The 72,089-nt window shown below is 40.0% G+C and overlaps 6 long non-coding RNA genes across 6 annotated transcripts; 3 read left to right on the top strand and 3 right to left on the bottom strand.

Moving 5' to 3' along the window:
* Positions 1 to 5,545: 5,545 nt before the first annotated feature.
* On the top strand, positions 5,546 to 10,366 carry LOC145553881 (uncharacterized). Its single transcript, XR_014089926.1, has 4 exons — positions 5,546 to 5,851; positions 9,026 to 9,288; positions 9,527 to 9,775; positions 9,862 to 10,366. It is a non-coding gene; the product is annotated as an uncharacterized LOC145553881 (long non-coding RNA).
* LOC145553882 (uncharacterized) lies at positions 9,770 to 10,384 on the bottom strand. Its single transcript, XR_014089927.1, has 2 exons — positions 10,103 to 10,384; positions 9,770 to 9,980 (listed from the first exon to the last, which is right to left on the bottom strand). It is a non-coding gene; the product is annotated as an uncharacterized LOC145553882 (long non-coding RNA).
* A 21,339-nt stretch (positions 10,385 to 31,723) lies between these two features.
* LOC145553557 (uncharacterized) lies at positions 31,724 to 35,844 on the top strand. Its single transcript, XR_014089582.1, has 4 exons — positions 31,724 to 32,418; positions 34,916 to 35,178; positions 35,422 to 35,670; positions 35,757 to 35,844. It is a non-coding gene; the product is annotated as an uncharacterized LOC145553557 (long non-coding RNA).
* LOC145553558 (uncharacterized) lies at positions 35,665 to 36,320 on the bottom strand. Its single transcript, XR_014089583.1, has 2 exons — positions 35,998 to 36,320; positions 35,665 to 35,875 (listed from the first exon to the last, which is right to left on the bottom strand). It is a non-coding gene; the product is annotated as an uncharacterized LOC145553558 (long non-coding RNA).
* Positions 36,321 to 39,983: 3,663 nt separating this feature from the next.
* On the bottom strand, positions 39,984 to 41,136 carry LOC145553596 (uncharacterized). Its single transcript, XR_014089634.1, has 4 exons — positions 40,772 to 41,136; positions 40,376 to 40,612; positions 40,197 to 40,301; positions 39,984 to 40,093 (listed from the first exon to the last, which is right to left on the bottom strand). It is a non-coding gene; the product is annotated as an uncharacterized LOC145553596 (long non-coding RNA).
* Positions 41,137 to 48,836: 7,700 nt separating this feature from the next.
* On the top strand, positions 48,837 to 54,059 carry LOC145553889 (uncharacterized). Its single transcript, XR_014089932.1, has 4 exons — positions 48,837 to 49,639; positions 52,718 to 52,980; positions 53,220 to 53,468; positions 53,555 to 54,059. It is a non-coding gene; the product is annotated as an uncharacterized LOC145553889 (long non-coding RNA).
* Positions 54,060 to 72,089: the final 18,030 nt, after the last annotated feature.

Below are 72,089 nucleotides of genomic sequence, written 5' to 3'. Positions count from 1 at the left end.
TTACATTAAATAAAAACTTACCCTTTTTGTGAGACTGTTCGTGGTGCCGCGACTGTCTGTTCTGCTGTCTGTGTCTGAGGAACTCCTGCTCCTCTCCCACCTCTTTTCAATTAACAGCTAATTTAATTGGACACAGGTGCGTGTGACGCAGGAAGTGGGAAGGACTTCACCTTCTCTCGGAGACTTCACAAGACTGATAAAGAAATACAGTAGGAAGTGATCATTATCCTATAATTATAAGGGTAGGAATAATTGGAAATGAGAATAAAAAGAGTGGGGAGAGATTAAACTTTAATAAGGCAGATTGGAGTAAGTTTAGATATTTGAGTGAAATGTATTTAGAAAAGGTAGATTTTAATATGCATATAAATAAAGTAAATGCAAGTATCTCAAAAATAATAATGAAGTGTAACCAAAGAACAGAATTTACTCGGGTTCAGACAGCAGTTTACTATCAACCACTTTATTTATTACAAATTACTGGACTGAAACACATCCAACTTTGTTTCAACACTTTGTCATAGTTTTCCTGGAAAACCCACAAAGAGAAAAGAAAAACAAAACATTTAGGTCATAAGGAATCCTTTCAGGGTCCTTGGTAAAAAATAAAATTAAATTAAAAGAAGCTCGCCAGCAAAAAAAACAAAAAAAAAAACTTCATATAGAGCTCTATATTTGTGTGCGTGTCTGATGGGTACGAAACGATGACAGAGGTTGTTCTGGCTGGGATGGCGACCCAGAATGACGATGGCAGCCGACGTCCACAGACACAGAAACCCCGCAGCCTCTCTCTCTTCCTCCGCAGGCACAGGAGCACCTTCCCAGTGTTCCCTTCCCCAATATCGGCCACAATAATGCACTAGCAGGAAAACATATCAGGCATAAAAAAGTCAAGGCTATGCAGAAGGGCAGCAGCTCCGCAGCAGCTCTGAAACTCTAAAGCCCGGGAGTTTCCCTAGTAACTGCAGTCGGAACGCTGCCGTAAAGTGATGTCGTACCTTGCTCTTAAAGGGACACTACCCATAAAGTAAAAACAATACAGAAAAGCAAATAACACAGAACAAACAAATAAAATACAGCTGGGTTACAGAAGCAGCAGAAATTCTATTAAAAAGTCAGGGAGTAATAATGGTAAGAAAAAGGTGCCATGGTGGACAAGTGAGTGTAAGGAAGCAATTAAATTAAGAAATAAAGCATTGAATGTATTAAAACGTAATCCAATTTATCTGAACTTAATTGATTATAAAAGGAAGCAAGCAGTAGTAAGGAGGATTATTAAAAAAGTTAAGAGAGATTATTGGAGAAATTTTTGTAGTATAATAGGAAGAGATACAAAAATTGAGAAGATTTGGAAAGTAATTAAAAAATGAATGGAATTAAAAAAGAGTTTGACTATCCTCTATTAAAAATTGAGAATGTGGATATAATTAGGGATGAGGATAAAGCTGAGGTATTGGCAAGAGTATTTAGTAAGATACATAGTACAAATAACATTAGCGAAGAGGGAAGAAAAGGAAGAGAAAATACTATTCTTAAGTATAAAAATTTAATACAGAGTGACGAAGAAATAAATCATTTTTTGAATGTTGATTTTACAATAGTGGAATTAGATTGTGTGCTTAAAAGACCAAAAACACAGCGCCAGGTAAAGATAAAATTTGGTATAGAATGATAAGTCAACTAAGTGATAAGTCAAAAGCTATAATATTACAATTATTCAATAAAATATGGGAGGAGGGAAAATTACCAGAGTTATTGAAGGAATCTATTATTGTACCAATAGCTAAACCAGGAAAAGATCATTCAAAACCAGAAAGATATAGGCCAATAGAATTAACTTCAAACTTATGTAAAATAATGGAAAAATGATTAATAATAGATTAGTTTATTATTTAAATACAAATGGATATATTTCTAATTATCAAAGTGGTTTTCGTAAAGGGAGTAGCACTAATGACTCAAAATTATGTCTTGAGCATGAAGTTAGAAGAGCTCAAGTAAACAAAGAAAGTGCAGTGGCAGTATTTTTCGATATTGAAAAAGCATATAATATGATGTGGGTAGAGGGGTTATTAATTAAGTTACACAAATTGGGGATTAAAGGAAAAATATATGAATGGATTAAAGACTTTTTAACAAACAGGGAATTACAGGTAAGAATTGGAGAAGTAGTTTCAGATAAATATGTAGTGGAAAATGAAACGCCACAGGTTAGTATTATAAGTCCATTATTGTTTTCGGTTATGATAAATGACGTATTCAAAAACATTGGAAAGGACATGGGTTGTTCACTCTTTGCAGATGATGGAGCACTTTGGAAAAGAGGAAAAAATGTTGAGTTTATAGTAAAGAAATTACAAAAGGTCATTATTGATATAGAGGTGTGGGCTCTGAAATGGGGATTTAAATTCTCAGTGGATAAAACAAAAGTAATTATATTTTCTCATAATAAAAACAAACAGTAATAGAATTAAAATTATATAATCAAAAAATAGAGCAGGTAAAGAGTATAAAATTTTTAGGTTTGTGGTTTGATGAAAAATTAAAATGGAATATTCACATTCAAAAAATTGTTGATAAATGTAAGAGAAAGTTGAATATATTAAGGTGTTTGGCTGGTAGTGAATGGGGGGCAGACAGACAATCGCCAAAACATATTTATACAGGAATGGTAAGATCTGACTTTGATTTTGGTTGTTTAGTTTACAGTTCAGCAGATAAAACTCATCTGGATAAATTAGACAATATTCAACATCAAACATTAAGATTGTGTACTGGAGCATTCAAAACAACACCTATAGCAGCCTTAGAAATAGAAACGGGAGAAATGCCATTAGATCTAAGGAGAACTAAACTAGGAATTAATTATTGGTTAAATTTGATGGTGTGGCGGATACAATGTATATATTTCACACCAGAATGTATGCTTTTATTTTGAAGGAGAGAAGGTGAGGTGTGAAGTGACCAACGGTTGTGGTCCATTCCATTTTTGGTTTTATGTTGGAAGACATTGAGAATTAAACAAGACTCAAATCTTTTTCGTCTTTTTCTGCTGACTTCCACATTGGGTAATAAATGTGATCATCCAACTCGGGAAATGTTAAAGTCATGTTGGGAAAAGGAAAGAAAGACATAAGAAGTTATGGATGGAAAATTGAAAAGGACGTAAAGGAATTTAAAATGAATGTTTTAGAAATTAGTAAACAGATCCAATATCAATTATATCACCCTGGATTCTACCAGAAACAATAGTAGATATATCATTAATGGTAAAGAAACAAGACCAATCAAATGTTGTAGATAGATATTCAGCACAATCACATTTAAATCAGTATTATCGACACGTCCAAATTTACACAGATGCATCAAAATAGCCGGAAAAATAGGAATAGCATTTGCAATCCCAGAATTCAATTTGAAAATAGGGAAGCGAATTACGGATGGGTTATCAATTTATACAGGAGAAATATTAGCTATACTATTAGCATTACAATGGATAGAGGATGTAAAACCACTGCAAGCAATAATTTGCTCCGATTCAAGCTTGGCTTTGATAAGCATAAAATATAACAATACGGATTGTAGGATGGACATCTTATTAGAAATATATCATACTCTATTTAGAATACAAAATATGGGGTTATTAGTTGTTTTTGTATGGGTTCCAGCACATATAGGGGTAGTAGGTAACGAGAGGGCTGATAAAACGGCAAAGAAGGCAATACATAATTCTATTAGTTTTACTGTTAGGACAAGTAAATCTGAAGGGAAAAGTCAAATCCATGAGGAGCTGATGAAAATATGGCAGAGAAGGTGGGATGAAGGTTTAACAGGAAGATGGTTTTTATAAAATTCAAACGTTTGTAGGAAGGAAAAGGAAGTGTAGAAGAAACAGGAAGGAGGAAAGAATAATAACAAGGTTAAGGTTTGGACATACAGGGCTTAATTATTCACTTTTTAAAATACGAAAGCATAAAACTGGAAAGTGTGATTATTGTGAGAATTTTGAAACAACAGAGCATGTTATTTTAGAGCGTTGTAAATATGAAGATGAGAGAAGATGCATGTTGAGAGAGTGTGTAGGTATTAAAGAAAGGTTTAATTTATCAGATTTTTGAGGAGGGATTTGGGGAGTAGACATATTCAAATAATTATTCGGTTTCTTAAAAAAACAAAGATATTTCATAGAATCTGAGTAGAGTAAGATGGTTGTGAATGTGCAAAGAACAATGAAGAGAGGTATATAAGCTATATAAAAGTAAAGTTATATAAGTAGGTGTGTGTGTGAGAGTGTATATGGATCATCACGAACCACACTCCATACCAGTAAGTGGCGGTAATGCTACTGAGTTTGTTGCCTACCGCCAATAAAAACCAAGAAGAAGAAGACTTCACAAGATGTACGAACAGTAGGTGATGTGGCAAAGTGTGATTTAGACTGAGCTAAAGCTGGGGAACAATAGTCTGCTTGGGGGGGAGGAAGGGAAGGAGGGGGAAAGAGGGGGGGGGGGGAAGAAGAAAGGGGAAGAGTGAGGCCGATCCCAGAGTCGTGAGTTCGATCCTACCAGTCGCCATATTCTTTCAAGTGTCTTTCCTTAAGTACTTTTTGAGTGAAGTGAATAATATTTTTTTCTAGTCTATGCTTAAATTATGACCAATAATTCAGAATTGGAAGCAGCTAACATTTACTCACAGTAAAAGACCATAGACCTCATCGATTTCAAAGAACCAAATATTTATTCATCAACAATTAAGACGGTGAATTAAACATTTTTAGTTGGTCCAAAACATTGTAGCATTTGGATGCAACACATTTCCATTGAAGTCTCCCATTTCTTTCTTCAACCAAGAAATGTGTGGTTTGCTGAAGGACTTGAAACCTTTTACACTATGGTTTGTTGAATTACTTGGTGTACACAATGACATCAATCAACCCAAAACAAAATAAATATCACTCTGTGAACTAAATAAAAATAGTCAAAACAACATAACGTTAATTATGTAAATATTAAATATTTAGCACAGATAGGATTTAAATATAATTACTAGATCATTTCAAATCTTTTTTCACGTTTCTGTCAATCCAAACAAACATGCAGTCAGTTTCTAGAGCAGTGTTTCTCAACCCTGGTCCTCAGCGCCCCCCTGTCCTGCATGTCTTAGGTATTTCCCTTCTGCCACACACCTGAATTGTATCTCTGGGTGATTAACAGGCTTCTGCACCACTTGATGGTCATGCAATCATTTGAATCAGCTGTTCTGGAATAGAGGTACATCTAAAACATGCAGAGCAGGGGCATTGAGGACCAGGGTTGAGAAACACTGTTCTAGAGTTTCTGACTCAGAACCTTTCATCCAGTGAAATGGACCTTACCAAGCTCCGCCCAGAAACGCCCCTCGAAAGTCCCACGTGACTTCATGTCTCACATTAACAGCCTGGCAGAGCTAATAGCTTCTATGGAGGAAGGTGGGAGGTTCCGTCTGAGCAGGTGGAATCTAAGTAGCTGATTGATGGTTAAAAAGTTGAAATCAAGAACTGAAAAGGAGAAGATGAAGATAAAGAGTTAAGAATACCTCGGACTTCTGGAAGTCGGCGTCGGGGGAATGTTCAAGACTCTATCGGGAAATCCCGAGGACTGGTGAACGAACTTTGGACGAAGACTACGGCGGGTAGACACAGCTGTGCTGTGAGTGGACCAGAGTGGGGAAATGGTGAAAGAGACGGGAGTTCTGAAACATCGAATAGTGAAAGGATGAGTTCAAAAAGAGGAAATTCTTCAGCAACGGCAGGTGGAGAAAAGAAGGGAAGAGTAGTGAAAAGCTGGGATGAGTCTGAAGAGGAAATGGAGAGGTAAGTGAGAGAGTTCAAAGTGATTGTTAGAGTTAATGAGATCAGTCCAGTTAAACTTTCTATGAGAGGCTCCAAGGGACAAAACCTACAAACTCTCTTTCACTGTGCGGTTTATGTTTGATTCATGTTTCTCTCCTGCGGCTTTAAAAATGTAAAACTTTGTGTTGATTTGCTAAAGGAAATCATATATCTGAAAATAAATTAATATGTGGGTAAAAAAATTCTGTAAACCACAAATGTTCTACCTTTATCAAAATTGCTGACATTTGACATGCAAAAAATCTTTCGGATTACATAAGCAATAATTCTTTCACTTCAGGATGACGCAGGGACACCTATAAGACCAATTTTAACTGAGGTTGTACGTATGTGCTTTACAGGATTTTTTTGCCTACACAATATATAAAAAAAATTTCAGATACATAATGTCGTTTTGCAAATAAATTAACACAAAGTTTTAGCCTCTTATAGCCGCCGGAGAGAAACTTGACGTGTGAATCAAATATTAACCGGAAATCCACTTTTATTTTGAAAAGAGAGCGCCATAACTTGTGCTGTCGCGCACATTAAAATCAAGTGCAGGCTGGCTTTACTGCCATTTCCGAAGTGGCGGCTAGCTTTTTCCCACTGATAGATGGGGTTTCTGATGCTGGCTGTCGGCTTCAAAACACTTCTGATATTGCTGACATTACTGTAGGAGCGCTAACGATGTCATTCTGTGAGTCGCTGCCGCTCAGCTATTTTCCTGTCCGCGAAAACCCGCCTACTCTGCCTGGGGTCCAATCAGAAACTGAAATTTTAAGTTAACTTCCGTTGCAATCAAACGATAGTGAATGAAAGAGAGTTTGATAGTGAATGAAAGAGAGTTTGATAGTGAATGAAAGAGAGTTTGTAGGTTTTGTCCCTTGGGGCCTCTCATAACTTTCCACGATTCTGAAGAATCAAGTGGGGATATCACTAATGCAAAAGTACTAAGAGATGGAAACTTAATGGTAAGTTGTAATACAGAGGAACAAAAAGACAGAGCATGTAGGATGAGAGAAATGGGGAAAATATAGAGTGTGGTACAAGAAGGAAGTAAATGGAGGAAGGGAGTGATTTGGGGGATCCCAGTGGAGGTGTCAGATGAGGAAATCAAATCAAATCTCAAAGGAGGAAAAATAAAAAATGTAAGAAGGCTTCAGACCTTTAAAAATGGAGAAAAACCAACAGTGAAAGTATCCTGATAGAGTTTGATGAAGAAAAACTCCCAGAAAAAGTCTATTTAGGATATTTGTCCTACAATGTAAGAGAGTATGTCCCACGACCAATTAGATGTTTTAAATGTCAAATAGTTTTGGATGGATTATAAACGATGAGATAAGTAAGATGGGAATAAATCATTATTTAATTAGTCCTGTGGTGAGTATTCCCGATACTCCATCTTGGTTAAGTGGAAAACCTGAATTTGATTTGAGCTTATTGGAAAAAGGCAGACAAATAGAAAAAAAGAGGTGGAAAGGTATAAAAATAAAGAATATGCTGAGTATTTACAAGTATATACAGATGCTTCTAAAATAATAAATGAAAAAATTGGAATAGCATTTATAATTCCGGACTTGCATATTATGAAAAATAAAAGAATAACAGACAGATTGACAGTTTATACAGGTGAGCTAATGGCTATATTAATGCCTCTAGAATAGAGTGAGGAAACGAGAAAAAAAGAGAAATATTGATTTGTTCAGATTCAAGTAGTGCATTAATAAGTATTTTAGAACAGAATTCAGAAACGAGACAAGATATCATATTGAATATTAATTTTTAGAATTAAAAAATATGGGTCCAGGGTTAAGTTAATTTGGATTCCTGCTCATATTGGAATAGTAGGATGAGTTGGCGGATAAATTTGCTAAGAGTGCAACAAAAAGGGATAGTGTTGAGGTAAATATCAAAATAAGCAGAAATGAGGTGAAAAGTATAAGTAAAATATATATTAAAAAGAAATGGCAGGAACTATGGGATAGAGAAGAAAAGGCAAGATTTTATTATAGCATTCAAAAAACAGTAGGGGAATGTAGGGAAGGTAATGGGAATAAAAAGAGGATATTATATCCAGATTAAGGTTTGGGCATACGGGGCTTAATAGTACTCTGAAAATAATTAATAAACACAGTACTGGTTTGTGTAGTTATTGTGGAGAGTCGGAAACGGTGCAGCATATTTTTCTAGAATGTAATAAGTATAGTCTGGAAAGAGAGGTGTTGGAGAGTTAAATAGAAATAAAAATGATTTAGATATTAAAAATTTGCTGCAAAGATCGTCTGGGGATGTAGCATTTGACAGCATTTTTAGTTTTCTTAGGAAGTCCGATATTATGGGAAGATTATAGCGATAGGCCATCTAATCTATACTCCAGTCTGGAAGGTGGCTGTAATGCACCTATAAGTGGTTTGCCAACCGCCATAATACAAGAAGAAGAAGAAGCTTCTATGGCATTTTTCGTTTCGACTGACTCTCTGCAGAGAATTTCTGAGTCGATTAGTGTAGCATTTCTGCCACATGTTCGCAAAATATCAGCCACGACAATGGACAGGGGAACCAACAAGTTCATGTCATCTTTTTTGAACGACATCAAGGAGTTTTAGCCACGCGATGCCTCCAACATTGTGAGTCACAGCTAAATGCTACCGGTCGATGAGGAAAACAGCAGATCCTCACACCCTCAGCATAAATATAGCTGTGGACAAGATCACTGACACCTATTGTTCTTGCAAGGCTGGATAAGTCGGACTTTCATGGTTTTGAGGGTTCGAATGTGCCTAGGACTTTCACACGGTACTCGGTTTTTTAAATTAATAAATCTGAAACGGTACTTGATTTTATACTTTAATCTACTTTATTTAAACCAGTAGTTCCCTAGTCTGGTCCTCATGTACCCCTCCACTGCATGTTTTAAGTGTCCTGCTTGCAAACAGCTTACTTAAATGATTAAAAGGCTTCTGCAGCACTTGTTGGGAACCACTGGTTTAGACTGTTATTTCTCTCTTTTTCTTCTGTGGCATGTTGGCCTTTTCCTTTGGTACAAATATGGATTATCCAGTCCGATCAACCAGAAGTTCCAGGAAATTCTTGGAGACACCAAATACATGACTGTGTATATATCTGTACCAATTTTTTATTTTTTTTTTTAAGGAGACCCGGTGTGACTACAGAGGTTTTCCTGGATGGGAGGCAGTTGACAGCTTGGCAGAGAACCTTTTGAGCCCCAACAGAACAATAACTGCATTGTCAACAACAGAGGTAGAAAATGTCTTGCAGCTGTATTCTAACCTGCATGCTATGGACAAGCAGCCCCCCAAATACACCTTAAAAAACAAGAAGAGCACGTTACCAGGACCATGGAGGGCTTCCCGGAAACAAAGTGGCTCTGCACCTGGTCAGCAAGCAGCTGAAAGGTAACCTGTCTGATATTTGACACAATGGATAACTTGTTTGCATATTCACTCATGGAAGCCAAATACATTTTTTTTTCTCAGCGTTGTAAAGTTTTAAGCTTAGGAGATTAATATGGGTTTGCTGAGCTCATCAAAATGAGAAGTACTTTTCTACTGCACTTCATTGCTGCTCCAATCAAATCAGTGTTGGTAAACTTTAGTGTTTTTCTACTATTTCAATGACCCGTTTGTCACACAGACTCTTCATGGCCAGGCTGCCCAGAGACCTGTGACTCAGAGTGTCTGAGTGCATTTGCCTTAAGCTGTTGAAAGAATATCGGCAAGCAAGAAACCGGCCAAAAGACACCAAGGGGAAGGTTTTACCCATCCCGCAGTCTATTGTTCAAACATACTGCCACATTAAACAACTGCTTGAGGACCCCCAGCCCATACAGGACGAGACCAACTTGTTGTTAGTCACCATCAACAATACCACTGTGTGTGCTTGGTAAGAAGTCCTTTATTTTCAACAGATATTGCACTTTAAAGATGGCTCGACTTTGAAAGGAAACAATTTCTGTTTTTATCTTTCAGGCTACATGAGCGGCAGAAGAGAACAGACAGGGACTCTCTTCTCCAAGGTGTGAAACTTCCTCCGAAGGTGTCCGTGGCTGACGCCTCCTTCCCAGAAGCGAGACGGCTCCCCTCCATTCCTGTGGAACACGGACATAAAAGCATGGAGTTTAAGGAACCTGAAAACGGTGAAGGCGAGGCACTGATCAGTCAACGGGTTGGTGGAAAAGCTGGCTTCACACAGCATTATCCTCCATCATACCAGGAAGGACACTTTTCACAGGCCCCAGTTCCTGCCAGCTTCTTGTATCCACAGACTGATCAGCCACCATCATCTGCTTGGTCCCACTGTGAGCAGAACCAGGTGCCACAAGCGCCATCCACTTCTTTGGGTTTCTGCTACGGTCCACCAGCTCCAGTTTTGACCTCATTTGGACAAGGACAATTCCTACCCAAATAACAGTCAAAAACAAAACGTTAATTATGTAAATATTAAATATTTAGCACAGATAGGATTTAAATATAATTACTAGATCATGTCAAATCTTTTTTCACGTTCCTGTCAATCCAAACAAACATGCAGTCAGTTTCTAGAGTTTCACTCAGAACCTTTCATTCAGTGTAATGTAGCTGAAGTGTGTCGATGTCCCAGGTGGTAATCAACGGCACAGCAGGAGTCGCGGCACGGAGGACCGCCAGGCGCATGATGGTTACGTGCCTCTTAACGCCTTGAATATAGTCACTAAGGAGCGACCTGGCCACCTCCGAGTGGAACTTGGAGGAGAGGTGGATGTCAAGGCGGGATGCGGCATAGCTGCACCCCTCTACGGGACAGGGCTGTCCCCTGATGTTAACGCGCCCTGACCCGTAGTTGACGAGGATCCGCCTCTCCAAGTTCTCCACACCATGAGCCGTTTTCAGATGCCCAGCCAGTTTGGGTGTAAGGTGATGGCACAACGGGCATCTATAGGGAGACATTCTTGAAAAAAAATTTGATCAATCAATGACAAATGAAATCAATTTTTAATTGACAGAATTGTTTAATGTAGCCATTCTTTTACAGCAGCTGGATCAGGTTCTATTATCCCCTGTGCAGATATACTTCAAATACTTCACAGAAGTCTGAAAGAATTTGCATTTAGAAGGGGACAGTTTGAGACCAAAATTAGCAATGCGTTGGAGGACCCTCATTAACCTCACCTCATGTTCTTCAACCCAGCTTGAAAATATGATATCATCTAAGAAGGCAACAACCTCCAACAATTTTTAATTGTTATCAACAAACATACTGTAAGTATTTAAGCATAACAGTTATGTGTCACATCCAGGGTAGCTTGCTACCAACCGAGCAGCTGGCAGGCTACCCTGGATGTGCTAACTAGTCCACTTGGTGGCAAGCTATCGTGGAGCAAACGGGTGTTTCCACAGTTACAAATTCAAAGGTTTTCTGCTTTCCAAGTTACATTAACTCACCCATTGAAAGGTTGAGGAAGGGGAAGAGTGAGGCCGATCCCAGAGTCGTGAGTTCGATCCTACCAGTCGCCATACTATGTTTTAGTGAAAAGATTTCGCACAATCAATGTTTAAGTGTTATGAAGTAATGACTGTTTGTTTTTTTTGTATCTTGAAAACATTTTAAATGCTTTTTTGTACAGATGGTGTAGTACTGTAAAGTAAAACACAACACTTTGTAATAAAAGGCTTTCGTTTTAAAACTGATGAATTCCTTAATTTTTTTTATTCTACCAATATAGTCAAATTGATGTTAAATTATACTGTATGCTATATACAGTATATTTTAATGTCCGTAATCATACCCAGTGCTTATTTTCATTTTTCACAGCTAAACAATGACTGAAACTAAAATATTCTTTCAAGTGTCTTTCCTTAAGTACTTTTTGAGTGAGTGAATATTTTTTTCTAGTGTATGCTTAAAATTATTACCAATAATTCAGAATTGGAAGCAGCTAACATTTACTCACAGTAAAAGACCATAGACCTCATCGATTTCAAAGAACCAAATATTTATTCATCAACAATTAAGACGGTGAATTAAACATTTTTAGTTAGTCCAAAAACATTGTAGCATTTGGATGCAACACATTTCCATTGAAGTCTCCCATTTCTTTCTTAAACCAAGAAATGTGTGGTTTGCTGAAGGACTTGAAACCTTTTACACTATGGTTTGTTGAATTACTTGGTGTACACAATGACATCAATCAACCCAAAACAAAATAAATATCACTCTGTGAACTAAATAAAAACTATATGAAACAGTTTGTGAAGTTATTTAAAGTAAAGAAAACATTTATTTTTTTTATTTGTTCCAGCCACTGCTGGAACACATTCAGCTCACTGGGAGGTGAAAGTGAGACTTTCATTAGAGGGACAGTAAATTTGCCCCTATATTGGCTGTGTCCTGTTTCAGTTATTCTAAACTGCTCGCATTTTTGCATGTGTTGTGCAAAACTTTGCGCGTCAGTTTCGAGGTTCTCTACCAGGTTGAGCAGGGGCCACAGCAGAGTCCAGAGCAGGGGCCACAGCAGAGTCCAGAGCAGGGGCCACAGCATAAGCATGTGGAGGAGGGGTGGAGAGGCTCCACAAACTCTGTTGCTGTTGGGTAGTGAGGATAACGGATCCCTGTGGTGCCACTGGAGTAATTGCCACTAGCTGAGGCCTTTTGGGTGGGGCAGGGAGAAGCTGCCGCTGTCCTGATGGATTTGTCCCATCAGTGAATTGTAGCTTTTTTTTATTTTGACTGCCCCACAGTGTTGGATGGTAGCCTGTACGAATGCAGTGGCCCTGAATGTGGTACGCCGTAATGCGGACGTATATTTGCAGGCAGAAGTGGGTCAGCAGCAACAGAAAAGCGGCTGGGAAGGTTTAACCCTTGAAGTACCACAGCGGTTTCTTGCCTTTTGACCCTTCTGTTATGCCACTGAACCAGGGTGGTGTAGCTCACATCCACTAGCTGCAGGTTTGTCTGCCCCATCACAGCTCCATTTGCCAGAACGAGCTGCCTGATCTTCCTTTACTCTTGAAGGATTAAATCCCACCTGGAGACTGTGCCTGCCCCTCTTTTCTTTGGACTACGACGGATATTGCACAGCCGGACAAAGATGGTCTCCACCAGGCGGCAGCAGTCTGGCCATTGGGCAGATGGAGTGGTTAAAGCATGCCTCTTCACACTCTCAACCCCAGGAGTAAATTCCTGCCTCTTCTTGGGGGACCAAAACCTCCCAGTGTTCAATTTCTCTTGATGCCTTGCAGGTACACCGACCTCATCTAAACCCTGAGAAAACAACAAAAAATGTTGAAGTTATTTGAAGTTATATTTTATTTTTCTTCAATTCTACAGCTTACTAAGAATGCCCACCTCTGACATAGGCACAGCAATGCCAGGCTGGGTGGAGGATTCGAGCTGTGATGTAGCAGAGAAAAGGGTCTCATCGTCTAGCTCCGATACTAGAAAGTCCCAAGCTTCCTCGTCCACAAAGCCTTCATCTTCCTCCGCTACATTTGCCTCCACACCTTCCAGCAGAACATCTGTCTGTTCTGAGTCAGGCCCGGGTTTCAGTGGCTTTCCTGTTTGACGTAGAAGGTAGTCAACGCCCAGTAGCTCACCTATCAAACACATTGATAGTAAAACAGTCCAAAACATGTTACATAGTAGTGATTTTTTTTAATACTATAGTTTATCTAAAACTGTTTTTCCTTCACATATTTCATTTTGTAATACCTGTGTACTTTGAAGGAGGCTTAAATTGTGGGACTTACCCTCGTCCCAGCACCTTCAAGCTGTTCTGATTTATGGACCGAGTCATGTCTCCAGCATATGTCAGAAGAGACGATGGTTTATTGGTCACAGCTGCAGAACCCCGGTCCTGATTCCATCTATTCCAGCCTGGAGGCAGCTGGCTGGGTCCAAACAAACATGCAGTCAGTTTCTAGAGTTTCTGACTCAGAACCTTTCATTCAGTGCAATGGACCTTACCAAGCTTAAGGTCCATTGAACACAAAGGTCTCGAGGAGAAGCTCGAGGGTCCCGGGCCGGTCACCTCCTGATCCAGGGCTTCCCGGTCCCAGGTCGTCACCAAAGGAACATGAGGGTTCGATGCCCGTAGCGCTGCCAACCACCTGAGGGTCACCTCCCTCTTGATGTCATTTACCACATCATGCAGCAGCACACTGGGCAACTCAGAGTGGAACTTGGAGGAGAGGTGGACGTCAAGCCGGGATGCGGCATAGCTGCACCGCTCTACGGGACAGGGCTGTCCCCTTATGTTTACTCGCCCTGTCCCGTAGTTGACTAGAATCCGCCTCTCCTCCAAGTTCCCAAGTTTATTTATTACAAGTTACTGGACTGAAACACATCCAACTTTGTTTCAACACTTTGTCATAGTTTTCCTGGAAAACCCACAATGAGAAAAGAAAAACAAAACATTTAGGTCATAAGGAATCCTTTCAGGGTCCTTGGTAAAAAAATTAAATAAAATTAAAAGAAGCTGGACAGCAAAACAAAAAACTTCATATAGAGCTCTATATTTGTGTGCAGAGACTGGCACGTCTCTGCTCCGCAGCAGCTCTGAAACTCTAAAGCCCGGGAGTTTCCCTAGTAACTAAGAGCAGTCAGCTCCATTTTAAAACAACACTTAAGATTTTTTATCAGGACTATAACTCCATAAAATAATAAGCACCTCATGAACATAGATGAAAATGAAATATTTCATTTAACACGACAAACTCCAGTCATTTTAACTCACAATACCCACGGAAAAACAGGAGTTTGGTTTTGTTGAGGAAAAATGACTATTTATAGTGTTTAACACAGTTTAAACCTTTTAGAACGAATTTCTTAAGTTTGAACAGGTTTGTGTTAGTGATTTAAAACCCTAAGAACTATTGCTGGGTTAAGTATTTAAAGTACAAAGGAGAATAGAGGATCTGCAAGAGAATTTCGGCTCAGACCCCTGGGGTCTTATCATTAAAGACAGGAGGTCATAAATCAACATATGCAGGAAGGTGGAGGACAGTATCACTTGAATTACTCTGAGAAAGGGAACTTTGGTCGGTTCACGTAACCAGGATGAGAATTCTTCCAAAACTAACATCTGACATGGTGAAAAAACTGAACATAAAATGTTTTAAATCACTAACAGTTAATTTGTAAGACATTTTTCTTAGTTATTAATAAAATTCTATTATCTTGTTTTAGAATTAATTTAATGATGAATGTATTTGAAATTGTATTATTTCTGACTATATTAGAATCACATGAAAATGTTTTGTTTAGTATTAGAAAATACTTAGGTTTATGGTGAATGAATGTCTTAATTCCTATTTGTTTCTAATTCCTAATTAGAAACAGGAATTGTACTTCATTATTTTCTGTTAATATTGTCTATTTCTTTTGGTTTGATATCAGGACTAAACTTTGGAGATGCTGAGTGCAGAAGAACAAATTGGGTTTTTGGAGAACTTTTCATTGAATTAAAAGTACAGTATTAAAGGTTTGTTCCTGGCAGAGCAGAAGAGAAACCAGAATTTCACAGCTACCTGTGAGGTTCCTGCATTTGTTTCTCTTGGCCCAGACGGCTGTAGAGCCGGATAGCGTTAAGAAAATAAATTTAAAATAAGTTAGTTTTAGAATTTATCATGACTTGATTGAAATACCATAATTATAGTTTTAAAATTTATAACATAGTCTGACCTATTGATCTTTATTTTACTGTAGTTAAAGCAGATGGTTTGTCAAGATGTCTGATCTGCTCTTTGTCTGTTGGGAAACAGTCAGTAGGAAGTTCTAGCTTTTCACACTGATCTGTGAAAGCCATAAACCACCATGAATTCGGAGAGCCTGCTTCTACCTTATTTAACAAAAGGTGTTTGATCTTGTCAACAAATTGCGGGACTTTCTCTAAATTTAAAAGGGCCAGAGATGCCTTCCAATTGGTCAAGTAGAGATACGCCTTATTTGAATACATTAAAGAGGAAAACACACCTACAGGTATAAAAGTTTGTGCACAAGGGAAACAATTTAGAAAAAAGCTGATTTTATTTTACTTCTGCACCAGCTCTTTCTAAAAGGACGTCCTTAATATTTCTATGTCTTCTTGTCTGAGGTAACAATGTTTGTGTCTGTGTTTCTTCAGTTTCCTGTACTGTCTTATACTTTATTCTGATTGGATTAAATTCTGTAATTCTGTGACGTCAACACGCATTGTTGTGTTTTTGTCCCCACACGTGGCCACGTGAGAGAACCCGGGATCAAAAGGAAGTATCAGAGCCAGAGTTTTGCTAAATTTAATTGTAATATAAAAATTCTTCCTTAACACTACCAAGTGAGCACCTGGTGGGCTAGCTGGCGCTAGCCAGCGCGGTATTGCCAGCTAACGGCTGCTCACTTGGTAGCAAGTTAGCCTGGATGTGCTAACCAGCACACTTGGTTGCAAGCTATCGTGGAGCAAGCGGGTGTTTCCACAGTTACAAATTCAAAGGTTTTCTGCTTTCAAAGTTACATTAACTCGCCCATTGAAAGGGTGAGGAAGGAAGGAAGGAAGGGGAAGAGTGAGGCCGATCCCAGAGTCGTGAGTTCGATCCTACCAGTCGCCATACTATGTTTTAGTGAAAATATTTCCCACAATCAATGTTTAGGTGTTATGAAGTAATGACTGTTTGGCTTTTTTGTACAGATGGTGTAGTACCGTAAACTAAAACACAACATTTTGTCATAAAAGGCTTTCGTTTTAAAACTTTATTGATGAATTCCTTAATTTCTTTTTTATTCTACCGATATAGTCAAATTGATGTTAAATTATACTGTATGCTATATACAGTATATTTTAATGTCCGTAATCATACCCAGTGCTTATTTTCATTTTTCACAGCTAAACAATGACTGAAACTAAAATATTCTTTCAAGTGTCTTTCCTTAAGTACTTTTTGAGTGAAGTGAATGATATTTTTTTCTAGTGTATGCTTAAAATTATTACCAATAATTCAGAATTGGAAGCAGCTAACATTTACTCACAGTAAAAGACCATAGACCTCATCGATTTCAAAGAACCAAATATTTATTCATCAACAATTAAGACGGTGAATTAAACATTTTGTTAGTCCAAAAACATTGTAGCATTTGGATGCAACACATTTCCATTGAAGTCTCCCATTTCTTTCTTCAACCAAGAAATGTGTGGTTTGCTGAAGGACTTGAAACCTTTTACACTATGGTTTGTTGAATTACTTGGTGTACACAATGACATCAATCAACCTAAAACTAAATAAATATCACTCTGTGAACTAAATAAACTATATGAAACAGTTTGTGAAGTTTTTAAAGTAAAGAAAACATTATTTTTTCTTTTTAATGTGTTCCAGTCACTGCTGGAACACATTCAGCTCACTGGGAGGTGAAAGTGAGACTTTCATTAGAGGGACAGTAAATTTGCCCCCTATATTGGCTGTGTCCTGTTTCAGCTATTCTAAACTGCCCGCATTTTTTGCATGTGTTGTGCAAAACTTTGTGCGTCAGTTTTCGAGGTTCTCTACCAGGTTGAGCAGGGGCCACAGCAGAGTCCAGAGCAGGGGCCACAGCAGAGTCCAGAGCAGGGCCACAGCATAAGCATGTGGAGGAGGGGTGGAGAGGCTCCACAAACTGTTGCTGTTGGGTAGTGAGGATAACGGATCCTGTGGTGCCACTGGAGTAATTGCCACTAGCTGAGGCCTTTTGGGTGGGGCAGGGAGAAGCTGCCGCTGTCCTGATGGATTTGTCCCATCAGTGAATTGTAGCTTTTTTTATTTTGACTGCCCACAGTGTTGGATGGTAGCCTGTACGAATGCAGTGGCCCTGAATGTGGTACGCCGTAATGCGGACGTATATTTGCAGGCAGAAGTGGGTCAGCAGCAACAGAAAAGGGCTGGAAGGTTTAACCCTTGAAGTACCACAGCGGTTTCTTGCCTTTGACCCTTCTGTTATGCCACTGAACCAGGGTGGTGTAGCTCACATCCACTAGCTGCAAGTTTGTCTGCCCCATCACGGCTCCATTTGCCAGAACGAGCTGCCTGATCTTCCTTTACTCTTGAAGGATTAAATCCCACCTGGAGACTGTGCCTGCCCCTCTTTTCTTTGGACTACGACGGATATTGCACAGCCGGACAAGATGGTCTTCACCAGGCGGCAGCAGTCTGGCCATTGGGCAGATGGGGCTGGAGTGGTTAAAGCATGCCTCTTCACACTCTCAACCCCAGGAGTAAATTCCTGCCTTCTTGGGGGACCAAAACCTCCCAGTCTTCAATTTTCTTGATGCCTTGCAGCAAATACCACCCTCTGTTTATCAAACTCCAGCAGGTTCTGCCACAGAGCAACAATGCAGCTCACCTAACAGGAAATAAACAATTATACATGAGGACACAGCAATATGCAAGTGAGGTGAAAGGTGTGTGCATGTCTGCAGCAAGCAACAACGCATGTGACTCACCTCCTGGTTGGTCAGACCAGTGAGGTTTTGCTCCTTAGCTCCACCAGATACTCAGCCAAGCTGTCAACTTTGTCCAGGCCTGGTACACCGACCTCATCTAAACCCTGAGAAAACAACAAACATTTGAGTTTATTTTCTCAATTCTACAGCTTACTATGAATGCCCACCTCTGACATAGGCACAGCAATACCAGGCTGGGTGGAGGGAACTGGCTGTATGTGTTGCTCAATAAAGAGCGTATTTCTTGTAGAAGGCCGTGTCTCCCTGGTTTTTGTTGCGGCTCAACGAGCCGGGTCGTAACATTATCAACAGACATACGGCAAGCATTTGTTAAGCATAACAGTTATGTGTCACCCCCTGGATGTGCTAGCCAGCACACTTGGTAGCATGTTTTTTCATCATGTTTTCCACAAATGCGACTTGCAGCTACCTGACTTATTGTAGCAGGGTCCATTTTATATGTTAGGGCCAACTCGTGAACTTTTCCTGAACTCATTGTATTTACCAATGGCACGTGCAAGAGGTTTTACTTCTGACAGAAGACTCACATTTAGGGGAACAGTAATCATTGATCTGTACAACCTCCATACTGAATCAACAACTGAGTACTCAAGTCCAACAACATAGGAGTAATACCTTCGGCAAACTGGCACAGAATGGAATCAGGGAGACTGTCAATGAATTGCACTTTGATAAATCAGCGCTGAAAAGGCCCTTTTACATCATCCAGTTTAGTTGTAGCTGGGACACCCTTAAGAATGACAATGCACTCAGGGTCAAAGTCATATATTTCACAAAGCTCTTTTTTTTTTTTAACTCAGCTGTTATCCTGGGAAATATGGTTGTTCAACCATATTAGAGACGAATGATGCCTTTCAAGTCCCTGTTCGGGCGCCAAATTTTTCTATTACTTTGGATGTAACCAAAGAACAGAATTTACTCGGGTTCAGACAGCAGTTTACTATCAACCAGTTTATTTATTACAAATTACTGGACTGAAACACATCCAACTTCGTTTCAACACTTTGTCATAGTTTTCCTGGAAAACCCACAAAGAGAAAAGAAAACAAAACATTTAGGTCATAAGGAATCCTTTCAAGGTCCTGGTAAAAAATTTAATGAAATTAAAATAAGCTGGCCAGCAAAAAAAAACCAAAAACTTGATATAGAGCTCTATATTTGTGTGCAGAGACTGGCATGTCTCTGCTCCGCAGCAGCTCTGAAACTCTAAAGCCCGGGAGTTTCCCTAGTAACTAAGAGCAGTGAGCTCCATTTTAAAACAACACTTAAGATTTTTTATCAGGACTATAACTCCATAAAATAATAAGAACCACAGAAACAAAAATGAAAATGAAATATTCATTTAACACGACAAACTCGACAGTCATTTTAAGTCACAATAGCCACGGAAAAATAGGAGTTTGGTTTCTAAAACATTACAGAATTAGCGACGACTTAGTACATAAAATTAGAACACATACGACATTACAAATCTCCTCTGAAAGCTCTGGAACTCTAAAGCCCGGGAGTTTCCCTAGTAACTGCAGTCGGAACGCTGCCGTAAAGTGATGTCGTACCTTGCTCTTAAAGGGACACTACCCATAAAGTAAAAACAATACAGAAAAGCAAATAACACAGAACAAACAAATAAAATACAGCTTGCTTTCCCCCCCTGAACATTCCCTCTACCCGGCCGGACCCCTCCTCATCGCTGGTGCCCCTGTTAAGGCGGACATTCGGAAGCACCCCAGAATTATTCCGTATGTCCAGCAGAGAGGGTCTCGATTAGGTCGAAGGAAGGAAGGACGCCAGCTGGCTGCTTATTGTCAATCACAACGTGGCTCATGTAGCTTTGCGGCTCACTTACAGGCTCATTTATTGGTCAGGAACAGCTAAGAGCGTCATCCCATTCGGCGGCAGCAATTTATTCCACGTGTCTCCTGCAGCTTGGTGGCTTTTTAGCCTCCATCCATTTTGCCACTGCGAAATGGAGCCTTCTCCATCCATCCATCCATCCATCCATCCATCCATCCATCCATCCATCCATGTGTAACGCTCTATTTAAATGCGCAGGTCTGACTGCAAGATTTAGTGTTGACCACTTTGTAGAATCAGAAGAAGGTACGGCATGGAGTCATGATTGGGTGGATAATTGATGCAGCTGATGCAAAGAGGTTTATTTATATTGCCATTTATTGCAGTGGAAATAATGATAGTGACATAATAAGGAGTGTCTTCAGTCCATTATCAGCTACCCTCCTCTTCTCCTCAGACGCTGCACAGACGTTTTTAGAAACTCTTCTCGATGTAATGGTAAAAGCGTCTCCTTTCAGCGCTGAAAGTGAATAAAATAAGTAAAGTCTGAATGATTTTCTTGGCTGATTTATGCTCCGTGTGTCAATACAAATTATGATTCATCGATCGGGATTTCCCATTCCGACAGTTGGGAGCAGAGGATGGTTTTGTGTTGACACATGAGCAGAAATTGGACTGGCCGTTCAGGCGCAGACTTTCCAGAACAGTACTATGGTGTAGGGCCCACATGAAAGGTAAGGACATATACACCATTGTACTGTTTCTCAGGTCCTATTAAGGAAATTTAGCTGGTTGTCTTAAAGCACATATGTCAAAGTCAAGGCCGCGGGCCACATCCGGCCCGCAAATCAATTATCTATGGCCCCTGAATGATATTTAATTACTATGAGAACGGCCCGCAAGCCAGAGCCGCCCGCTCGTGTTTGCCCGCAAACACTACATTTCCATAATGCAACGGTAGCCCGCGAAGTGACTACAGCGCGCCCAAACGGCTTCATTATTCATCAGCTCAGAGCCTCACCCCGAACATTGATGAACTTGTACAAAAGATGAGACACCTCCAAGTATCAGGCTCAGCCTCAGACAAGTGAGCATCACAGAGCAGTAACGTATTTTCAGTTTATAAGTTTCAGTTAAATTTTTACATTTGTTTCTACAAGACGTGATTTTTCTTTGAATGAAGTATTGTTTTGTCTGTGTGCCATATATTTTTGTATTTTATTTTATTTTATTTATTTTTCAGTTGAATGGATTCAGGTAAAATTGCAGATAAGAGCCATGAGAAAGAATACAACTGATTTGATTTATTTTTTTACTTTACTATTTGAAAGCAGTGATCGGTAGGATCATAGAGCAGCACAGTAATGCATTTCAGTTTATAATGCATGCACTTTGATTTATGCATCTATCTTGATATTAAGAACATATTTTGTTTTTAAAAACAATTAAATTTGTTGCTGTTTGCCTCTTGAAAAATGTTTTCCCTTGAAGTTACTGACAGCCATAACAAATATTGCTTTATTCATTTAATCGTTAAATAATACACTGTGTTAGGTCTTGGTTCAATAGGCTATGTGCAATCATTTCAATATGTTTTAATAAACATTAAACCAGCCCGGCCCTCGGCTTGTAGCAAATTTGTTTTTTTGGCCTCTGTGTATTTGACTTTGACATCCCTGTCTTAAAGTGTGGCAATATCACAAGGATGCTTTTGTGTAAAATTGTACAATATTGAATTCATTATTTTACATATGCATTTGAATAACCAATAGATGAAAAGTGTATGAAGCTGGAAATATTAAACATTTTGACAAAATTTAGTAATTTCTTGGAGTTTGAATTTTGAAAGGAGTTGGTTCCACAACCGGTTAATTCTGAAACATCTGAGGGTGAATCATCTTAATGCATTTCTATTTTATCTTTGGAGCTCAGGGTCTGAGGCAGTGGACGTTATCTGAGCCGCTCCAGTGACCCTGAGCCTGGCTGAAACAAAAGAAACAAACAAAAAAAGAGGCAACTCTTCATCTACATCACCAGCTACAGAAAAGACAGTTAATTTATAATTATGTGAGCAAAAGGTGGCATACACTTTTATTTTCTTAATTTACTTTGTGTTTTACTCGAGCAGTGCTGCTTCCTGTGGTCTGACGGGGACCACGGGGGCCGGGTTTTGCGGGTTCAGGGCCATGCGAGGAGGTGAGGAGAAAGGCCTCTGCTGTTCTTAGCTGTGCTGATTTGGACATTTGCACTTTCTACACCTATGAATTGTACCATCTTCTGCTGGACTGCTGTTTGAGGGCAAAGACCTATTGGTCAATTCCTACAGCTTCTACAGAGGTCAGTGAGGTTGGATTTTTCCTGTTGTCACATGAGGACGGATTGCAGCTTACAGGATCTCGCATTGGATGTTTGACTGTGATCTCTGAGGACACACCTGGCTACAGGACGAGACCAAGGCGTGATTTGTGAGGGTCTCCTATGGCAGAAAGACCATCGGATTCTGCCCGACGTGATACGGAGGTTTGAAACAATGACATGCTGTATCTCTCCGTCTCTCCCTCGCTCTCTCAAGGAGGGCCACACACTTTTTCCATATTTTTCTGCACAGCAGGACTGAATGCTGCCCTGAACAGCTTCTGATGGGGCAAATGGAGCATCACATGTAAAGTCATCCTGAGACTCAGAGGCTGTCCTGCTTGCCTGTTGCCCTGGTTGGTCCTGGTTCTACGCCTCTGGTCATGTGACCTGGGCTCCGGGGCCCCTGGGGTTCCACTCAGTCTACAGGTTGGAGACAAAATGGCTGCCAACAAAACTTGGTAGTTTTTAATGGTTTTTCTTGTATTTTTGATGCCACTTTTTCTCACCTTTGTTTAATTTACAGCACATTCATGGTCTACTGACTTTGCATTCTGACCTCTGCTGTTTGACCCCAGGATAAGTTTAACAGTACAAGTGAAGGCTCGATGCAGCAGGGTGTTAGAACCCTCTGCAGGTTACAGAAATATTTTGTTTGCCTGAATGATTGTAACTGATTGTCCAACATCTGGCTAATGTGTTTTTCTCCTCCAGCATGACAACGATTGAAAAAGGATAAAAGTACGGTAAAATTGTTAATTTCCTGATTTACAAAAGCACAACCAGCCACACTTCAAATACAAAAAGGATTGTCTAAAATCTATTTGGCTCAATTACAGTGGCTACAAATATGAGGACTCGTATCTCAAGTTTTGATTTAAGTTTATTTGAATCCATTTCAAATCTTAGGAAAAATACTCTTCAGAAAATTACTGAACCAAATGATGGGTTTACTGCACATATTGTCAACCAAATATTCAATTCTTTCACTGAGGTGTAAACACCCTGTTCAAATTAAATCCAACTGTTATAGTTAGCAATGAAAGAAATGTGGGCTAAATGATTAGAGTGGGTTTCTTAGGAGTTTCTGTACCGAAACACTTAAACAGTGTTTCAATACAGAAACGGGGAGATGCATGGAATTAATCTAATCTACAAATTGTGAGTTAATCTGATCTATTGAGAAAGTTTTCAGTTTTGGGCTTCAGCAAAATATAAAAGAGGTTAAATCAAAATTCACAAATGTTTTAACTATTCGAATGAGTTTCCAAAGTAATACTGAATATTCCTGAATTGTATACATTAAAATTAACAATGATGTCATGTGTCAAATAGATTTCTACAAAATAGAGTTGTTTAAAACAGGGAATAAATTGTTTGCTTCTCTCTGGCTATAATTCAAAATAATCTGTTCAACCAAGTCATGCAGAAAGGTCTAACCTGAAAATTATATAATTTAATAAATCTAGTTGTATCAAATTTCTCCCCAAAACTGCCAAAAACATTGATAATGAAAATACATTAAGAAATTGTATTCAAGCCTCAGTGCTACATGAAGCTCATTTTGAACCAATGCAAGTTAAAAACTATATACACTGCTCAAAAAAAATAAAGGGAACACTTTAACATTTAAGTGAACACTGAAGTTCACTTAAACAATCTTGCACCGACCCCATCAGCAAAGTGGTCCAGTAGCCCGACTCCCCGGTTCGAGGTCCACATGCTGAAGAGTAGAGAACCCTTCATGTACAAAAAAAAAAGTCTTGGAAAGGAAGGAAGGCACTTAGTTTACTTTGAGACTCTTTGGCAGACAGCTGTACACGAGCACTGACGCCTGCTGGGACATTGCCGCGATTTCCACAGCACGAAACGACGCGGATGTGTCCCCACCACAGACCTGCTGGGAGAGGAATGCCACTTACCCAACACGACACAATGCTACCGGATTGTTGCCATTTTAAATGATAAGAGTTTTGATTTTGACACATTTTTTTATTTATAAAGTGCAAAAAAAGGACATGGTAAGTACATGTATTAACAAAAACACAAAAAGACTCAATACAAGTGCAAAAAAGGAAATGCAAGTACTTGTATGAAAAAATAAAACGCACACAAAGACTCGATGGACTATAATAAAGTGCAAAATATTAAAGAAAATAAGGTGCAAAAACGTAAAAAAAAAAGACTTCAAACCTAATAAGTGGAATAGAAAAAAAAAGTGCAGGGGAAATTCACATGACAAAAAAAAACAAACAAATGGTTACAAAAGCCACTCGTATAAAGTTCAAGGAAGTTCTACTTCCTTAAAATAGAACTTCAAGGTGCTCTTCCGCCTCCTGTCTACCGTCGTCGCTGCTGGACAAAAAAAGTTCTAACGGACTGCAGTCATCGGACAGGAGGAGGGGACATGAGTGTTGCGGCAGGTCCCTCCTGGACGGCGGGCTCTGGAGCAGAGGCAGGTCCCTCCTGGACGGCGGGCTCTGGAGCAGAGGCAGGTCCCTCCTGGACCTATGGCTCTGTGGGTACCTCCCATGGCTCCGAGCTCTCAGTCACCCTGGTGGTAGTTTCTGAACCACTTCTGGTATTGACTCGTTCCCTTCTGGTAGTCTGGCTGCCATTCTTCGCTGGGAGACGGCCGCCAACAGGGAGAGGCGGGTCCTGCCGGGACCATTCCCCAGCAGTACCCTCCGCTCCCTAATGGCTGCCGTCTCCCAGCGCTCACGCCCGCTGGGAGACGGCCTCCATCAGGGAGCGGCGGGTCCAGCCGGGACCATTCCCCAGCAGGACCCACCGCTCCCGGACGTCAGCCACTCAACCAGCGGGGAATGGCAGCCAGACTACCGGAAGGGAAGGAGTCAATACCAGAAGGAAGTCAGTCCTGCAGGAAAGGAGAACACAGGTAGGTCATTGAATGTGGTCATCGATTTTTACATACCTGCTCCAAGAGCCTGATCCACCGCTTGAAGTTGTGGTTCAAGTCCTTCAGCTGCATAGTGGGCCAACTTGCATCCACAAGTCTCACCTGGGAGTGGGCTTTGAGGGGAGGTGGATGTCAAGTCGGGATGCGGCATAGCCGCACCCCTCTACGGGACAAGGCTGTTCCCTGATGTTAACGCGCCCTGTCCCGTAGTTGACGAGGATTCTCCTCTCCAAGTTCTCAACACCATGAGCCGTTTTCAGATGCCGAGCCAGTTTGACGGTTAGCCGATGGCAGATGGGGCATCTATAGGGAGACATTCTTGAAAAAGAATTTGATGACAAATGAAATCAATTTTTAATTGACAGAATTGTTTAATGTAGCCATTCTTGTACAGCAGCTGGATCAGGTTCTATTATCCCCTGTGCAGATATACTTCAAATACTTCACAGAAGTCTCAAAGAATTTGCATTTAGAAGGGGACAGTTTGAGACCAAAATTAGCAATGCGTTGGAGGACCCTCATTAACCTCACCTCATGTTCTTCAATCGAGCTTGAAAGAATCATCTAAGAAGGCAACAACCTCCAACAATTTTTAATTGTTATCAACAAACATACGGTAAGTATTTGTTAAGCATAACAGTGATGTGTCACATCCAGGGTAGCTTGCTACCAAGTGAGCAGCTGGCGGGCTACCCTGGTTGTGCTAACCAGCCCACTTGGTAGCAAGGTATCGTGGAGCAAACAGGTGTTTTCACACAGTTACGAATTCGAAGGTTTTCTGCTTTCAAAGTTACATTAACTCACCCATTGAATGGTAAAGTTGCACATTAAACCCGCTTCTATTCCAAACATCACATTTTACATTAAATAAAAACTTACCCTTTTTGTGAGACTGTTCGTGGTGCCGCGACTCTGTTCTGCTGTCTGTGTCTGAGGAACTCCTGCTCCTCTCCCACCTCTTTTCAATTAACAGCTAATTTAATTGGACACAGGTGCGTGTGACGCAGGAAGTGGGAAGGACTTCACCTTCTCTCGGAGACTTCACAAGACTGATAAAGAAATACAGTAGGAAGTGATCATTATCCTATAATTATAAGGGTAGGAATAATTGGAAATGAGTATAAAAAGAGTGGGGAGAGATTAAACTTTAATAAGGCAGATTGGAGTAAGTTTAGATATTTGAGTGAAATGTATTTAGAAAAGGTAGATTTTAATATGCATATAAATAAAGTAAATGCAAGTATCTCAAAAATAATAATGGAAGTGTAACCAAAGAACAGAATTTACTCGGGTTCAGACAGCAGTTTACTATCAACCAGTTTATTTATTACAAATTACTGGACTGAAACACATCCAACTTTGTTTCAACACTTTGTCATAGTTTTCCTGGAAAACCCACAAAGAGAAAAGAAAAACAAAACATTTAGGTCATAAGGAATCCTTTCAGGGTCCTTGGTAAAAAATAAAATTAAATTAAAAGAAGCTCGCCAGCAAAAAAAAAAAAACTTCATATAGAGCTCTATATTTGTGTGCGTGTCTGATGCGTACGAAACGATGAAAGAGGTTGTTCTGGCTGGGATGGCGACCCAGAATGACGATGGCAGCCGACGTCCACAGACACAGAAACCCCGCAGCCTCTCTCTCTTCCTCCGCAGGCACAGGAGCACCTTCCCAGTGTTCCCTTCCCCAATATCGGCCACAATAATGCACTAGCAGGAAAACATATCAGGCATAAAAAGTCAAGGCTATGCAGAAGGGCAGCTCCGCAGCAGCTCTGAAACTCTAAAGCCCGGGAGTTTCCCTAGTAACTGCAGTCGGAACGCTGCCGTAAAGTGATGTCGTACCTTGCTCTTAAAGGGACACTACCCATAAAGTAAAAACAATACAGAAAAGCAAATAACACAGAACAAACAAATAAAATACAGCTGGGTTACAGAAGCAGCAGAAAATTCTATTAAAAAGTCAGGGAGTAATAATGGTAAGAAAAGGTGCCATGGTGGACAAGTGAGTGCAAGGAAGCAATTAAATTAAGAAATAAAGCCTTAAATGTATTAAAACATAACCCAGTTTATATGAACTTAATTGATTATAAAAGGAAGCAAGCAGTAGTAAGGAGGATTATAAAGAAAGCTAAGAGAGACTGTTGGGGAAATTTTTGTAGTACAATAGGGAGAGATACAAAAATTGAGAAGATATGGAAAGTAATTAAAAAAATGAATGGTATTAAAAAAGAGTTTGATTATCCTGTATTAAAAGTAGAGAAGGTTGATATAATTAGAGATCAGGATAAAGCTGAGGTATTGGCAAAATTATTTAGTAAGATACATAGCACAAATAACATTAGTGAAGAGGGAAGAAAAGGAAGAGAATATACTGTTCTTAAGTATAAAAATTTAATACAGAGTGACGAAGAAATAAATCATTTTTTGAATGTTGATTTTACCATAGTGGAATTAGATTGTGTGCTTAAAAAGACCAAAAACACAGCGCCAGGTAAAGATAAAATTTGGTATAGAATGATAAGTCAACTAAGTGATAAGTCAAAAGCTATAATATTACAATTATTCAATAAAATATGGGAGGAGGGAAAATTACCAGAGTTATTGAAGGAATCTATTATTGTACCAATAGCTAAACCAGGAAAAGATCATTCAAAACCAGAAAGATATAGGCCAATAGAATTAACTTCAAACTTATGTAAAATAATGGAAAAATGATTAATAATAGATTAGTTTATTATTTAAATACAAATGGATATATTTCTAATTATCAAAGTGGTTTTCGTAAAGGGAGTAGCACTAATGACTCAAAATTATGTCTTGAGCATGAAGTTAGAAGAGCTCAAGTAAACAAAGAAAGTGCAGTGGCAGTATTTTTCGATATTGAAAAAGCATATAATATGATGTGGGTAGAGGGGTTATTAATTAAGTTACACAAATTGGGGATTAAAGGAAAAATATATGAATGGATTAAAGACTTTTTAACAAACAGGGAATTACAGGTAAGAATTGGAGAAGTAGTTTCAGATAAATATGTAGTGGAAAATGAAACGCCACATGTTAGTATTATAAGTCCATTATTGTTTTCGGTTATGATAAATGACGTATTCAAAACATTGGAAAGGACATGGGTTGTTCACTCATTGCAGATGATGGAGCAATATGGAAAAGAGGGAAAAATGTTGAGTTTATAGTAAAGAAATTACAAAAGGTCATTATTGATACAGAGGTGTGGGCTCTGAAATGGGGATTTAAATTCTCAGTGTATAAAACAAAAGTAATTATATTTTCTCAGAAAAAAACAAACAAAGTAATAGAATTAAAATTATATAATCAACTAATAGAGCAGGTAAAGAGTATAAAATTTGTAGGTTTGTGGTTTGATGAAAAATTAAAATGGAATATTCACATTCAAAAAATTGTTGATAAATGTAAGAGAAAGTTGAATATATTAAGGTGTTTGGCTGGTAGTGAATGGGGGGCAGACAGACAATCGCCAAAACATATTTATACAGGAATGGTAAGATCTGACTTTGATTTTGGTTGTTTAGTTTACAGTTCAGCAGATAAAACTCATCTGGATAAATTAGACAATATTCAACATCAAACATTAAGATTGTGTACTGGAGCATTCAAAACAACACCTATAGCAGCCTTAGAAATAGAAACGGGAGAAATGCCATTAGATCTAAGGAGAACTAAACTAGGAATTAATTATTGGTTAAATTTGATGGTGTGGCGGATACAATGTATATATTTCACACCAGAATGTATGCTTTTATTTTGAAGGAGAGAAGGTGAGGTGTGAAGTGACCAACGGTTGTGGTTCATTCCATTTTTGGTTTTATGTTGGAAGACATTGAGAATTAAACAAGACTCAAATCTTTTTCGTCTTTTTCTGCTGACTTCCACATTGGGTAATAAATGTGATCATCCAACTCGGGAAATGTTAAAGTCATGTTGGGAAAAGGAAAAGAAAGACATAAGAAGTTATGGATGGAAAATTGAAAAGGACGTAAAGGAATTTAAAATGAATGTTTTAGAAATTAGTAAACAGATCCAATATCAATTATATCACCCTGGATTCTACCAGAAACAATAGTAGATATATCATTAATGGTAAAGAAACAAGACCAATCAAATGTTGTAGATAGATATTCAGCACAATCACATTTAAATCAGTATTATCGACACGTCCAAATTTACACAGATGCATCAAAAATAGCCGGAAAAATAGGAATAGCATTTGCAATCCCAGAATTCAATTTGAAAATAGGGAAGCGAATTACGGATGGGTTATCAATTTATACAGGAGAAATATTAGCTATACTATTAGCATTACAATGGATAGAGGATGTAAAACCACTGCAAGCAATAATTTGCTCCGATTCAAGCTTGGCTTTGATAAGCATAAAATATAACAATACGGATTGTAGGATGGACATCTTATTAGAAATATATCATACTCTATTTAGAATACAAAATATGGGGTTATTAGTTGTTTTTGTATGGGTTCCAGCACATATAGGGGTAGTAGGTAACGAGAGGGCTGATAAAACGGCAAAGAAGGCAATACATAATTCTATTAGTTTTACTGTTAGGACAAGTAAATCTGAAGGGAAAAGTCAAATCCATGAGGAGCTGATGAAAATATGGCAGAGAAGGTGGGATGAAGGTTTAACAGGAAGATGGTTTTTATAAAATTCGAAAGTTTGTAGGAAGGAAAAGGAAGGGTAGAAGAAACAGGAAGGAGGAAAGAATAATAACAAGGTTAAGGTTTGGACATACAGGGCTTAATTATTCACTTTTTAAAATACGAAAGCATAAAACTGGAAAGTGTGATTATTGTGAGAAGTTTGAAACAACAGAGCATGTTATTTTAGAGCGTTGTAAATATGAAGATGAGAGAAGATGCATGTTGAGAGAGTGTGTAGGTATTAAAGAAAGGTTTAATTTATCAGATTTTTGAGGAGGGATTTGGGGAGTAGACATATTCAAATAATTATTCGGTTTCTTAAAAAACAAAGATATGTCATAGAATCTGAGTAGAGTAAGATGGTTGTGAATGTGCAAAGAACAATGAAGAGAGGTATATAAGCTATATAAAAGTAAAGTTATATAAGTAGGTGTGTGTGTGAGAGTGTATATGGATCATCACGAACCACACTCCATACCAGTAAGTGGCGGTAATGCTACTGAGTTTGTTGCCTACCGCCAATAAAAACCAAGAAGAAGAAGACTTCACAAGACGTACGAACAGTAGGTGATGTGGCAAAGTGTGATTTAGTCTGAGCTAAAGCTGGGGAACAATAGTCTGCTTGGGGGGGAGGAAAGGAAGGAAGGGGAAAGAAGGGGGTGGGGGAAGAAGAAAGGGGAAGAGTGAGGCCGATCCCAGAGTCGTGAGTTCGATCCTACCAGTCACCATACTATGTTTTAGTGAAAAGATTTCCCACAATCAATGTTTAAGTGTTATGAAGTAATGACTGTTTGGTTTTTTTGTATCTTGAAAACATTTTAAATGCTTTTTTGTACAGATAGTGTAGTACTGTAAACTAAAACACAACACTTTGTCATAAAAGGCTTTCCTTTTAAAACTTTATTGATGAATTCCTTAATTTTTCTTTATTCTACCAATATAGTCAAATTGATGTGTTAAATTATACTGTATGCTATATACTTGATACAGTATATTTTAATGTCCGTAATCATACCCAGTGCTTATTTTCATTTTTCACAGCTAAACAATGACTGAAACCAAAATATTATTTAAAGTGTCTTTCCTTAAGTACTTTTTTAGTGAAGTGAAATTATGACCAATAATTCAGAATTGGAAGCAGCTAACATTTACTCACAGTAAAAGACCATAGACCTTATCGATTTCAAAGAACCAAATATTTATTCATCAACAATTAAGACGGTGAATTAAACATTTTTAGTTAGTCCAAAAACATTGTAGCATTTGGATGCAACACATTTCCATTGAAGTCTCCCATTTCTTTCTTCAACCAAGAAATGTGTGGTTTTGCTGAAGGACTTGAAACCTTTTACACTATGGTTTGTTGAATTACTTGGTGTACACAATGACATCAATCAACCTAAAACAAAATAAATATCACTCTGTGAACTAAATAAAAATAGTCAAAACAACATAACGTTAATTATGTAAATATTAAATATTTAGCACAGATAGGATTTAAATATAATTACTAGATCATGTCAAAACTTTTTTAACGTTCCTGTCAACCCAAACAAACATGCAGTCAGTTTCTAGAGCAGTGTTTCTCAACCCTGGTCCTCAGCGCCCCCTGTCCTGCATGTCTTAGGTATTTCCCTTCTGCCACACACCTGAATTGTATCTCTGGGTGATTAACAGGCTTCTGCACCACTTGATGGTCATGCAATCATTTGAATCAGCTGTTCTGGAATAGAGGCACATCTAAAACATGCAGAGCAGGGGCATTGAGGACCAGGGTTGAGAAACACTGTTCTAGAGTTTCTGACTCAGAACCTTTCATCCAGTGAAATGGACCTTACCAAGCTCCGCCCAGAAACGCCCCTCGAAAGTCCCACGTGACTTCATGTCTCACATTAACAGCCTGGCAGAGCTAATAGCTTCTATGGAGGAAGGTGGGAGGTTCCGTCTGAGCAGGTGGAATCTAAGTAGCTGATTGATGGTTAAAAAGTTGAAATCAAGAACTGAAAAAGGAGAAGATGAAGATAAAGAGTTAAGAATACCTCGGACTTCTGGAAGTCGGCGTCGGGGGAATGTTCAAGACTCTATCGGGAAATCCCGAGGACTGGTGAACGAACTTTGGACGAAGACTACGGCGGGTAGACACAGCTGTGCTGTGAGTGGACCAGAGTGGGGAAATGGTGAAAGAGACGGGAGTTCTGAAACATCGAATAGTGAAAGGATGAGTTCAAAAAGAGGAAATTCTTCAGCAACGGCAGGTGGAGAAAAGAAGGGAAGAGTAGTGAAAAGCTGGGATGAGTCTGAAGAGGAAATGGAGAGGTAAGTGAGAGAGTTCAAAGTGATTGTTAGAGTTAATGAGGAGATCAGTCCAGTTAAACTTTCTATGAGAGGCTCCAAGGGACAAAACCTACAAACTCTCTTTCACTGTGCGGTTTATGTTTGATTCATGTTTCTCTCCTGCGGCTTTAAAAATGTAAAACTTTGTGTTGATTTGCTAAAGGAAATCATATATCTGAAAATAAATTAATATGTGGGTAAAAAATTCTGTAAACCACAAATGTTCTACCTTTATCAAAATTGCTGACATTTGACATGCAAAAAATCTTTCGAATTACATAAGCAATAATTCTTTCACTTCAGGATGACGCAGGGACACCTATAAGACCAATTTTAACTGAGGTTGTACGTATGTGCTTTACAGGATTTTTTTGCCTACACAATATATCAAAAAAATTTCAGATACATAATGTCGTTTTGCAAATTAATTAACACAAAGTTTTAGCCTCTTATAGCCGCCGGAGAGAAACTTGACGTGTGAATCAAATATTAACCGGAAATCCACTTTTATTTTGAAAAGAGAGCGCCATAACTTGTGCTGTCGCGCACATTAAATCAAGTGCATGCTGGCTTTACTGCCATTTCCGAAGTGGCGGCTAGCTTTTTCCCACTGATAGATGGGGTTTCTGATGCTGGCTGTCGGCTTCAAAACACTTCTGATATTGCTGACATTACTGTAGGAGCGCTAACGATGTCATTCTGTGAGTCGCTGCCGCTCAGCTATTTTCCTGTCCGCGAAAACCCGCCTACTCTGCCTGGGGTCCAATCAGAAACTGAAATTTTAAGTTAACTTCCGTTGCAATCAAACGATAGTGAATGAAAGAGAGTTTGATAGTGAATGAAAGAGAGTTTGATAGTGAATGAAAGAGAGTTTGTAGGTTTTGTCCCTTGGGGCCTCTCATAACTTTCCACGATTCTGAAGAATCAAGTGGGGATATCACTAATGCAAAAGTACTAAGAGATGGAAACTTAATGGTAAGTTGTAATACAGAGGAAAAAAAAGACAGAGCATGTAGGATGAGAGAAATGGGAAAATATAGAGTGTGGTACAAGAAGGAAGTAAATGGAGGAAGGGAGTGATTTGGGGGATCCCAGTGGAGGTGTCAGATGAGGAAATCAAATCAAATCTCAAAGGAGGAAAATAAAAAAATGTAAGAAGGCTTCAGACCTTTAAAAATGGAGAAAAAACCAACAGTGAAAGTATCCTGATAGAGTTTGATGAAGAAAAACTCCAGAAAAAGTCTATTTAGGATATTTGTCCTACAATGTAAGAGAGTATGTCCCACGACCAATTAGATGTTTTAAATGTCAAATAGTTTTGGATGGATTATAAACGATGAGATAAGTAAGATGGGAATAAATCATTATTTAATTAGTCCTGTGGTGAGTATTCCCGATACTCCATCTTGATTAAGTGGAAAACCTGAATTTGATTTAAGCTTATTGGAAAAGGCAGACAATAGAAAAAAAGAGGTGGAAAGGTATAAAATAAAGAATATGCTGAGTATTTACAAGTATATACAGATGCTTCTAAAATAATAAATGAAAAAATTGGAATAGCATTTATAATTCCGGACTTGCATATTATGAAAAATAAAAGAATAACAGACAGATTGACAGTTTATACAGGTGAGCTAATGGCTATATTAATGCCTCTAGAATAGAGTGAGGAAACGAGAAAAAGAAATATTGATTTGTTCAGATTCAAGTAGTGCATTAATAAGTATTTTAGAACAGAATTCAGAAACGAGACAAGATATCATATTGAATATTAATTTTTAGAATTAAAAAATATGGGTCCAGGGTTAAGTTAATTTGGATTCCTGCTCATATTGGAATAGTAGGATGAGTTGGCGGATAAATTTGCTAAGAGTGCAACAAAAAGGGATAGTGTTGAGGTAAATATCAAAATAAGCAGAAATGAGGTCAAAAGTAAGTAGCATTTAGCTGTGCGTCACAGCTAAATGCTACCGGTCGATGAGGAAAACAGCAGATCCTCACACCCTCAGCATAAATATAGCTGTGGACAAGATCACTGACACCTATTGTTCTTGCAAGGCTGGATAAGTCGGACTTTCATGGTTTTGAGGGTTCGAATGTGCCTAGGACTTTCACACGGTACTCTGTTTTTTTTAATTAATAAATCTGAAACGGTACTTGATTTTAAACTTTAATCTACTTTATTTAAACCAGTAGTTCCCTAGTCTGGTCCTCATGTACCCCCCCACTGCATGTTTTAAGTGTCCTGCTTGCAAACAGCTTACTTAAATGATTAAAAGGCTTCTGCAGCACTTGTTGGGACCCACTGGTTTAGACTGTTATTTCTCTCTTTTTCTTCTGTGGCATGTTGGCCTTTTCCTTTGGTACAAATATGGGTTATCCAGTCCGATCAACCAGAAGTTCCAGGAAATTCTTTGAGATAACAAAGAAATGACTGTGTATATATCTGTACCAATTTTTTTATTTCTTATTTTTTAAGGAGACCCGGTGTGACTACAGAGGTTTTCCTGGATGGGAGGCAGTTGACAGCTTGGCAGAGAACCTTTTGAGCCCCAACAGAACAATAACTGCATTGTCAACAACAGAGGTAGAAAATGTCTTGCAGCTGTATTCTAACCTGCATGCTATGGACAAGCAGCCCCCCAAATACACCTTAAAAAACAAGAAGAGCACGTTACCAGGACCATGGAGGGCTTCCCGGAAACAAAGTGGCTCTGCACCTGGTCAGCAAGCAGCTGAAAGGTAACCTGTCTGATATTTGACACAATGGATAACTTGTTTGCATATTCACTCATGGAAGCCAAATACATTTTTTTTTTTTTTCTCAGCGTTGTAAAGTTTTAAGCTTAGGAGATTAATGTGGGTTTGCTGAGCTCATCAAAATGAGAAGTACTTTTCTACTGCACTTCATTGCTGCTCCAATCAAATCAGTGTTGATGAACTTTAGTGTTTTTCTACTATTTCAATGACCCGTTTGTCACACAGACTCTTCATGGCCAGGCTGCCCAGAGACCTGTGACTCAGAGTGTCTGAGTGCATTTGCCTTAAGCTGTTGAAAGAATATCGGCAAGCAAGAAACCGGCCAAAAGACACCAAGGGGAAGGTTTTACCCATCCCGCAGTCTATTGTTCAAACATACTGCCACATTAAACAACTGCTTGAGGACTCCCAGCCCATACAGGACGAGACCAACTTGTTGTTGGTCATCATCAACAATACCACTGTGTGTGCTTGGTAAGAAGTCCTTTATTTTCAACAGATATTGCACTTTAAAGATGGCTCGACTTTGAAAGGAAACAATTTCTGTTTTTATCTTTCAGGCTACATGAGCGGCAGAAGAGAACAGACAGGGACTCTCTTCTCCAAGGTGTGAAACTTCCTCCGAAGGTGTCCGTGGCTGACGCCTCCGTCCCAGAAGCGAGACGGCTCCCCTCCATTCCTGTGGAACACGGACATAAAAGTATGGAGTTTAAGGAACCTGAAAACAGTGAAGGCGAGGCACTGATCAGTCAACGGGTTGGTGGAAAAGCTGGCTTCACACAGCATTATCCTCCATCATACCAGGAAGGACACTTTTCACAGGCCCCAGTTCCTGCCAGCTTCTTGTATCCACAGACTGATCAGCCACCATCATCTGCTTGGTCCCACTGTGAGCAGAACCAGGTGCCACAAGCGCCATCCACTTCTTTGGGTTTCTGCTACGGTCCACCAGCTCCAGTTTTGACCTCATTTGGACAAGGACAATTCCTACCCAAACAACAGTCAAAAACATAACGTTAATTATGTAAATATTAAATATTTAGCACAGATAGGATTTAAATATAATTACTAGATCATGTCAAATCTTTTTTCACGTTCTTGTCGATCCAAACAAACATGCAGTCAGTTTCTGACTCAGAACCTTTCATTCAGTGTAATGTAGCTCAAGTGCTTCGATGTCCCAGGTGGTCATCAAGGGCATAGCAGGAGTCGCGGCACGGAGGACCGCCAGGCGCATGATGGTTACGTGCCTCTTAACATTTTGAAGCACGTCACTGAGGAGCGCACTGGCCAACTCGGAGTGGAACTTGGAGGAGAGGTGGATGTCAAATCGGGATGCGGCATAGCCGCACCCCTCTACGGGACAGGGCTGTCCCCTGATGTTAACGCGCCCTGACCCAAGTTCCTAACACCATGGTCCATCCTTAGATGCCCAGCCAGTTTTGATGTTCGGTGTGGCAGATGGGGCATCTTGGAGACATTCTTGAAAAGAATTTGATCAATCAATGACAAATGAAATCAATTTTTAATTGACAGAATTGTTTTATTTAGCCATTCTTTTACAGCAGCTGGATCAGGTTCTATTATCCCCTGTGCAGATATACTTCAAATACTTCACAGAAGTCTGAAAGAATTTGCATTTAGAAGGGGACAGTTTGAGACCAAAATTAGCAATGCGTTGGAGGACCCTCATTAACCCTTTTGGTGAGTATATTTGTGGTGCCGCGACTCTGTTCTGCTGTCTGTCTGTGTCTGAGGAACTCCTGTCTCCCACCCCTCTACGGGACAGGGCTGTCCCCTGATGTTAACGCGCCCTGACCCGTAGTTGACGAGGATCCGCCTCTCCTCCAAGTTCTCAACACCATGAGCCGTTTTTAGATGGCGAGCCAGTTTTGATGCAAGGTGTTTGCAGATGGGGCATCTTGGAGAATTAAGTTTTGAATGAAAAGTAGTTTGAACATGAATATTGTATAGTATCAAAAGAAAATCTACAAAACAATTACCACTTTGCATTAAAATCCAAACAGTCAAAAACATAACGTTAATTATGTAAATATTAAATATTTAGCACAAATAGGATTTAAATATAATTACTAGATCATGTCAAATCTTTTTTCACGTTCTTGTCAATCCAAACAAACATGCAGTCAGTTTCTAGAGTTTCACTCAGAACCTTTCAGTGTAATGTACCTGAAGTGTGTCGATGTCCCAGGTGGTGATCAACGGGACAGCAGGAGTCGCGGTACGGAGGACCGCCAGGCGCATGATGGTGACGTGCCTCTTGACGCCTTGAATATAGTCACTAAGGAGCGACCTGGCCACCTCCGAGTGGTACTTGGAGGAGAGGTGGATGTCAAGCCGGGATGCGGCATAGCTGCACCCCTCTACAGGACAGGGCTGTCCCCTGATGTTAACGCGCCCTGACCCGTAGTTGACGAGGATCCGCCTCTCCAAGTTCCTGACACCATGCTCCATCCTTAGATGCCCCGCCAGTTTTGATGTTCGGTGTTGGCAGATGGGGCATCTTGGAGACATTCTTGAAAAAGAATTTGACCAATCAATGACAAATGAATCAATTTTTAATTGACAGAATTGTTTAATGTAGCCATTCTTTTACAGCAGCTGGATCAGGTTCTATTATCCCTGTGCAGATATACTTCAATACTTCACAGAAGTCTGAAAGAATTTGCATTTAGAAGGGGACAGTTTGAGACCAAAATTAGCAATGCGTTGGAGGACCTCATTAACCTCACCTCATGTTCTTCAACCGAGCTTGAAATATATCATCTAAGAAGGCAACAACCTCCAACAATTTTTAATTGTTATCAACAAACATACTGTAAGTATTTGTTAAGCATAACAGTTATGTGTCACATCCATGGTAGCTTGCTACCAACCGAGCAGCTGGCGGGCTACCCTGGATGTGCTAACTAGTCCACTTGGTGCAAGCTATCGTGGAGCAAACGTTTGTTTCCACAGTTACAAATTCGAAGGTTTTCTGCTTTCAAAGTTACATTAACTCACCCATTGAATGGTTGAGGAAGGGGAAGAGTGAGGCCGATCCCAGAGTCGTGAGTTCGATCCTACCAGTCGCCATACTATGTTTTAGTGAAAAGATTTCGCACAATCAATGTTTAAGTGTTATGAAGTAATGACTGTTTGTTTTTTTGTATCTTGAAAACATTTTAAATGCTTTTTTGTACAGATGGTGTAGTACTGTAAAGTAAAACACAACACTTTGTAATAAAAGGCTTTCGTTTTAAAACTGATGAATTCCTTAATTTTTTTTTATTCTACCAATATAGTCAAATTGATGTTAAATTATACTGTATGCTATATACAGTATATTTTAATGTCCGTAATCATACCCAGTGCTTATTTTCATTTTTCACAGCTAAACAATGACTGAAACTAAAATATTCTTTCAAGTGTCTTTCCTTAAGTACTTTTTGAGTGAAGTGAATAATAATTTTTTCTAGTGTATGCTTAAAATTATTACCAATAATTCAGAATTGGAAGCAGCTAACATTTACTCACAGTAAAAGACCATAGACCTCATCGATTTCAAAGAACCAAATATTTATTCATCAACAATTAAGACGGTGAATTAAACATTTTTAGTTGGTCCAAAAACATTGTAGCATTTGGATGCAACACATTTCCATTGAAGTCTCCCATTTCTTTCTTAAACCAAGAAATGTGTGGTTTGCTGAAGGACTTGAAACCTTTTACACTATGGTTTGGTTGAATTACTTGGTGTACACAATGACATCAATCAAAAAAAAAATAAATATCACTCTGTGAACTAAATAAAAACTATATGAAACAGTTTGTGAAGTTATTTAAAGTAAAGAAAACATTTATTTTTTTTATTTGTTCCAGCCACTGCTGGAACAAATTCAGCTCACTGGGAGGTGAAAGTGAGACTTTCATTAGAGGGACAGTAAATTTGCCCCCTATATTGGCTGTGTCCTGTTTCAGCTATTCTAAACTGCCCGCATTTTTTGCATGTGTTGTGCAAAACTTTGCGTGTCAGTTTTTGAGGTTCTCTACCAGGTTGAGCAGGGGCCACAGCAGAGTCCAGAGCAGGGCCAGAGCAGGGGCCACAGCAGAGTCCAGAGCAGGGGCCACAGCATAAGCATGTGGAGGAGGGGTGGAGAGGCTCCACAAACTCTGTTGCTGTTGGGTAGTGAGGATAACGGATCCCTGTGGTGCCACTGGAGTAATTGCCACTAGCTGAGGCCTTTTGGGTGGGGCAGGGAGAAGCTGCCGCTGTCCTGATGGATTTGTCCCATCAGTGAATTGTAGCTTTTTTTTATTTTGACTGCCCCACAGTGTTGGATGGTAGCCTGTACGAATGCAGTGGCCCTGAATGTGGTACGCCGTAATGCGGACGTATATTTGCAGGCAGAAGTGGGTCAGCAGCAACAGAAAAGCGGCTGGGAAGGTTTAACCCTTGAAGTACCACAGCGGTTTCTTGCCTTTTGACCCTTCTGTTATGCCACTGAACCAGGGTGGTGTAGCTCACATCCACTAGCTGCAGGTTTGTCTGCCCCATCACGGCTCCATTTGCCAGAACGAGCTGCCTGATCTTCCTTTACTCTTGAAGGATTAAATCCCACCTGGAGACTGTGCCTGCCCCTTTTCTTTGGACTACGACGGATATTGCACAGCCGGACAAAGATGGTCTCCACCAGGCGGCAGCAGTCTGGCCATCGGGCAGATGGAGTGGTTAAAGCATGCCTCGTCACACTCTCAACCCCAGGAGTAAATTCCTGCCTCTACTTGGGGACCTAAACCTCCCAGTGTTCAATTTCTCTTGATGCCTTGCAGCAAATACCACCCTCTGTTCATCAAACTCCAGCAGGTTCTGCCACAGAGCAACAATGCAGCTCACCTAAACAGGAAAATAAAACAATTATACATGAGGACACAGCAATATGCAAGTGAGGTGAAAGGTGTGTGCATGTCTGCAGCAAGCAACAACTCATGTGACTCACCTCCTGGTTGGTCAGCACCAGTGAGGTTTTGCTCCTTAGCTCCACCAGATACTCAGCCAAGCTGTCAACTTTGCCCAGGCCTGGTACACCGACCTCATCTAAACCCTGAGAAAACAACAAAAAATGTTGAAGTTATTTTTTATTTTTCTTCAATTCTACAGCTTACTAAGAATGCCCACCTCTGACATAGGCACAGCAATGCCAGGCTGGGTGGAGGATTCGAGCTGTGATGTAGCAGAGAAAAGGGTCTCATCGTCTAGCTCCGATACTAGAAAGTCCCAAGCTTCCTCGTCCACAAAGCCTTCATCTTCCTCCGCTACATTTGCCTCCACACCTTCCAGCAGAACATCTGTCTGTTCTGAGTTTCAGTGGCTTTCCTGTTTGACTTAGAAGGTAGTCAACGCCCAGTAGCTCACCTATGGAAAATCAAACACATTGATAGTAAAACAGTCCAAAACATGTTACATATTAGTGATTTTTTTAATACTATAGTTCATCTAAAACTGTTTTTCCTTCACATATTTCATTTTGTAATACCTGTGTACTTTGAAGGAGGCTTAAATTGTGGGACTTACCCTCGTCCCAGCACCTTCAAGCTGTTCTGATTTATGGACCGAGTCATGTCTCCAGCATATGTCAGAAGAGACGATGGTTTATTGGTCACAGCTGCAGAACCCCGGTCCTGATTCCATCTATTCCAGCCTGGAGGCAGCTGGCTGGGTCCAAACAAACATGCAGTCAGTTTCTAGAGTTTCTGACTCAGAACCTGTCATTCAGTGTAATGGACCTTACCAAGCTTAAGGTCCATTGAACACAAAGGTCTCGAGGAGAAGCTCGAGGGTCCCGGGCCGGTCACCTCCTGATCCAGGGCTTCCCGGTCCCAGGTCGTCACCAAAGGAACATGAGGGTTCGATGCCCGTAGCACTGCCAACCGCCTAAGGGTCACCTCCCTCTTGATGTCATTTACCACATCATGCAGCAGGACTAGTATCTCAAGTTTTGATTTAAGTTTATTTGAATCCATTTCAAATCTTAGGAAAAATACTCTTCAGAAAATTACTGAACCAAATGATGGGTTTACTGCACATATTGTCAACCAAATATTCAATTCTTTCACTGAGGTGTAAACACCCTGTTCAAATTAAACCCAACTGTTATAGTTAGCAATGAAAGAAATGTGGGCTAAATGATTTGAGTGGGTTTCTTGGGAGTTTCTGTACCGAAACACTTAAACAGTGTTTCAATACAGAAACGGGGAGATGCATGGAATTAATCTAATCTACAAATTGTGAGTTAATCTGATCTATTGAGAAATTTTTCAGTTTTGGGCTTCAGCAAAATATAAAAGAGGTTAAATCAAAATTCACAAATGTTTTAACTATTCGAATGAGTTTCCAAAGTAATACTGAATATTCTGAATTGTATACATTAAAATTAACAATGATGTCATGTGTCAAATAGATTTCTACAAAATAGAGTTGTTTAAAACAGGGAATAAATTGTTTGCTTCTCTCTGGCTATAATTCAAAATAATCTGTTTAACCAAGTCATGCAGAAAGGTCTAACCTGAAAATTATATAATTTAATAAATCTAGTTGTATCAAATTTCTCCCCAAAACTGCCAAAAACATTGATATTTATGATAAACACTACAAAAGAGGGTAATTCAGTTAAATAAATATTTTATAGAAGGGTTTCGAAAGAACCAATCTTTTGGGATTTAAAACCATGAAGTCAGTTAAATATGGAGTGACAGGGTTAACTTTATTCTTGTAAAAAAAACAAAACAGGCTAATTACATGAGGTTTTAAAATGAGAAGAAAAATACAAAGATTCAAAGTAAATTGGTCTAAATTGGGATTTACAAATGAGCAATTATGGAACTGCTTAAAGCGGGTCAAACAGATTGACAGAATTAAGCTAAAGATCTAGTGCAATATGTAACTATTGATTCAAGGTCTGTCTAAAATGTCTAAACATTTCTCATAATCATAATTTACAGTTTTGGTTTGAGACAAAACAGGGTTATCTTTTATGACATGAATGGAATATATTACAAAAGATCTTAAATTAACACGTATCATTACCTTTTCACACTATTGACAATATGTTACAAGCCTTTAGTATAGCGGGTTACTTCTTATTGTTAAATGAGGACTATATGACTGAATTTAATTAAAATAACAAAAGCAAAAGATTTATAGAGGGTTTAAATTTTCTGGTAAAGTTTCTATTAGGGATAATTCATATACTTATCCATCCATCCATCCATCCATCCATCCATCCATTTTCTTCCGCTTATCCGGGGTCGGGTCACGGGGGCAGCAGCTTCAGAAGGGAGGCCCAGACTTCCCTCCCCAGCCACTTCTTCCAGCTCCTCCGGGGGAATCCCAAGGCGTTCCCAGGCCAGCCGAGAGACATAATCCCTCCAGCGTGTCCTGGGTCTTCCCCGAGGCCTCCTCCCGGTGGGACGTGCCCGGAACACCTCACCAGGGAGGCGTCCAGGAGGCATCCTGACCAGATGCCCGAGCCACCTCAACTGGCTCCTCTCGACGTGGAGGAGCAGCGGCTCTACTCTGAGTCCCTCCCGGATGACCGAGCTTCTCACCCTATCTCTAAGCCACCCTGCGGAGGAAACCCATTTCGGCCGCTTGTACCCGTGATCTCGTTCTTTCGGTCATGACCCAAAGCTCATGACCATAGATGAGGGTGGGAACGTAGATCGACCGGTAAATCGAGAGCTTCGCTTACATTTCAAATGATATTCCTTTGCTAAAGCATGACTGTGGGCAGTTTTGCACATTCATTTCATAATCTGATCCTTTACATGATTTTTTGTTTGGTTTGTCTGATCCTATGAATATGGCTACACTTAAAACAAGCAAAGCTATTTTTGAAGGTTAAAATGTGTTACTTAATTTAAGCATTTCTTTAACTATTATTAAGAGGAGAACTTAAATAACAGATGCTATTGATATATTGATCCTCTATTGGCTTAGTATATTAAAAAAACCTGATCTTCAGCTTCAAGGAGCAGCTTTTTTTTTAAAAAAAAAAAAAGGAAGAAAAAACATTATGATGATGCACAATCTGAAAGAATCGTCCTCCTTGCTCTCCTCATCACCTGTGGATTCTGCTGCTCCCTGCCTGAGGTCCTTGGCTGTTCAGTGCATCACCTCCAACATAGAGAAGAGCAGCGGTACCAATAGAACCCCACCTGCCTATCAGATGGTTTCCCAGAACCAAAAGACGACCGTGGAACTTCAGCTTTCCAGAGTTTAAGGGCAGTACTAGTATCTAGTGACGAAAATAGATGCTTTCCTTCACTTTAATTTTCTTTATATAATCCATTGATTTCCCTTCTTGTTGTGTTTTTTGTGTTGCAGAATGAAGTCCAATCCTTTCTGGGTGTGCCGGGATGTGAGACTGTGGGCACCTTCCACGATTGGTGGACCAGTTTACAGCTGAAACGCCACTGAAGCCTCGCGGGCCTGTCAGGGTTTCCCATCGAGCTGCGCCGGCTCAACATCTGGACACACGCAGAAACTGATTTGACGTTGATAGGTCTCGCTATAGAGAGACTGATATGATTAAACTTTATTACTATTATTACATTTTACTTAGAAAGCATCTTTACTTGTTTCCTCATCATAGTTCATTCATACCAGTATATTTTGACTGTGCTGCCTTGATCCTGATTTATTGGTTTGCTGTTTAGAATTAGTTGTATGTTCTGTGCCTTTCCATATTCATCACTTCTAAGCTTTTCTTGCCATTTCATTTAACATTGCATCCTTTCTGTGGTTCATTAACTTTTAAATATTACCTTAAAATTTCAAACAAGTTTGGTTTAACGTACTAATAGATCATTTTACGCATTATTCCTTATTGCTTCATTGACATTAAAGGATAGTATCTTAACATTTCGAATTTTACATTTCATTAACGTTTCAGTAATATCTACCTTTTATTCATTTTACCTTTTATTAAATTTGGTTCCTGTTTTAGTTCTCAACTTTTAAAACATATATTAATCTAACATTTTGTTGACTTTTTGCATGTTACATAACACTTTATTGAGTTTGCATTTTAGTAACTCACTCATTTACATTTTATTCATTTGAAAATATTAACCCAAAAAAAAACATTTTCGGATTTTACTTTTTTACAGTTCTTTAACCTTCTATGGCATAGCATTGACCTGAGCTAATATAAAACAAAAAACAAATCTGGTTTAAAATTAAATTAAAAATCCAAAATGAAATAATTTACGGTCCGAAATTAAGATGTGTAGCGTATGCCACGCGTCACAATCGAGGGCGGGGGTTAAAAATCCCCCCTCCCCCAAAGCCATAATGCCTCCTCCCCCCTCCAGGGGTCAACTTCCCCAGGGCCAAAACATCCCCCATGGTTGGCCTCTCACACACACCCGCATCAGTTCACCCCACAAACACACCCTTTGGAAAATAACCAAAGGTTTCCATATGGCTAAACATGCTCCCTAACGACCCCGTAGAACCCCACGAGCCCAAATCCCCACTTGACGGGACCCGGGAAACACCATGACACCTCATGGCCGAAATAAACCCCAATGGCTGAACCCAAAACCTCCCAGCAGCCCCACGCCGAAATCCAGATCGTCAAAGACAAGAGCGCCACTCGGTGGATTTTGCATGTTACTACACATGCCACCGCATGGCTCAAAACGCTCCCTCATTCCCCGTTCAAATGCCACGAAATGGCTGTTGACTCCCCCGAACCCCAAGGAGCATTTGCCGCCATTGCGTGGCATTTTACATTGAGTCGCCAAACAATCTTGCACCGACCCCATCAGCAAAGTGGTCCAGTAGCCCGACTCCCTCCCACCCGGCAGGCAGTGGCGGAGCCAGAGGGGGGGCCAGTGCCCCCCCTGTCATCTGATTGGCCCCCCAGTGGCCCCCCCAGATGATTGACATGTAACGGCACCAGGTTATTCCTGCACATTATTTAGAATCATTCTAAGCCAACCTAATATCTAAAGAAGAAAAACAATAATAAATATATCAAAAGAAAATGTATAAAACTTTATATAAGTCCATGTGATGACATAAATAAATAGATTTTTATCAGGCGCGATACCAGCCTCCTTTATACTCATAACAACAAGCTGATATTCTTCTCCTGGATGTTTCAGTTATGCTGCGCTGTGGTGCAACTCAAAGGCTAAAGCGCTTCATACCTGGTGGTTGTAAAACACCAATAAGTTATTTATTGATCCTCCGCAAAAAAGAGAAAAAACCGAAGAGGGGCCGACAATGTTCCTAGTTTGGAGCAGAGGTGGCGCTGGAGTTTTTTTGTTGTCTGTCAAAGAAAAAAAAAATTTATTTGCAATTTGTAGTCATCAAACGAAACATTTATTATTTCTCTGCTAGGACGTTTTTGAAATCAGGTAACATTTCACGAAATGACGTTATTAGAAGACGGCAGAACTCTGATCGTTTCCTGATCCCGCATCACTTCCCTCTGCGGGAGAAAAACCAGCAGAAGCGGATCAGCTGCGCTAGGAGCTCCAAAGTCTCTGGTCCGTTAAATCGTCCAGATCAGAGATGATCCTCTGACTGATGTTGTTCTTAGTCTGATTAATAATGAGCTCCACGATGTTCTCTGTGCGTAAAGTTGAAACTGTCTGCGCACCAAGTGGTCAGCTGATCACAGTCTGGACAGAAACCAGCGAACTGCTCTCTGTTCTCATCAAGATGAGGTCAGGAGGGAATCTGACATATTAACTAGGTTAAGTTTTTACTGCTTTTGTTTTTAAAACACCATTAACGTAAGCAGTGTAACTATATATTGTATATTTGGCGTTTGTCATCTCATGTGATTAATTGGAGCATTTAAGCGCATTTATTGCCCAGCGCTCTGCGCTTGTTTCTGCCTAACGGATCTGCACTTTAATTTCTTTCCTCTCTCAACAGTCAGCTGTTATTCCTCTACTCAAACTACAATAAGTAGATCACATTCTCTTTAGGTTTTCTCTGTGTGCTCCAAACTCATTAAATGTAAACTCATCAGAAGCCCGAACCACCATCAGGCAAATAATTCTGGTCCGACCCAAACTTTTTTTACCTATCAAATGACCTGTCCAAACAGAGCTTCCTAACAAGGTGTCCATAACTCTTCAACACACTGCCAGCTCCCGGTCAGAAAGAAGCATTTAGTTCAGTGTCCATGAGATGATATTCAGAAAGGATCTTTAATTTGATTGATTTTAGTTTCCTCTGCGATCAACTCTGCATAAAGTCCATCATGTCTCCATGTGCGCCAGTCAAAGGTGTTAATTATAACATGTCAAATGACAGAGGGGCTTAAAAACTAACCAAATATTCAGTTTGGTTATTTTTTAAAATTATATATATGTGCACACACACATTTAAAATGTTGCCCCCCCAGAGGTAGTCCTGGCCCCCCCTTGGCCCCCCCACTTTAAAAGTCTAGCTCCGCCACTGATGCTATGTTGGGAGTTTTGTGGATTTTCTTCTGGAATCGGGATGTTTGTGACTGGAATCGGTTCGTGTGGTGTGTTGCTCCTGCCATGTGGCTGGAGACAAGAACCGATCGAACCTATAGTATTTTTATCAGCTCTGTGGTCACAGAGGTTTGGAGAATCGGCCGACAATCATAGGCGTAGGAAGCGGGTGAGGGGGGGACGGGGGGGGACATGTCCCCCGAAATATTGGAGAGAGACAGAGACACATTCGTCCCCCCCAATAATTTCACCGCAGTTGCGAAGAATTTTAAAATCTTCCACTCGCATGCTTTTATTTTGAAGGCGCACAACAGCGCATTCAGCAGAGCGCTTCCTCCCCCTCCCCCCTCTGAACGGCTCAGAGTAAAGGCAGCAGCAGACGGAGTCAGAAACTCCGTTTGAATGAAGTAAACTGTCTGTCAGGAATGTTGCCATGAATATCGCTCGTTTATAACATCTTGTTGTCAGTTTACTTTTATATATAGAACTAAATCTTTTTGGTTAAGCGGTTTCAATTCTGGAATAGTCACATGTTCAAAATGTTACTGCTTAAAAGTTAGCTAGTCTAGTCACAATGATTTAGAATGAGACTGAAACAGCAGCAAAATTAGCCTTTTTATTATTTAAAGTGAGCAACACCTGATCATACTCGACCACTTAACATGTATTTATATTGTATTGTATTATATTATATTATTTAGATATTTAGGAGAACAGCAGAGCTAGAATGATGTTGAAGAAAGCTGATGAAGCTCTGGCGAGGTCTTCATCTAGTTTATTGAAATATGTATTAACTGTTTTTAATTTTTAAATAAACTAAACTATTTTATTATGAGAGGAGCAGGTCAGGGAAGACATAGGAGAGCCAGGTGGAGTTTCAGAGTGTGAAGATATAAAAATTATATTAATTACAATAAAACCAGAAAGGAGAACAGATGACGGCTGATGTCAGGTTGATTTCTTTCAATGTTTCAATTTTTGTTTTCATTATTTCCACACTATAAGGGTAATGGTTAGGAGACGATAAGAAAAGTGCTGGAGGAGAGGTTTAAAAATAAAGTTGTGAACATTTTTGCTACACTGTAAATAGAGTTGAGATGTATAATAATGTACATCTGAAAATGAAGTTGTTTAAATTCTCATTCTGTATGATAAAAACATACTTTTTATATTTAGTTCACATTCTGACACTGTACATTACTGTAGTGTCTGTTGTAAATCCATGAATCCCTGCAGGAACATCAGGCTGCAGAGAGTCAGAGGGAGGCAGAGACAGAAACACGTATCCGTAGATATTTTAGTTAAATGTTTGCGGCTGAAAATGACAGGAAAAAAAACATTTTGGTTTTTTGAATCAGTGCTTTTATGGATCATGTTTGGTAAGTTACTGAATGCAGAGCTGGAAAGTGAGACTGAGTTAACAGTGAGGAGCTAAAGGTCTGTTAGACGTGAAAAGTATCATTTTAATTTATTTTGTAGATCAAACTGTTGCACTGATGTAGAGAGATGTTCAAGAAGAACAAAACTTGTTTTTTAGATTTTATTTTTGTTGGTCAAACTGATGTATTGAGTTTAAAACTGTCGAGTCCTATTTTAGCTGTTTTCTACTTTGGTTTTAGAAAGAGGTAGAACCAGTTCAGTTACCAGTCAATTTATATCAATGCATTTTGACCAATAATCAAATGTCTTTTGACCAATAAGATATATCAGAATCCGGTAGCCTGTCTGTGCTACCAGAGTATTTATCTTTCTAGTTGTGAGGAACATTCTAAAGCAGGGTGTCAAACTCCAGTCCTCGAGGGCCGGTGTGTCCTGCAACTTTTAGAAGTGCCTCTGCTGCACCACACCTGAATAGAATAATTAGGTCATTAGCAAGGCTCTGGAGAACTGAGGAGGTAATTAAGCCATTTGATTCAGGTGTTTTGTACCTGTGGCACATCTAAAAACTGCAGGACAGCGGCCCTTCAGGACTGGAGTTTGACACCCCTGTTCTAAAGTGAGTGTTCATCCTGGAATGATGGTCATTAAACTATGCATAACTTTAATCCAATTATTGGATTGTAGAATATTTGTTACTGAAACAAGGGGTCAAATTAGAGTAACGCATTACTGATGTGATGATGGAATAATTGTTTGATATTTCAAATCTTTTTTCACGTTCCTGTCAATCCAAACAAACATGCAGTCAGTTTCTAGAGCAGTGTTTCTCAACCCTGGTCCTCAGCGCCCCCCTGTCCTGCATGTCTTAGGTATTTCCCTTCTGCCACACACCTGAATTGTATCTCTGGGTGATTAACAGGCTTCTGCACCACTTGATGGTCATGCAATCATTTGAATCAGCTGTTCTGGAATAGAGGCACATCTAAAACATGCAGAGCAGGGGCATTGAGGACCAGGGTTGAGAAACACTGTTCTAGAGTTTCTGACTCAGAACCTTTCATCCAGTGAAATGGACCTTACCAAGCTCCGCCCAGAAACGCCCCTCGAAAGTCCCACGTGACTTCATGTCTCACATTAACAGCCTCGCAGAGCTAATAGCTTCTATGGAGGAAGGTGGGAGGTTCCGTCTGAGCAGGTGGAATCTAAGTAGCTGATTGATGGTTAAAAAGTTGAAATCAAGAACTGAAAAAGGAGAAGATGAAGATAAAGAGTTAAGAATACCTCGGACTTCTGGAAGTCGGCGTCGGGGGAATGTTCAAGACTCTATCGGGAAATCCCGAGGACTGGTGAACGAACTTTGGACGAAGACTACGGCGGGTAGACACAGCTGTGCTGTGAGTGGACCAGAGTGGGGAAATGGTGAAAGAGACGGGAGTTCTGAAACATCGAATAGTGAAAGGATGAGTTCAAAAAGAGGAAATTCTTCAGCAACGGCAGGTGGAGAAAAGAAGGGAAGAGTAGTGAAAAGCTGGGATGAGTCTGAAGAGGAAATGGAGAGGTAAGTGAGAGAGTTCAAAGTGATTGTTAGAGTTAATGAGGAGATCAGTCCAGTTAAACTTTCTATGAGAGGCTCCAAGGGACAAAACCTACAAACTCTCTTTCACTGTGCGGTTTATGTTTGATTCATGTTTCTCTCCTGCGGATTTAAAAATGTAAAACTTTGTGTTGATTTGCTAAAGGAAATCATATATCTGAAAATTAATATGTGGGTAAAAAAATTCTGTAAACCACAAATGTTCTACCTTTATCAAAATTGCTGACATTTGACATGCAAAAAATCTTTCGGATTACATAAGCAATAATTCTTTCACTTCAGGATGACGCAGGGACACCTATAAGACCAATTTTAACTGAGGTTGTACGTATGTGCTTTACAGGATTTTTTTGCCTACACAATATATAAAAAAATTTCAGATACATAATGTCGTTTTGCAAATTAATTAACACAAAGTTTTAGCCTCTTATAGCCGCCGGAGAGAAACTTGACGTGTGAATCAAATATTAACCGGAAATCCACTTTTATTTTGAAAAGAGAGCGCCATAACTTGTGCTGTCGCGCACATTAAAATCAAGTGCAGGCTGGCTTTACTGCCATTTCCGAAGTGGCGGCTAGCTTTTTCCCACTGATAGATGGGGTTTCTGATGCTGGCTGTCGGCTTCAAAACACTTCTGATATTGCTGACATTACTGTAGGAGCGCTAACGATGTCATTCTGTGAGTCGCTGCCGCTCAGCTATTTTCCTGTCCGCGAAAACCCGCCTACTCTGCCTGGGGTCCAATCAGAAACTGAAATTTTAAGTTAACTTCCGTTGCAATCAAACGATAGTGAATGAAAGAGAGTTTGTAGGTTTTGTCCCTTGGGGCCTCTCATAACTTTCCACGATTCTGAAGAATCAAGTGGGGGATATCACTAATGCAAAAGTACTAAGAGATGGAAACTTAATGGTAAGTTGTAATACAGAGGAACAAAAAGACAGAGCATGTAGGATGAGAGAAATGGGAAAATATAGAGTGTGGTACCAGAAGGAAGTAAATGGAGGAAGGGAGTGATTTGGGGGATCCCAGTGGAGGTGTCAGATGAGGAGAGCAAATCAAATCTCAATGGAGGAAAAATAAAAAATGTAAGGAGGCTTCAGACCTTTAAAAATGGAGGAAAAAACCAACAGTGAAAGTATCCTGATAGAGTTTGATGAAGAAAAACTCCCAGAAAAAGTCTATTTAGGATATTTGTCCTACAATGTAAGAGAGTATGTCCCATGACCAATTAGATGTTTTAAATGTCAAATAGTTTTGGATGGATTATAAACGATGAGATAAGTAAGATGGGAATAAATCATTATTTAATTAGTCCTGTGGTGAGTATTCCCGATACTCCATCTTGGTTAAGTGGAAAACCTGAATTTGATTTGAGCTTATTGGAAAAAGGCAGACAAATGGAAAAAAAGAGGTGGAAAGGTATAAAAATAAAGAATATGCTGAGTATTTACAAGTATATACAGATGCTTATGAAAAATAAAAGAATAACAGACAGATTGACAGTTTATACAGGTGAGCTAATGGCTATATTAATGCCTCTAGAATAGAGTGAGGAAACGAGAAAAAGAGAAATATTGATTTGTTCAGATTCAAGTAGTGCATTAATAAGTATTTTAGAACAGAATTCAGAAACGAGACAAGATATCATATTGAATATTAATTAATTTTTAGAATTAAAAAATATGGGTCCAGGGTTAAGTTAATTTGGATTCCTGCTCATATTGGAATAGTAGGATGAGTTGGTGGATAAATTTGCTAAGAGTGCAACAAAAAGGGATAGTGTTGAGGTAAATATCAAAATAAGCAGAAATGAGGTCAAAAGTATAAGTTAAATATATATTAAAAAGAAATGGCAGGAACTATGGGATAGAGAAGAAAAGGCAAGATTTTATTATAGCATTCAAAAAAAGTAGGGGAATGTAGGGAAGGTAATGGGAATAAAAAGAGGATATTATATCCAGATTAAGGTTTGGGCATACGGGGCTCAATAGTACTCTGAAAATAATTAATAAACACAGTACTGGTTTGTGTAGTTATTGTGGAGAGTCGGAAACGGTGCAGCATATTTTTCTAGAATGTAATGAGTATAGTCTGGAAAGAGAGGTGTTGGAGAGTTAAATAGAAATAAAAATGATTTAGATATTAAAAATTTGCTGCAAAGATCGTCTGGGGATGTAGCATTTGACAGCATTTTTAGTTTTCTTAGGAAGTCCGATATTATGGGAAGATTATAGCGATAGGCCATCTAATCTATACTCCAGTCTGGAAGGTGGCTGTAATGCACCTATAAGTTGTTTGCCAACCGCCATAATACAAGAAGAAGAAGAAGCTTCTATGGCATTTTTCGTTTCGACTGACTCTCTGCAGAGAATTTCTGAGTCGATTAGTGTAGCATTTCTGCCACATGTTCGCAAAATATCAGCCACGACAATGGACAGGGGAACCAACAAGTTCATGTCATCTTTTTTGAACGACATCAAGGAGTTTTAGCCACGCGATGCCTCCAACATTGTGCGTCACAGCCAAATGCTACCGGTCGATGAGGAAAACAGCAGATCCTCACACCCTCAGCATAAATATAGCTGTGGACAAGATCACTGAGACCTATTGTTCTTGCAAGGCTGGATAAGTCGGACTTTCATGGTTTTGAGGGTTCGAATGTGCCTAGGACTTTCACACGGTACTCGGTTTTTTTAATTAATAAATCTGAAACGGTACTTGATTTTATACTTTAATCTACTTTATTTAAACCAGTAGTTCCCTAGTCTGGTCCTCATGTACCCCTCCACTGCATGTTTTAAGTGTCCTGCTTGCAAACAGCTTACTTAAATGATTAAAAGGCTTCTGCAGCACTTGTTGGGACCCACTGGTTTAGACTGTTATTTCTCTCTTTTTCTTCTGTGGCATGTTGGCCTTTTCCTTTGGTACAAATATGGATTATCCAGTCCGATCAACCAGAAGTTCCAGGAAATTCTTGGAGACACCAAATACATGACTGTGTATATATCTGTACCAATTTTTTTATTTCTTATTTTGTAAGGAGACCCGGTGTGACTACAGAGGTTTTCCTGGATGGGAGGCAGTTGACAGCTTGGCAGAGAACCTTTTGAGCCCCAACAGAACAATAACTGCATTGTCAACAACAGAGGTAGAAAATGTCTTGCAGCTGTATTCTAACCTGCATGCTATGGACAAGCAGCCCCCCAAATACACCTTAAAAAACAAGAAGAGCACGTTACCAGGACCATGGAGGGCTTCCCGGAAACAAAGTGGCTCTGCACCTGGTCAGCAAGCAGCTGAAAGGTAACCTGTCTGATATTTGACACAATGGATAACTTGTTTGCATATTCACTCATGGAAGCCAAATACATTTTTTTTTTCTCAGCGTTGTAAAGTTTTAAGCTTAGGAGATTAATGTGGGTTTGCTGAGCTCATCAAAATGAGAAGTACTTTTCTACTGCACTTCATTGCTGCTCCAATCAAATCAGTGTTGATGAACTTTAGTGTTTTTCTACTATTTCAATGACCCGTTTGTCACACAGACTCTTCATGGCCAGGCTGCCCAGAGACCTGTGACTCAGAGTGTCTGAGTGCATTTGCCTTAAGCTGTTGAAAGAATATCAGCAAGCAAGAAACCGGCCAAAAGACACCAAGGGGAAGGTTTTACCCATCCCGCAGTCTATTGTTCAAACATACTGCCACATTAAACAACTGCTTGAGGACTCCCAGCCCATACAGGACGAGACCAACTTGTTGTTAGTCACCATCAACAATACCACTGTGTGTGCTTGGTAAGAAGTCCTTTATTTTCAACAGATATTGCACTTTAAAGATGGCTTGACTTTGAAAGGAAACCATTTCTGTTTTTATCTTTCAGGCTACATGAGCAGCAGAAGAGAACAGACAGGGACTCTCTTCTCCAAGGTGTGAAACTTCCTCCGAAGGTGTCCGTGGCTGACGCCTCCTTCCCAGAAGCGAGACGGCTCCCCTCCATTCCTGTGGAACACGGACATAAAAGCATGGAGTTTAAGGAACCTGAAAACAGTGAAGGCGAGGCACTGATCAGTCAACGGGTTGGTGGAAAAGCTGGCTTCACACAGCATTATCCTCCATCATACCAGGAAGGACACTTTTCACAGGCCCCAGTTCCTGCCAGCTTCTTGTATCCACAGACTGATCAGCCACCATCATCTGCTTGGTCCCACTGTGAGCAGAACCAGGTGCCACAAGCGCCATCCACTTCTTTGGGTTTCTGCTACGGTCCACCAGCTCCAGTTTTGACCTCATTTGGACAAGGACAATTCCTACCCAAATAACAGTCAAAAACAAAACGTTAATTATGTAAATATTAAATATTTAGCACAGATAGGATTTAAATATAATTACTAGATCATGTCAAATCATTTTTCACGTTCCTGTCGATCCAAACAAACATGCAGTCAGTTTCTAGAGTTTCTGACTCAGAACCTTTCATTCAGTGTAATGTAGCTCAAGTGCGTCGATGTCCCAGGTGGTCATCAAGGGCACAGCAGGAGTCGCGGCACGGAGGACCGCCAGGCGCATGATGGTTACGTGCCTCTTAATTTCTTCACGAACATCGCTAAGCAGCACACTGGGCAACTCGGAGTGGAACTTGGAGGAGAGGTGGATGTCAAGTCGGGATGCGGCATAGCTGCACCCCTCTACGGGACAGGGCTGTCCCCTGATGTTAACGCGCCCTGACCCAAGTTCCTAACACCATGGTCCATCCTTAGATGCCCCGCCAGTTTTTGTGTACGGTGATGGCACAATGGGCATCTATATGGAGACATTCTTGAAAAAGAATTTGATCAATCAATGACAAATGAAATTAATTTTTAATTGACAGAATTGTTTAATGTAGCCATTCTTTTACAGCAGCTGGATCAGGTTCTATTATCCCCTGTGCAGATATACTTCAAATACTTCACAGAAGTCTGAAAGAATTTGCATTTAGAAGGGGACAGTTTGAGACCAAAATTAGCAATGCGTTGGAGGACCCTCATTAACCCTTTTGGTGAGTATATTTGTGGTGCCGCGACTCTGTTCTGCTGTCTGTCTGTGTCTGAGGAACTCCTGTCTCCCACCCCTCTACGGGACAGGGCTGTCTCCCCTGATGTTAACGCGCCCTGACCCGTAGTTGACTAGGATCCTCTCCTCCAAGTTCTCAACACCATGGTCCGTTTTCAGATGGCGAGCCAGTTTTGATGCAAGGTGTTTGCAGATGGGGCATCTTGGAGAATTAAGTTTTGAATGAAAAGTAGTTTGAACATAAATATTGTATAGTATCAAAAGAAAATCTACAAAACAATTACCACTTTGCATTAAAATCCAAACAGTCAAAAACATAACGTTAATTATGTAAATATTAAATATTTAGCACAGATAGGATTTAAATATAATTACTAGATCATGTCAAATCTTTTTTCACGTTCCTGTCGATCCAAACAAACATGCAGTCAGTTTCTAGAGTTTCTGACTCAGAACCTTTCATTCAGTGTAATGTAGCTCAAGTGCGTCGATGTCCCAGGTGGTAATCAACGGCACAGCAGGAGTCGCGGCACGGAGGACCGCCAGGCGCATGATGGTTACCTCTTAACGTTTTGAAGCACGTCACTGAGGAGCGCACTGGCCAACTCCGAGTGGTACTTGGAGGAGAGGTGGATGTCAAGTCGGGATGCGGCATAGCTGCACCCCTCTACAGGACAGGGCTGTCCCCTGATGTTAACGCGCCCTGACCCAAGTTCCCAACACCATGCTCCATCCTTAGATGCCCCGCCAGTTTTGTTGTTCGGTGATGGCAGATGGGGCATCTTGGAGACATTCTTGAAAAAGAATTTGATCAATCAATGACAAATGAAATTAATTTTTAATTGACAGAATTGTTTAATGTAGCCATTCTTTTACAGCAGCTGGATCAGGTTCTATTATCCCCTGTGCAGATATACTTCAAATACTTCACAGAAGTCTGAAAGAATTTGCATTTAGAAGGGGACAGTTTGAGACCAAAATTAGCAATGCGTTGGAGGACCCTCATTAACCTCACCTCATGTTCTTCAACCCAGCTTGAAAATATATCATCTAAGAAGGCAACAACCTCCAACAATTTTTAATTGTTATCAACAAACATACTGTAAGTATTTGTTAAGCATAACAGTTATGTGTCACATCCAGGGTAGCTTGCTACCAACCGAGCAGCTGGCGGGCTACCCTGGATGTGCTAACCAGTCCACTTGGTGGCAAGCTATCGTGGAGCAAACAGGTGTTTCCACAGTTACAAATTCGAAGGTTTTCTGCTTTCAAAGTTACATTAACTCGCCCATTGAAAGGGAGAGGAAGGGGAAGAGTGAGGCCGATCCCAGAGTCGTGAGTTCGATCCTACCAGTCGCCATACTATGTTTTAGTGAAAAGATTTCGCACAATCAATGTTTAAGTGTTATGAAGTAATGACTGTTTGGTTTTTTTGTATCTTGAAAACATTTTAAATGCTTTTTTGTACAGATGGTGTAGTACTGTAAAGTAAAACACAACACTTTGTAATAAAAGGCTTTCGTTTTAAAACTGATGAATTCCTTAATTACATTTTTTTTATTCTACCAATATAGTCAAATTGATGTTAAATTATACTGTATGCTATATACTTGATACAGTATATTTTAATATCTGTAATCATACCCAGTGCTTATTTTCATTTTTCACAGCTAAACAATGACTGAAACTAAAATATTCTTTCAAGTGTCTTTCCTTAAGTACTTTTTGAGTGAAGTGAATGATATTTTTTTCTAGTGTATGCTTAAAATTATTACCAATAATTCAGAATTGGAAGCAGCTAACATTTACTCACAGTAAAAGACCATAGACCTCATCGATTTCAAAGAACCAAATATTTATTCATCAACAATTAAGACGGTGAATTAAACATTTTTAGTTGGTCCAAAAACATTGTAGCATTTGGATGCAACACATTTCCATTGAAGTCTCCCATTTCTTTCTTAAACCAAGAAATGTGTGGTTTGCTGAAGAACTTAAAACCTTTTACACTATGGTTATTTGAATTACTTGGTGTACACAATGACATCAACCCAAAACAAAATAAATATCACTCTGTGAACTAAATAAAAAACTATATGAAACAGTTTGTGAAGTTATTTAAAGTAAAGAAAACATTTATTTTTTTCTTTTTAATTTGTTCCAGTCACTGCTGGAACACATTCAGCTCACTGGGAGGTGAAAGTGAGACTTTCATTAGAGGGACAGTAAATTTGCCCCCTATATTGGCTGTGTCCTGTTTCAGCTATTCTAAACTGCCCGCATTTTTTGCATGTGTTGTGCAAAACTTTGCGCGTCAGTTTTCGAGGTTCTCTACCAGGTTGAGCAGGGGCCACAGCAGAGTCCAGAGCAGGGGCCACAGCAGAGTCCAGAGCAGGGGCCACAGCAGAGTCCAGAGCAGGGGCCACAGCATAAGCATGTGGAGGAGGGGTGGGTGGAGAGGCTCCACAAACTCTGTTGCTGTTGGGTAGTGAGGATAACGGATCCCTGTGGTGCCACTGGAGTAATTGCCACTAGCTGAGGCCTTTTGGGTGGGGCAGGAGAAGCTGCCGCTGTCCTGGATTTGTCCCATCAGTGAATTGTTTTAGCTTTTTTTTTTGACTGCCCCACAGTGTTGGATGGTAGCCTGTACGAATGCAGTGGCCCTGAATGTGGTACGCCGCGGACGTATTTGCAGGCAGAAGTGGGTCAGCAGCAACAGAAAAGCGGCTGGGAAGGTTTAACCCTTGAAGTACCACAGCGGTTTCTTGCCTTTTGACCCTTCTGTTATGCCACTGAACCAGGGTGGTGTAGCTCACATCCACTAGCTGCAGGTTTGTCTGCCCCATCACAGCTCCATTTGCCAGAACGAGCTGCCTGATCTTCCTTTACTCTTGAAGGATTAAATCCCACCTGGAGACTGTGCCTGCCCCTCTTTTCCTACGACGGATATTGCACAGCCGGACAAAGATGGTCTCCACCAGGCGGCAGCAGTCTGGCCATTGGGCAGATGGAGTGGTTAAAGCATGCCTCTTCACACTCTCAACCCCAGGAGTAAATTCCTGCCTCTTCTTGGGGGACCTAAACCTCCCAATGTTCAATTTCTCTTGATGCCTTGCAGCAAATACCACCCTCTGTTCATCAAACTCCAGCAGGTTCTGCCACAGAGCAACAATGCAGCTCACCTAAACAGGAAAATAAAACAATTATACATGAGGACACAGCAATATGCAAGTGAGGTGAAAGGTGTGTGCATGTCTGCAGCAAGCAACAACTCATGTGACTCACCTCCTGGTTGGTCAGCACCAGTGAGGTTTTGCTCCTTAGCTCCACCAGATACTCAGCCAAGCTGTCAACTTTGTCCAGGCCTGGTACACCGACCTCATCTAAACCCTGAGAAAACAAAACATTTTGAAGTTATATTTTTCTTCAATTCTACACTTACTAAGAATGCCCACCTCTGACATAGGCACAGCAATGCCAGGCTGGGTGGAGGGAGCTGGCTGGGTGGAGGATTCGAGCTGTGATGTAGCAGAGAAAAGGGTCTCATCGTCTAGCTCCGATACTAGAAAGTCCCAAGCTTCCTCGTCCACAAAGCCTTCATCTTCCTCCGCTACATTTGCCTCCACACCTTCCAGCAGAACATCTGTCTGTTCTGAGTTTCAGTGGCTTTCCTGTTTGACTTAGAAGGTAGTCAACGCCCAGTAGCTCACCTATGGAAAATCACAAACACATTGATAGTAAAACAGTCCAAAACATGTTACATATTAGTGATTTTTTTTAATACTATAGTTTATCTAAAACCGTTTTTCCTTCACATATTTCATTTTGTAATACCTGTGTACTTTGAAGGAGGCTTAAATTGTGGGACTTACCCTCGTCCCAGCACCTTCAAGCTGTTCTGATTTATGGACCGAGTCATGTCTCCAGCATATGTCAGAAGAGACGATGGTTTATTGGTCACAGCTGCAGAACCCCGGTCCTGATTCCATCTATTCCAGCCTGGAGGCAGCTGGCTGGGTCCAAAAAACATGCAGTCAGTTTCTAGAGTTTCTGACTCAGAACCTTCATTCAGTGTAATGGACCTTACCAAGCTTAAGGTCCATTGAACACAAAGGTCTCGAGGAGAAGCTCGAGGGTCCCGGGCCGGTCACCTCCTGATCCAGGGCTTCCCGGTCCCAGGTCGTCACCAAAGGAACATGAGGGTTCGATGCCCGTAGCACTGCCAACCGCCTGAGGGTCACCTCCCTCTTGATGTCATTTACCACATCATGCAGCAGGACTAGTATCTCAAGTTTTGATTTAAGTTTATTTGAATCCATTTCAAATCTTAGGAAAAATACTCTTCAGAAAATTACTGAACCAAATGATGGGTTTACTGCACATATTGTCAACCAAATATTCAATTCTTTCACTGAGGTGTAAACACCCTGTTCAAATTAAACCCAACTGTTATAGTTAGCAATGAAAGAAATGTGGGCTAAATGATTTGAGTGGGTTTCTTGGGAGTTTCTGTACCGAAACACTTAAACAGTGTTTCAATACAGAAACGGGGAGATGCATGGAATTAATCTAATCTACAAATTGTGAGTTAATCTGATCTATTGAGAAATTTTTCAGTTTTGGGCTTCAGCAAAATATAAAAGAGGTTAAATCAAAATTCACAAATGTTTTAACTATTCGAATGAGTTTCCAAAGTAATACTGAATATTCTGAATTGTATACATTAAAATTAACAATGATGTCATGTGTCAAATAGATTTCTACAAAATAGAGTTGTTTAAAACAGGGAATAAATTGTTTGCTTCTCTCTGGCTATAATTCAAAATAATCTGTTTAACCAAGTCATGCAGAAAGGTCTAACCTGAAAATTATATAATTTAATAAATCTAGTTGTATCAAATTTCTCCCCAAAACTGCCAAAAACATTGATATTTATGATAAACACTACAAAAGAGGGTAATTCAGTTAAATAAATATTTTATAGAAGGGTTTTGAAAGAACCAATCTTTTGGGATTTAAAACCATGAAGTCAGTTAAATATGGAGTGACAGGGTTAACTTTATTCTTGTAAAAAAACAAAACAGGCTAATTACATGAGGTTTTAAAATGAGAAGAAAAATACAAAGATTCAAAGTAAATTGGTCTAAATTGGGATTTACAAATGAGCAATTATGGAACTGCTTAAAGCGGGTCAAACAGATTGACAGAATTAAGCTAAAGATCTAGTGCAATATGTAACTATTGATTCAAGGTCTGTCTAAAATGTCTAAACATTTCTCATAATCATAATTTACAGTTTTGGTTTGAGACAAAACAGGGTTATCTTTTATGACATGAATGGAATATATTACAAAAGATCTTAAATTAACACGTATCATTACCTTTTCACACTATTGACAATATGTTACAAGCCTTTAGTATAGCGGGTTACTTCTTATTGTTAAATGAGGACTATATGACTGAATTTAATTAAAATAACAAAAGCAAAAGATTTATAGAGGGTTTAAATTTTCTGGTAAAGTTTCTATTAGGGATAATTCATATACTTATCCATCCATCCATCCATCCATCCATTTTCTTCCGCTTATCCGGGGTCGGGTCGCGGGGCAGCAGCTTCAGAAGGGAGGCCCAGACTTCCCTCTCCAGCCACTTCTTCCAGCTCCTCCGGGGGAATCCCAAGGCGTTCCCAGGCCAGCCGAGAGACGTAATCCCTCCAGCGTGTCCTGGGTCTTCCCCGAGGCCTCCTCCCGGTGGGACGTGCCCGGAACACCTCACCAGGGAGGCGTCCAGGAGGCATCCTTACCAGATGCCCGAGCCACCTCAACTGGCTCCTCTCAACGTGGAGGAGCAGCGGCTCTACTCTGAGTCCCTCCCGGATGACCGAGCTTCTCACCCTATCTCTAAGGGAGAGCCCAGCCACCCTGCGGAGGAAACCCATTTCGGCCGCTTGTACCCGTGATCTCGTTCTTTCGGTCATGACCCAAAGCTCATGACCATAGATGAGGGTGGGAACGTAGATCGACCGGTAAATCGAGAGCTTCGCTTACATTTCAAATGATATTCCTTTGCTAAAGCATGACTGTGGGCAGTTTTGCACATTCATTTCATAATCTGATCCTTTACATGATTTTTTGTTTGGTTTGTCTGATCCTATGAATATGGCTACACTTAAAACAAGCAAAGCTATTTTTGAAGGTTAAAATGTGTTACTTAATTTAAGCATTTCTTTAACTATTATTAAGAGGAGAACTTAATGCTATTGATATATTGATCCTCTATTGGCTTAGTAAAAAAAAAAGCCTGATCTTCAGCTTCAAGGAGCAGCCTTTAAAAAACAAACAAAAAGAAAGAAAGAAAAAACATTATGATGATGCACAATCTGAAAGAATCGTCCTCCTTGCTCTCCTCATCACCTGTGGATTCTGCTGCTCCCTGCCTGAGGTCCTTGGCTGTTCAGTGCATCACCTCCAACATAGAGAAGAGCAGCGGTACCAATAGAACCCCACCTGCCTATCAGATGGTTTCCCAGAACCAAAAGACGACCGTGGAACTTCAGCTTTCCAGAGCTTAAGGGCAGTACTAGTATCTAGTGACGAAAATATATGCTTTCCTTCACTTTAAATTTCTTTATATAATCCATTGATTTCCCTTTATGTTGTGTTTTTGTGTTGCAGAATGAAGTCCAATCCTTTCTGGGTGTGCCGGGATGTGAGACTGTGGGCACCTTCCACGATTGGTGGACCAGTTTACAGCTGAAACGCCACTGAAGCCTCGCGGGCCTGTCAGGGTTTCCCATCGAGCTGCGCCGGCTCAACATCTGGACACACGCAGAAACTGATTTGACGTTGATAGGTCTCGCTATAGAGAGACTGATATGATTAAATTTTATTACTATTATTACATTTTACTTAGAAAGCATCTTTACTTGTTTCCTCATCATAGTTCATTCATACCAGTATATTTTGACTGTGCTGCCTTGATCCTGATTTATTGGTTTGCTGTTTAGAATTAGTTGTATGTTCTGTGCCTTTCCATATTCATTACTTCTAAGCTTTTCTTGCCATTTCATTTAACATTGCATCCTTTCTGTGGTTCATTAACTTTTAAATATTACCTTAAAATTTCAAACAAGTTTGGTTTAACGTACTAATAGATCATTTTACGCATTATTCCTTATTGCTTCATTGACATTAAAGGATAGTATCTTAACATTTCGAATTTTACATTTCATTAACGTTTCAGTAATATCTACCTTTTATTCATTTTACCTTTTATTAAATTTGGTTCCTGTTTTAGTTCTCAACTTTTAAAACATATATTAATCTAACATTTTGTTGACTTTTTGCATGTTGCATAACACTTTGAGTTTGCATTTTAGTAACTCACTCATTTACATTTTATTCATTTGAAAATATTAACCCAAAAAAAAACATTTTCGGATTTTGCTTTTTTACAGTTCTTTAACCTTCTATGGCATAGCATTGACCTGAGCTAATATAAAACAAAAAACAAATCTGGTTTAAAATTAAATTAAAAAATCCAAAATGAAATAATTTACGGTCCGAAATTAAGATGTGTAGCGTATGCCACGCGTCACGATCGAGGGCGGGGGTTAAAAATCCCCCCTCCCCCAAAGCCATAATGGCTCCTCCGCTCTTCAGAGGTCGACGTGCGCAGGGCCAAAACATCCCCCATGGTTGGCCTCTCACACACACCCACATCAGTTCACCCCACAAACACACCCTTTGGAAAATAACCAAAGGTTTCCATATGGCTAAACATGCTCCCTCACGGCCCCGGGACCCTCCCCTAACGACCCCGTAGAACCCCACGAGCCCAAATCCCCACTTGACGGGACCCGGGAAACACCATGACACCTCATGGCCGAAATAAACCCCAATGGCTGAACCCAAAACCTCCCAGCAGCCCCACGCCGAAATCCAGATCGTCAAAGACAAGAGCGCCACTCGGTGGATTTTGCATGTTACTACACATGCCACCGCATGGCTCAAAACGCTCCCTCATTCCCCGTTCAAATGCCACGAAATGGCTGTTGACTCCCCCGAACCCCAAGGAGCATTTGCCGCCATTGCGTGGCATTTTACATTGAGTCGCCAAACAATCTTGCACCGACCCCATCAGCAAAGTGGTCCAGTAGCCCGACTCCCTCCCACCCGGCAGGCAGTGGTGGAGCCAGAGGGGGGGGCCAGTGCCCCCCTGTCATCTGATTGGCCCCCCAGTGGCCCCCCAGATGATTGACATGTAACAGCACCAGGTATTCCCGCACATTATTTGGAATCATTCTAAGCCAACCTAATATCTAAAGAAGAAAAACAATAATAAATATATCAAAGAAAATGTATAAAACTTTATATAAGTCCATGTGATGACATAAATAAATAGATTTTTATCAGGCGCGATACCAGCCTCCTTTATACTCATAACAACAAGCTGATATTCTTCTCCTGGATGTTTCAGTTATGCTGCGCTGTGGTGCAACTCAAAGGCTAAAGCGCTTCATACCTGGTGGTTGTAAAACACCAATAAGTTATTTATTGATCCTCCGCAAAAAAGAGAAAAAACCGAAGAGGGGCAGACAATGTTCCTAGTTTGGAGCAGAGGTGGCGCTGGAGTTTTTTTGTTGTCTGTCAAAGAAAAAAAAAATTATTTGCAATTTGTAGTCATCAAACGAAACATTTATTATTTCTCTGCTAGGACGTTTTTGAAATCAGGTAACATTTCACGAAATGACGTGATTAGAAGACGGCAGAACTCTGATCGGTTCCTGATCCCGCATCACTTCCCTCTGCGGGAGAAAAACCAGCAGAAGCGGATCAGCTGCGCTAGGAGCTCCAAAGTCTCTGGTCCGTTAAATCGTCCAGATCAGAGATGATCCTCTGACTGATGTTGTTCTTAGTCTGATTAATAATGAGCTCCACGATGTTCTCTGTGCGTAAAGTTGAAACTGTCTGCGCACCAAGTGGTCAGCTGATCACAGTCTGGACAGAAACCAGCGAACTGCTCTCTGTTCTCATCAAGATGAGGTCAGGAGGGAATCTGACATATTAACTAGGTTAAGTTTTTACTGCTTTTGTTTTTAAAACACCATTAACGTAAGCAGTGTAACTATATATTGTATATTTGGCGTTTGTCATCTCATGTGATTAATTGGAGCATTTAAGCGCATTTATTGCCCAGCGCTCTGCGCTTGTTTCTGCCTAACGGATCTGCACTTTAATTTCTTTCCTCTCTCAACAGTCAGCTGTTATTCCTCTACATAAACTACAATAAGTAGATCACATTCTCTTTAGGTTTTCTCTGTGTGCTCCAAACTCATTAAATGTAAACTCATTAGAAGCCCGAACCACCATCAGGCAAATAATTCTGGTCCGACCCGAAATATTGTTACCTGTCAAATTACCTGTCCAATCAGAGCTTCCTAACCAAGGTGTCCATAACTCTTCAACACGCTGTCAGCTCCCGGTCAGAAAGACGCATTTAGTTCAGTGTCCATGAGATGATATTCAGAAAGGATCTTTAATTTGATTGATTTTAGTTTCCTCTGCGATCAACTCTGCATAAAGTCCATCATGTCTCCATGTGCGCCAGTCAAAGGTGTTAATTATAACATGTCAAATGACAGAGGGGCTTAAAAACTAACCAAATATTCAGTTTGGTTATTTTTTAAAATTATATATATGTGCACACACACATTTAAAATGTTGCCCCCCCAGAGGTAGTCCTGGCCCCCCCTTGGCCCCCCAACTTTAAAAGTCTAGCTCCGCCACTGATGCTATGTTGGGAGTTTTGTGGATTTTCTTCTGGAATCGGGATGTTTGTGACTGGAATCGGTTCGTGTGGTGTGTTGCTCCTGCCATGTGGCTGGAGACAAGAACCGATCGAACCTATAGTATTTTTATCAGCTCTGTGGTCACAGAGGTTTGGAGAATCGGCCGACAATCATAGGCGTAGGAAGCGGGTGAGGGGGGAGGGGGGGACATGTCCCCCGAAATATTGGAGAGAGACAGAGACACATTCGTCCCCCCCAATAATTTCACCGCAGTTGCGAAGAATTTTAAAATCTTCCACTCGCATGCTTTTATTTTGAAGGCGCACAACAGCGCATTCAGCAGAGCGCTTCCTCCCCTCCCCCCTCTGAACGGCTCAGAGTAAAGGCAGCAGCAGACGGAGTCAGAGAAACTCCGTTTGAATGAAGTAAACGGTCTGTCAGGAATGTTGCCATGAATATCGCTCGTTTATAACATCTTGTTGTCAGTTTACTTTTATATATAGAACTAAATCTTTTTGGTTAAGCGGTTTCAATTCTGGAATAGTCACATGTTCAAAATGTTACTGCTTAAAAGTTAGCTAGTCTAGTCACAATGATTTAGAATGAGACTGAAACAGCAGCAAAATTAGCCTTTTTATTATTTAAAGTGAGCAACACCTGATCATACTCGACCACTTAACATGTATTTATATTGTATTATATTATATTATATTATTTAGATATTTAGGAGAACAGCAGAGCTAGAATGATGTTGAAGAAAGCTGATGAAGCTCTGGCGAGGTCTTCATCTAGTTTATTGAAATATGTATTAACTGTTTTTAATTTTTAAATAAACTAAACTATTTTATTATGAGAGGAGCAGGTCAGGGAAGACATAGGAGAGCCAGGTGGAGTTTCAGAGTGTGAAGATATAAAAATTATATTAATTACAATAAAACCAGAAAGGAGAACAGATGACGGCTGATGTCAGGTTGATTTCTTTCAATGTTTCAATTTTTGTTTTCATTATTTCCACACTATAAGGGTAATGGTTAGGAGACGATAAGAAAAGTGCTGGAGGAGAGGTTTAAAAATAATTTGTGAAAATTTTTGCTACACATTAAATAGAGTTGAGATGTATAATAATGTACATCTGAAAATGAAGTTGTTTAAATTCTCATTCTGTATGATAAAAACATACTTTTTATATTTAGTTCACATTCTGACACTGTACATTACTGTAGTGTCTGTTGTAAATCCATGAATCCATGCAGGAACATCAGGCTGCAGAGAGTCAGAGGGAGGCAGAGACAGAAACACGTATCCGTAGATATTTTAGTTAAATGTTTGCGGCTGAAAATGACAGGGGAAAAAAACATTTTGGTTTTTTGAATCAGTGCTTTTATGGATCATGTTTGGTAAGTTACTGAATGCAGAGCTGGAAAGTGAGACTGAGTTAACAGTGAGGAGCTAAAGGTCTGTTAGACGTGAAAAGTATCATTTTAATTTATTTGTAGATCAAACTGTTGCACTGATGTAGAGAGATGTTCAAGAAGAACAAAACTTGTTTTTTAGATTTTATTTTTGTTGGTCAAACTGATGTATTGAGTTTAAAACTGTCGAGTCCTATTTTAGCTGTTTCTACTTTGGTTTTAGAAAGAGGTAGAACCAGTTCAGTTACCAGTCAATTTATATCAATGCATTTTGACCAATAATCAAATGTCTTTTGACCAATAAGATATATCAGAATCCGGTAGCCTGTCTGTGCTACCAGAGTATTTATCTTTCTAGTTGTGAGGAACATTCTAAAGCAGGGTGTCAAACTCCAGTCCTCGAGGGCCGGTGTCCTGCAACTTTTAGAAGTGCCTCTGCTGCACCACACCTGAATAGAATAATTAGGTCATTAGCAAGGCTCTGGAGAACTGAGGAGGTAATTAAGCCATTTGATTCAGGTGTTTTGTACCTGTGGCACATCTAAAAACTGCAGGACAGCGGCCCTTCAGGACTGGAGTTTGACACCCCTGTTCTAAAGTGAGTGTTCATCCTGGAATGATGGTCATTAAACTATGCATAACTTTAATCCAATTATTGGATTGTAGAATATTTGTTACTGAAACAAGGGGTCAAATTAGAGTAACGCATTACTGATGTGATGATGGAATAATTGTTTGATATTTCAAATCTTTTTTCACGTTCCTGTCAATCCAAACAAACATGCAGTCAGTTTCTAGAGCAGTGTTTCTCAACCCTGGTCCTCAGCGCCCCCCTGTCCTGCATGTCTTAGGTATTTCCCTTCTGCCACACACCTGAATTGTATCTCTGGGTGATTAACAGGCTTCTGCACCACTTGATGGTCATGCAATCATTTGAATCAGCTGTTCTGGAATAGAGGCACATCTAAAACATGCAGAGCAGGGGCATTGAGGACCAGGGTTGAGAAACACTGTTCTAGAGTTTCTGACTCAGAACCTTTCATCCAGTGAAATGGACCTTACCAAGCTCCGCCCAGAAACGCCCCTCGAAAGTCCCACGTGACTTCATGTCTCACATTAACAGCCTGGCAGAGCTAATAGCTTCTATGGAGGAAGGTGGGAGGTTCCGTCTGAGCAGGTGGAATCTAAGTAGCTGATTGATGGTTAAAAAGTTGAAATCAAGAACTGAAAAAGGAGAAGATGAAGATAAAGAGTTAAGAATACCTCGGACTTCTGGAAGTCGGCGTCGGGGGAATGTTCAAGACTCTATCGGGAAATCCCGAGGACTGGTGAACGAACTTTGGACGAAGACTACGGCGGGTAGACACAGCTGTGCTGTGAGTGGACCAGAGTGGGGAAATGGTGAAAGAGACGGGAGTTCTGAAACATCGAATAGTGAAAGGATGAGTTCAAAAAGAGGAAATTCTTCAGCAACGGCAGGTGGAGAAAAGAAGGGAAGAGTAGTGAAAAGCTGGGATGAGTCTGAAGAGGAAATGGAGAGGTAAGTGAGAGAGTTCAAAGTGATTGTTAGAGTTAATGAGGAGATCAGTCCAGTTAAACTTTCTATGAGAGGCTCCAAGGGACAAAACCTACAAACTCTCTTTCACTGTGCGGTTTATGTTTGATTCATGTTTCTCTCCTGCGGCTTTAAAAATGTAAAACTTTGTGTTGATTTGCTATAGGAAATCATATATCTGAAAAATTAATATGTGGGTAAAAAAATTCTGTAAACCACAAATGTTCTACCTTTATCAAAATTGCTGACATTTGACATGCAAAAAATCTTTCGGATTACATAAGCAATAATTCTTTCACTTCAGGATGACGCAGGGACACCTATAAGACCAATTTTAACTGAGGTTGTACGTATGTGCTTTACAGGATTTTTTTGCCTACACAATATATAAAAAAAATTTCAGATACATAATGTCGTTTTGCAAATAAATTAACACAAAGTTTTAGCCTCTTATAGCCGCCGGAGAGAAACTTGACGTGTGAATCAAATATTAACCGGAAATCCACTTTTATTTTGAAAAGAGAGCGCCATAACTTGTGCTGTCGCGCACATTAAAATCAAGTGCAGGCTGGCTTTACTGCCATTTCCGAAGTGGCGGCTAGCTTTTTCCCACTGATAGATGGGGTTTCTGATGCTGGCTGTCGGCTTCAAAACACTTCTGATATTGCTGACATTACTGTAGGAGCGCTAACGATGTCATTCTGTGAGTCGCTGCCGCTCAGCTATTTCCTGTCCGCGAAAACCCGCCTACTCTGCCTGGGGTCCAATCAGAAACTGAAATTTTAAGTTAACTTCCGTTGCAATCAAACGATAGTGAATGAAAGAGAGTTTGTAGGTTTTGTCCCTTGGGGCCTCTCATAACTTTCCACGATTCTGAAGAATCAAGTGGGGGATATCACTAATGCAAAAGTACTAAGAGATGGAAACTTAATGGTAAGTTGTAATACAGAGGAACAAAAAGACAGAGCATGTAGGATGAGAGAAATGGGAAAATATAGAGTGTGGTACCAGAAGGAAGTAAATGGAGGAAGGGAGTGATTTGGGGGATCCCAGTGGAGGTGTCAGATGAGGAGAGCAAATCAAATCTCAAAGGAGGAAAAATAAAAAATGTAAGAAGGCTTCAGACCTTTAAAAATGGAGAAAAAACCAACAGTGAAAGTATCCTGATAGAGTTTGATGAAGAAAAACTCCAGAAAAAGTCTATTTAGGATATTTGTCCTACAATGTAAGAGAGTATGTCCCACGACCAATTAGATGTTTTAAATGTCAAATAGTTTTGGATGGATTATAAACGATGAGATAAGTAAGATGGAATAAATCATTATTTAATTAGTCTGTGGTGAGTATCCGATACTCCATTGATTAAGTGGAAAACCTGAATTTGACTTAAGCTTATTGGAAAAAGGCAGACAAATGAAAAAAAGAGGTGGAAAGGTATAAAATAAGAATATGCTGAGTATTTACAAGTATATACAGATGCTTATGAAAAATAAAGAATAACAGACAGATTGACAGTTTATACAGGTGAGCTAATGGCTATATTAATGCTCTAGAATAGAGTGAGGAAACGAGAAAAGAGAAATATTGATTGTTCAGATTCAAGTAGTGCATTAATAAGTATTTAGAACAGAATTCAGAAACGAGACAAGATATCATATTGAATATTAATTAATTTTTAGAATTAAAAAATATGGGTCCAGGGTTAAGTTAATTTGGATTCCTGCTCATATTGGAAAGTAGGATGAGTTGGTGGATAAATTGCTAAGAGTGCAACAAAAAGGGATAGTGTTGAGGTAAATATCAAAATAAGCAGAAATGAGGTCAAAAGTATAAGTAAAATATATTAAAAGAAGTGGCAGGAACTATGGGATAGAGAAGAAAAGCAAGTTTTATTATAGCATTCAAAAAAAGTAGGGAATGTAGGAAGGTAATGGAATAAAAAGAGATATATATCCAGATTAAGGTTTGGCATACGGGCTCAATAGTACTCTGAAAATAATTAATAACACAGTACTGGTTGTGTAGTTATTGTGGAGAGTCGGAACGGTGCAGCATATTTTTCTAGAATGTAATGAGTATAGTCTGGAAAGAGAGGTGTGGAAAGTTAAATAGAAATAAAAATGATTTAGATATTAAATTGCTGCAAAGATGTCTGGGATGTAGCATTTACAGCATTTTAGTTTCTTAGGAAGCCGATATTATGGAAGATTAAGCGATAGCCATCTAATCTATACTCCAGTCTGGAAGGTGGCTGTAATCACCTATAAGTTGTTTGCCAACGCCATAATACAAGAAGAAGAAGAAGAAGCTTCTATGGCATTTCATTCGACTGACTCTCTGCAGAGAATTTCTGAGTCGATTAGTGTAGCATTTCTCCACATGTTCGCAAAATATCAGCCACGACAATGGACAGGGAACCAACAAGTTCATGTCATCTTTTTGAACGACATCAAGGAGTTTTGGCCACGCGATGCCTCCAACATTGTGCGTCACAGCCAAATGCTACCGGTCGATGAGGAAACGCAGATCCTCACACCCTCAGCATAAATATAGCTGTGGACAAGATCACTGACGCTATTGTTCTTGCAAGCGGATAAGTCGGACTTTCATGGTTTGAGGGTTCGAATGTGCCTAGACTTCCACGTACTCTGTTTTTAATTAATAAATCTAAACGGTACTTGATTTTAAACTTTAATCTACTTTATTTAAACCAGTAGTTCCCTAGTCTGGTCCTCATGTCCCCCCACTGCATGTTTTAAGTGTCCTGCTTGCAAACAGCTTACTTAAATGATAAAAGGCTCTGCAGCACTTGTTGGACCACTGGTTTAGACTGTTATTTCTCTCTTTTTCTTCTGTGCATGTTGGCCTTTTCCTTTGTACAAATATGGATTACCAGTCCGATCAACCAGAAGTTCCAGGAAATTCTTGAGACACCAAATACATGACTGTGTAATATCTGTACCAATTTTTTTATTTCTTATTTTTAAGGAGACCCGGTGTGACTACAGAGGTTTTCCTGGATGGAGGCAGTTGACAGCTTGGCAGAGAACCTTTTGAGCCCCACAGAACAATAACTGCATTGTCAACAACAGAGGTAGAAATGTCTTGCAGCTGTATTCTAACCTGCATGCTATGGACAAGCAGCCCCCCAATACACCTTAAAAAACAAGAAGAGCACGTTACCAGGACCATGGAGGGCTTCCCGGAACAAAGTGGCTCTGCACCTGGTCAGCAGCAGCTGAAAGGTAACCTGTTGATATTTGACACAATGGATAACTTGTTTGCATATTCACTCATGGAAGCCAATACATTTTTTTTTTCTCAGCGTTGTAAGTTTTAAGCTTAGGAGATTAATGTGGGTTTGCTGAGCTCATCAAATGAGAAGTACTTTTCTACTGCACTTCATTGCTGCTCCAATCAATCAGTGTTGATGAACTTTAGTGTTTTTCTACTATTTCAATGACCCGTTTGTCACACGACTCTTCATGGCCAGGCTGCCCAGAGACCTGTGACTCAGAGTGTCTGATGCATTTGCCTTAAGCTGTTGAAAGATATCAGCAAGCAAGAAACCGGCCAAAAGACACCAAGGGGAAGGTTTTACCCATCCCGCAGTCTATTGTTCAAACATACTGCCACATTAAACAACTGCTTGAGGATCCCAGCCCATACAGGACGAGACCAACTTGTTGTTAGTCACCATCAACATACCACTGTGTGTGCTTGGTAAGAAGTCCTTTATTTCAACAGATATTGCACTTAAAGATGGCTCGACTTTGAAAGGAAACATTTCTGTTTTATCTTTCAGGCTACATGAGCAGCAGAAGAGAACAGACAGGACTCTTCTCCAAGGTGTGAACTTCCTCCGAAGGTGTCCGTGGCTGACGCCTCCTTCCCAGAAGCGAGACGGCTCCCCTCCATTCCTGTGGAACACGGACATAAAAGCATGGAGTTTAAGGACCTGAAAACAGTGAAGGCGAGGCACTGATCAGTCAACGGTTGGTGGAAAAGCTGGCTTCACACAGCATTATCCTCCATCATACCAGGAAGGACACTTTCACAGGCCCCAGTTCCTGCCAGCTTCTTGTATCCACAGACTGATCAGCCACCATCATCTGCTTGGTCCCACTGTGAGCAGAACCAGGTGCCACAAGCGCCATCCACTTCTTTGGGTTTCTGCTACGGTCCACCAGCTCCAGTTTTGACCTCATTTGGACAAGGACAATTCCACCCAAATAACAGTCAAAAACAAAACGTTAATTATGTAAATATTAAATATTTAGCACAGATAGGATTTAATATAATTACTAGATCATGTCCAAATCATTTTTCACGTTCCTGTCGATCCAAACAAACATGCAGTCAGTTTCTAGAGTTTCTGACTCAGAACCTTCATTCAGTGTAATGTAGCTCAAGTGCGTCGATGTCCCAGTGGTCATCAAGGGCACAGCAGGAGTCGCGGCACGGAGGACAGCCAGGCGCATGATGTTACGTGCCTCTTAATTTCTTCACGAACATCGCTAAGCAGCGCACTGGGCAACTCGGAGTGGAACTTGGAGGAGAGGTGGATGTCAAGTCGGGATGCGGCATAGCTGCACCCTCTACGGGA

This window comes from Poecilia reticulata, chromosome 11 (genome assembly GCF_904066995.2).
Source record: "Poecilia reticulata chromosome 11, P_reticulata-male-v2, whole genome shotgun sequence".
In the NCBI taxonomy this organism is placed as follows: domain Eukaryota; kingdom Metazoa; phylum Chordata; class Actinopteri; order Cyprinodontiformes; family Poeciliidae; genus Poecilia; species Poecilia reticulata.
The sequence above is the reverse complement of the archived record's forward strand: the minus strand, read 5'-3'. Positions and strand labels throughout refer to the sequence as shown.